General features: G+C 37.0%; 5 protein-coding genes across 10 annotated transcripts in view; 1 reads left to right on the forward strand and 4 right to left on the reverse strand.

The window, feature by feature from the left end:
• Window positions 1–8,645: 8,645 nt before the first annotated feature.
• On the reverse strand, window positions 8,646–13,472 carry nat16l (N-acetyltransferase 16, like). Its single transcript, XM_036597136.1, has 4 exons — window positions 13,242–13,472; window positions 11,781–11,986; window positions 10,048–10,272; window positions 8,646–9,705 (listed from the first exon to the last, which is right to left on the reverse strand). Exons 2-4 carry the CDS (start codon window positions 11,976–11,978, stop codon window positions 9,121–9,123), a joined length of 1,008 nt encoding a protein of 335 aa, XP_036453029.1. The 5' UTR covers window positions 11,979–11,986; window positions 13,242–13,472; the 3' UTR covers window positions 8,646–9,120.
• Window positions 13,473–14,166: 694 nt separating this feature from the next.
• si:ch211-196f2.6 (immunoglobulin domain-containing protein) lies at window positions 14,167–26,901 on the reverse strand. The gene is made up of 5 exons (XM_036597137.1): window positions 26,610–26,901; window positions 19,996–20,364; window positions 18,164–18,293; window positions 17,097–17,154; window positions 14,167–14,804 (listed from the first exon to the last, which is right to left on the reverse strand). Exons 1-5 carry the CDS (start codon window positions 26,659–26,661, stop codon window positions 14,538–14,540), a joined length of 876 nt encoding a protein of 291 aa, XP_036453030.1. The 5' UTR covers window positions 26,662–26,901; the 3' UTR covers window positions 14,167–14,537.
• A 20,999-nt stretch (window positions 26,902–47,900) lies between these two features.
• On the reverse strand, window positions 47,901–56,167 carry nat16 (N-acetyltransferase 16). The gene is made up of 4 exons (XM_036596931.1): window positions 55,916–56,167; window positions 49,967–50,190; window positions 49,604–49,828; window positions 47,901–49,326 (listed from the first exon to the last, which is right to left on the reverse strand). Exons 2-4 carry the CDS (start codon window positions 50,180–50,182, stop codon window positions 48,763–48,765), a joined length of 1,005 nt encoding a protein of 334 aa, XP_036452824.1. The 5' UTR covers window positions 50,183–50,190; window positions 55,916–56,167; the 3' UTR covers window positions 47,901–48,762.
• A 5,934-nt stretch (window positions 56,168–62,101) lies between these two features.
• On the forward strand, window positions 62,102–69,274 carry snapc2 (small nuclear RNA activating complex, polypeptide 2). 6 transcript variants are annotated; one of them, XM_036597501.1, is made up of 6 exons: window positions 62,141–62,226; window positions 63,434–63,487; window positions 64,102–64,310; window positions 65,155–65,328; window positions 65,802–66,435; window positions 68,223–69,274. In XM_036597501.1, the coding sequence occupies exons 3-6, from the start codon at window positions 64,107–64,109 to the stop codon at window positions 68,657–68,659; spliced, it is 1,449 nt and encodes a 482-aa protein (XP_036453394.1). In that variant the 5' UTR covers window positions 62,141–62,226; window positions 63,434–63,487; window positions 64,102–64,106; the 3' UTR covers window positions 68,660–69,274. The 6 variants fall into 6 exon arrangements, with proteins under 6 accessions (XP_036453393.1, XP_036453394.1, XP_036453391.1 ...); XM_036597498.1 differs by having other exon boundaries at window positions 64,061–64,310; window positions 68,223–69,273; XM_036597500.1 differs by lacking the exon at window positions 63,434–63,487 and having other exon boundaries at window positions 62,102–62,226; window positions 68,223–69,273.
• Window positions 69,275–70,851: 1,577 nt separating this feature from the next.
• The window catches only part of muc3a (mucin 3A, cell surface associated), a 6,739-nt gene continuing 5,934 nt past the window's right edge, over window positions 70,852–71,656 (reverse strand). Inside the window, exons 9-11 of the mRNA XM_036596152.1 lie at window positions 71,646–71,656; window positions 71,240–71,391; window positions 70,852–70,968 (exon numbers count right to left, since the gene is read on the reverse strand). The exon at window positions 71,646–71,656 is cut by the window's right edge and continues 81 nt beyond it. Of these exons, the coding sequence (XP_036452045.1) occupies window positions 70,924–70,968; window positions 71,240–71,391; window positions 71,646–71,656 (208 nt within the window). The 3' untranslated portion in view covers window positions 70,852–70,923. The remainder of the gene's footprint in view (window positions 70,969–71,239; window positions 71,392–71,645) is intronic.

The raw sequence follows: 71,656 nt of genomic DNA on the forward strand, positions 1-71,656 counted from the left end.
GATGAGCACAGCTAGTCTGTACGATTGAATTCTATCTGAACAGTGTAAAATGCAACAATGTATTGTAATGCAGCCTTGAAGACAGCGGAGTGCTGCCAACTACTGGATTAGAACTGTATCTGTAGTGCTTTGTACCGAGACTATTCCACATTTCATTCACAAAAACTCAGAGGAAGGTAAGAATGGTGGGGAATGACGAATGGGAAAGCTTCTGTTTTATTATACTCAGCTGAAGGGCTTGGAACAGGTGTCTCGTTGACGTGGCTGTTGCTGTGCTTGTCTGCATTGCTTCATTTTTTACAGTCTTTGTTTCATTCATAAAAATGAATGACAGGAGCAAAAAGAACAAAGGTAGATTTGTGAATGAATTTCTTTCCACACAAACACTATTCTTGTTTTCTTTGTTCTTTATTCTTAACTGATAGCTTTTGTGTAGATGTTTCATAGATACAGTACATACTATGGAGGATCTTTTTAATTTGAACATTGTCTGCCGTGCTGCTGCTTTTTTCTTTATTATAGCCTCTAATCATTCCCAAAGACAGTGGTGCAGAAAACAGGCATTGTATTAATGGCCCTGGGAGTGTCATTGTAATTCAGGGGATGCAAAAGTTTTATGATGCACTTGTCGTTTCAACGCACATACATTATTTTTGGTCTGGTGCACACATATTTTTGTTCCACGTGGTGTTAATGGTCCTTTTTTGTCTGCATTGCTACATTCTTAATGGCCACACATGGCCCATTCACAAAAAAAGGCAGGGACAAAGAGCAGATTCACTGCAGATTCCCTGCAGAGGATCATCTTAAAGAAGCAGAAGCCTCCACGTCAGTGTCCAAAGAAAAACAAGTATCTCCAAAGACAGGAGAAGGCAAAAACTGTCTTCACTTTTAATGTAAGTTAGTGTAAGAGATCTTATTTTCCAAGCAATTTTTATTATTCAAATTATATATATATATATATATATATATATATATATAGAGAGAGAGAGAGAGAGAGAGAGAGAGAGGACTGATGTTAGATCAGATTCCTTTGTATTTATGATACATGCTACACGTCCTATATTTGGTTTCTTCATGCAGCATTTGAAAAAAAAAAATCTTGGCTTGAATATGATGTTACTATATGTTTTATGCATTGTAAACTATGTGACGTATATACACAATTCATATTACTGTGTGAAAAAATGTGTTTAGAAATGTGAATGATACGAATTGTGTATATGTATCATGTACAATGTACAATACTGTGCAGACACCAGAGACCACCTTTCATTTAAGTCATTCATTTTTCAGCATCAGGAAAAAAGTGAAAAAATATTTAACAGAAATTTATGCAGAAGCCTCAACAATTAAATGTAATATAAAAATTTTTACAACCTCTTTTCCAAAAAGTTGGGACACTGTGCAGAATGTAAATAAAAATAGAATGCAATGAAATGCAAATCACGTAAACCATATTTTTAAAGGAAAATACTACAAAGACAGCATATCAAATGTTTTTTGAAAAATATATGACCATTTTGAATTTGATGCCAACAACATGTTCCAAAAAAGTTGGGACGGGGGCATGTTTACCACTGTGTTTCATCACCTCTTCTTTTAACAACACTCTGTACGCATTTGGGAACTGAGGAGACCAACTTTGAAAGTGAAATGTTTCCCATTCTTGTTTGATATAGGATTTCAGTTGCTCATTAGTTTGAGCTCTCCTTTTTCATATCATAATGCGCCAAATGTTTTCAGTGGTGACAGGTCTGGACTGCAGGCAGGCCAGTTTAGCACCCAGACTCTTAATATGAAGCAATGTTGTTGTAATATATGCAGAATGTACATTAGCATTATCTTGCTGAAATAAGCAAGGCCTTCCCTGAAAAATACGTCTAGATGGCAGCATATGTTACCAAAACATGCATATATCATTCAGCATTAATGGTGCCTTCACAGATGTGCATGTCACCCATGCCATGTGCACTAATGCACCCCTATACCATCATGAATACTGGCTTTTAAACTGTGCACTGATAACAAGCTGAGTGGGCTTTAGCTTGGAGGACACAGTGTCAATGATTTTCAAAAACAATTTCAAGTGTGACCACAGGCTCTTTTCCACTTCCCCTCATTCCATTTAAAATGAGCCTGGGCCCAGAGAAGGTGGCAGCATTTCTGGATCCTGTTTATGTTCAGTTTCTTCTTTGCGTTTTAGAGTTTTTGCATTTGTGGATGCAGCGACAAACTGTTTTCACAGACAGTGGTTTTCAGAAGTTTTTCTGAGCATTTCTGCTACAGAATCATGTCTGTTTTTAATGCAGTGCCGTCTAAGGGCCCAAAGATCATGGCCAGCAAATACTGTTTTTTGGCCTCGTCTCTTGCGTACAGAGATTTCTCCAGATTCTCGGAATCTTTTAATGATATTATGTATTGTAGATGATGAAAAGCAAATGCTCTTTGCTATTTTATGTTGAGAAATGTTATTCTTGAATATTTGCACTATTTGCCTGCACAGTCTTTCACAGAGTGGTGAACCCCTCCTCATCTTTACTTCTGAAAGACTCAGCCTCTCTGGGATGCTCTTTTTATACCCAATTATGTTACTGACCTGTTGCCAATTAACCACCAGGTGTTTTTTTGTATTACACAACTTTACCAGCCTTTTGCCCCTCTTTTTGGAATGCGTTGCTGGCATCAAATTCAAAATGGACATATATTTCTCAAAAAACAATAAACTTTCTCAGTTTCAACATTTGATTTGTTGTCTTTGTGCTATTTTCAATGAAATATAGGGTTTAAATGATTTGCACATCATTGCATTTTGTTTTTATTTACATTTTGCACAGCATTTTTGGGAAATGGGGCTGTAGCATTTAGTGTGTCCACTCTTTAATACAGCTTCTATTCTTTTCAAGAGACTTGCTTTCAGTTTTAAAAAAGAAATCTGCAGGGATATTTTTCCACACCTCTTAAATTCAGTCTTAGAATTTGGTTGCTTTTTTTTTCTCACAAAGTAATCCATACACATTCAGTGATGTTGAGATCTGCACTTTGTGGTGGTCAGTCAATTGTTCTGAGAACCCCAGTAGTTTCTTTGTTTGATTTACAGATTTTCTTCTTCGTGGTCTATTTCCTTTTTTCAGTAACAGCTTCTTGTCAGCTACTCAGCCTTTCAGACTCATAGTGTTGAGTTGTCGTCTCACAGTGAAAGGATGGACAGAAACACCTGTGGATTTTTTCAGATGTAAAACAAGAGTGGAGCTTGATTTTCTCCTCTCTCTCAAAGATGAAAGCTTTAAGCACTGTTTATCTGATGTGGACAGTTTTGGTGGTCTACCAGGTCTTGCACGGTTATTAGGAGTCCTATTTTCTCTGTAACTTGTGATCATTTTTACCGCTAGTGGCTGTATTACAGAAAGCTCTTAACCATGACACCATGACATAGTTATAGTGAACTGTGCTGCCTGTCACTGCATAAAACGATAGAAACAAATGGTTAAAACAGACAATGGGACACCTCTGGGATTGTCTTAAATTTTAGAGATTTTGTCTAGTTAGGATGTTTGTGTAATACTGTTTTCCTATCTGGAGTTCGAGTAAGATTATGAACTTAAGAACTGTTGTTCTGTAATAGCTTCTGTCCTAAACTTGGTCCTAGCTGAAGTTGTCATGGTGAATAAAAAGATAAGATAAAATTTCAGACTTAAGAAGTTTCTGTCACATGGCCCCTGTAAGACAGGATTCCTTAAATGAAATAAGATTTGCTTCTGTAATACCAATTTGTGAAAAAATCTTAACTGTCAGATCTTAAGACAAAAAGACAGGACGTTTCTATTATACAGCCCAGTTTCTTCACTTATATTATATTGGCTTTTCCTTCCTGATTCCTTCCTGGATTATCCTAGAAATAAATCATCAGAAATATCTCCTGAAAAATAAATAACTTGTACTTAATCATTGTTGGAAATTGGAATATAAATAAATAAAAGGTGGTCTCTGACTTTTAAACAGTACTGTACAATACAGTTAACAAATATATAGCATCATATGGAAGATGCCATTTTTTCCAAATGTAGCCAAAACAAACCAAATTAAAAAAACAACAACAACAACAACAAAAGCAGAAGAATGAGACAGAGAAAAAAGTGTAACGGTTTTCATATAGCTGCTTTATATTTGATCTCAGGTTATGCCCATTGTTCTCACAATAATATTTATACATTTTGTGCTTGGTTGGTTGGTTGTTTTCTTACCTGCCCCAGGCATTAACATTTCATTCACAAGAAATGTGAAAAGGCCATTCTCAATGCTTCTCCTGGCAAGGCCCACACATGTAATTCAAAGAAGACTGATTTTTGTGATATTGCTACTGGACCTTCCCTGCATGCTGATTGCATCCGTCATTACTGTACACTCATGCCACTGTGTTTCATTTCATTAATAGAAAAGAAGTTCAAAGTGGAACAGTTTGTGTCTGTTGGTGCCTGATAGAAAGAACTAAGCAGAATCCGGCATGCCTCAACTTCTTATCCGTGCTTCAAACATGTTTTTAGAACCATGCATTTCTTATTTTGTTCAAAGCTCTGTACTACTGTTTCATGTGTTTGCTAAAGCAGTACATTTTAGAAAAAAAGTTGCATATCAGGGAATTTTGGCACTTCTGAGTAGGGTGATATCTAAAATAATAAGCACAGTATTTTCTTTTTAAAAAGAAAAAAGACTGTCAAATGTGCTTGAGTGAGTGAGTTCCAAACATACGTCCATGTGCTTTACGTATTTTAAAAACGAGATATTTTTCACACTTATAATTCCTTATCGTCAGCAGGTCCCTCGTCGGTCAGCACAGATATCTGACTGACATAGCTCAGAGGTTCCCTACCCACATTTTTGTGCCTTGTCTCATTGGGCTCACCTGATTTACCTCATTAACTAATTAACCGATGCCTCTTTGGCTGGGTCAGTTGTGTAGAGTGGGGAAAAAACAAAAAAGCACAGAGCACAGAGTCACTAAACCACAAACTCAAAAGACTTTAGCCAAAACTCCAAAACACATATACCGTATACTGTACAGTGATTGTGGATAGTAATGTTTAAGCAATAATTAAAGTCAAGGTCAATGTAAACTTTATTACTCCCAATGGACAATTTGTTGCACAACCAGCAGTAAAACAATCATCAACAACCATCAACGTACCCCAATCCACACACCAATTTACACAAAAAACCGAACAGGTTATATGGTTTATGCAAGTTGTGTAGAAGAATAAACTGACAGGAAGAATCTGCTCTGTAAGCCACATAATTCCAATGCAGCTTTCTACAGAACATTAGGCAAAACAAAGCATCCTTTTTCCCTGCTAAGACTGTATGAGGCTTGTGCTTTGAAATGACTTTGATTAATGAATAAACCAATCAATCAAGCTGTCATGAGAGTAATATACGACAAATGGCTTTAACCTTGCTCATTTGTTCGCAAATTAGCCACTATTAGTTCGTTCATTGCTAATATTAGATTCTCACTCCAATTAGTATTCTGTACCGAGACATAATTTCACTGAGAGCAGGTATTGTGTAATAGCTGATGATGAGACATGTGGTCACAGGGTAAATGTCCAGTGGCAGTTAGCATTCTGACGCACATTCAAAAGCTGTCAGAAGACAGTAATGGTGTAGATGTTCATGAAACAGGTATAATGATTTGGATTATCTGCCTGTCGAAATCTGGTGAGGTAAAGGTCAAAACAATCTTTTATAACGTGATTTGTGCTAAATATATAACTCTGACGAACGTTCTGTGGCTGTTGGACAAATACAAAATAATATGCAAGAGCTTTCCACTGATTCCATTAGTGAGTTTAATGGGGTTCGTGGTTATTATAATATGTGTGTGTGTGTGTGTGTGTGTGTGTGTGTGTGGGTGTGTGTGTGGGTGTGTATCTGGTAATAAGGTCTGGTTAGAGGTACTGCATTCCAGAGACTAAATTGAAGCTAAACGAATGTAATGGCAAACCAAGTGATTCCGCAGAACAGGAGTAATGTGAAACAGATGAAAGGGAAGAAAGGAAAAGATGGGGGGCAATGGAAAGGGAAAACAAGAACAAAGAAGAAACAGGTATTGTGTTGGCAAGGGGAAAAATCAGAGAAGGATGTGAAGAGAAAGTGTATGAGTCAAGCTATAAACAGGACAAAATATGAAGGAAAGTGAAGGGAACAAAGGAAAGAACAAGATAAAGCAAAAGGCCAAATTTATTACGTTGCCAGTGAATAAATTCCTGGCTCTACCGGTTGATTCCTTTTACATACATCACACATTTTCTCCAAGGATTTTTTGTGCACTGTTCTGTGCTGAAAGGCAGTTACGCAGAGCTGTGGTGGGATAAGAGGCAGATTTTCCACATTGTTAACCTCCTTTTTACTCCATCACCTTTTTCATCAATTTCTTGCCACTTAGGAGCTAGGCCTATCCGCCTACTGTCGCTGCTGTCTGTTTATTATTTATTTGGATGAAGAACACTTGTTTAAAAGATATTTTACTTAATGTGACTTACAGAGGTTGATGAAGTACACAACTCCTACATCATGACACCGGTCTGACAATTTTCTGTAGTTGTATGGCTGTTGCTAGCTTTCAATACATGCAAATACTTTAATAAAGTGCAGATACTCAAAAAAAATGTCCTCTGGTGTGACATCACTAAAGATAATATTTAATTTAGAGATTAGCAAATGAACATGAAAAACATGCTCAATCAATATGAATGTGTCCTTTTTATATATCATCAAAAAATAGTGCCCAATTTGAGGCATTTATTTTATAGATTTTTTCATGTATTTGTCATAAATATTTGGGTTATAATTGTTGTAATTATTTAAAAATTTGATAGAATTCAATTTTCTTTTATTGTGTTCAATGACTTACTTCAGTTCTGCACTTTTCTCAAGAATCAAAACCTCTTTTATTTTTCTTTCCTGTTTGACACTACATGACATTATGTCACACCAAAGGATACCATGAAAAGGCAAGTTTTTTTTGTTTTGCCCCATTCATATCTTTTGTAAATCAATGAGACTCTCTGATGTCAAATAAACTCATTCTGAACAACACGGAACCAATACTTCTTAAAACTGTTTAAATATTAGGCTGATTAGTTGTCATAACATCACGCCACATTAAATTTATGGGCTTATCAATATCTTTTTTATAATTTTTCAAGAACAAATAGTCGAGAGTAAAACTCTTGAACAAGTGCTTTTAACCATTTGTTGAAGGAATAATTTCAATAATAAAGTTCATTTTCATATGTAGTCAAAATTTTACAATAACCATATGCATTGGGGCTACACAATACTGTTTAATAACCCTCAAACCAATCACATTTTTTATTGTGTGCTGTGAGCAAGCAGAGTTTCAGATGGGTTTTGTGTGGGTGTTTGTCATATTATTGACATACCCGTCTTTTTTTTATGCCTGTAAGGTAAAATGTATAACAATCACATTATGTAGCAATACACATACACCTACCGGCCACTTCATTAAGTGCACCTCCTTGTATCTACCCTCATTGTCCATTTTATCATCTCCTCTTACCATACAGGTGCACTTTGTATTTCTACAATTACAGACCATAGTCCATTTGTTTCTCTGCATACTTTTTAGGCCCCTTCACCCTGTTCTTCAATGGTCAGGACCCCCACAGAACCAACACAGAGCAGGTATTATTAGTATGATGGATCACTGCAGTGACACTGATGTGGTGGTGGTGTTTTAGTTTGTGTTACACTGGTTCGAGTGGATCAGACACAGCAGTGCTGCTGAAGTATGTAGAGAAGCAGACAGACTACAGTCTGTAACTGTAGAACTACAAAGTGCACATGTTTGGTAAGTGGAACTGAATATATAAACAAGTATTTAATAAAGTGGCTGGTTAGTGTGTACACATATAACACACATACAATACCACAGTGCTAGTATTCTGACCATATAATGCAGCTCTAATATGCATTATGTCTGATAGTTGTCACTTCACAAACAAACAAACTTTTTTTGGCTGAAAAAATTTATTTGTGGCATATGCCAACATTAAGATACAAATTTTTAAACAAAACTTAAACAACATGGACAAACAAACACTATCATTTGATATTATAAAATAAGTTTAATGAACAACTACATTTACAGCCATTTATCAGGGCCTGTGTGTACATTTCCAGATAAATGGTCAATTTTTGGCCTAGCTGTATGTGAAGCTGCTTTGTAGTGTAATGTTTTCATTACTTTTCAAGTTAAGTAATAAAAATTTTTAATTGTCACACCAAAGGACTGGTCTAATTTCTAACAATGCTGTAAAATAATATTTAAACAAATATTAATATTAATATTACCCTTTTCAATAATCACCTATACAATGCCATCAGAATGCAATAATGCAATCCATCATAATTATTTAGAGGGTAACCATGAAGACCTACAACCTAGAGTTTCATAAAGTGAACACTTTTATTTTATATAATATAAAACTAATCCAATAGTTTTGTGACCATTATTTTTTTTCCCTAAAACTACAGTAGGTTGAAGATATGGAATATTACTCCAGACAGTCATACCAGTGGACAATAATTATATTTAAAATAAAATGAAAAAACAGGTTGAACTGTATTTTGAAAGCATTATTTTTATTACATTAAGCATTTATGAAGTGAATATTTTTTATGAAATTATAAATATTATATTAACATTCTTTATAGTGAAATATCAATGCACTAACATTTTCTATAAAACATTTGTTGCTATTTTATGTGGATAAAGAATAGAGCTTAGTGTGTGTGCTTTTTTCTTCAAGTTATAACAAAACCACTAATGCCTGATATGCAGGTAATTACAGGATGATTAAGCCATTAAAAATGCTTTTGTATAAAAAATATGCTTATAAATACAGAAGACTTCCTATCATAAGCATATACCATGGCAACCGTGTTTCTAGATGCTGACACAAAATATCTGCTGTGACAGAATTAACTGTACTTGCTGAAAATATTGCTACTTAATGCCCTCTGATCTAAGTGACACCTCCTTAGATTTTCTCAATAATGTTTAGCGCTCCTCCTGAGATTCTCAAAGACGACAACCCATCACGACAACTCTCTCTCCAGAAACAGCTGCTCCCAGAAATCCATGTATTGCTTCACTCCCTCATCTCCCTCACAGAACTTTTTCATGCCCTCCCACAGACTTTGAGGCATGTAGACATGAACCACCACACCCCCGTGAATCTGCTCCCTTACCTGCTCCAAATGGATTATCAGTGCCTTCATTGCCAGGAAAAGAACTTCTCCATATATATCTATGTTCAACCTTAAAGACCCTCCATTAAATGGAATAGGGTAGGGAGGTGTGTAAAAGCTCATGAATGTGGGTTTATCATTGGAAATGTCAGCTAACCAGGTAAGGTTACTTCTTCTTAAGACTTCCAAGTTGCTCTCCATTGGCTTCAGAGGCAGCCAGTCTTGGATGATGGCACCTCCTGGAAGCTGCAATCTGGACGATAGGTCAGGGTCCAGGAGTAAGGCCTTGAGATGATGACTGTCTTTCAGAACAACTAGCTCGTGGGGGGTGGCTGTGGGTTCATCTGACTTCTCCATGCTGGCCAGTTTTGCTTTCAGGCCTAAAACAAAGCTATTAAAAGCCTCAGCTTCTCCTTGTAAAGACAGCACGGCCTGAAAAACAGATCCAGGGAGACAGAGAAAAATATATGAAAGCATGAAAAATGTGTGAAAAAACAGCAGTACAGAAGCAAAGAACTAAGTGGATCTATGCTGGTATCTTAAAAATGGTTGGCCAGAGCCAATATTATGAAAACTAAGACATCTATGGTACAAAATGCTGCTTGCTGATTTGAAATTAGTGAAATTAAAGGCCATCTTACCAATAATGATATATTTTAGCCTTTAGGTGAAGCATCTAACAAGTAAGATTTGACTAAACATGACGTAGAGAAGTACTGTAATTTTTAGTGTGGTTTGTAAAGAATTTGTGAATAAGGACGTGTTCTAACTCACCCGTCGAGCCAGAACAGTGAACTTTGATAGTTTTTCAGGTCCTGGGTCATCACGTCTTGTCAGCCGCTTGATATTTACACTTGGGTAAACCTGCTTAATGTATCTGTCAGTCACTCTCTGGATCACTCCAGCCAGACCACGACCTTGTTCACTCGGACACACCCGTAGCCCTTCCACCACCTCTGTTGTGCCCCCATCTACTACCTGTCCAGACTCCAGTGCCACCTACAGTCAAACAGAGGTCATTTCCTTTTCTTTTTCCAAAAAACGAATCAGCCACACGTCACAATACTGAAAACTCATTAATAATTACATAATAATTATACTGTGTAGATGCAGGGGTGTTGCTAGATCAGTTTTAAGTTTATTTATCCCTAAATATTATTTAACTCTCCAGAGTGAATGTGCATTATTAGTTTAAATCATTAACAATATTTTGCATTTATTCTTTATTATTCAGTCGTGCCATTTTTTATTTTTAAAATAAATGTATTATTCAGTGTACTATAAATACTGGCCTTATTCAAAATATATAATATACAGTCTGAATCAGTAAGTAGTTACTGATTCAGACTGTATATTATATATTTTGAATATATAATCAGTAAGTAGTTACAGAATAAAGATATCCACCTACAATATGGACTGGTGTAAACTGTGGTCAGTATAGCTGGCTATCAAGTTTTTAGCCAGTAAAGAAAGGAGACAGGCCATAAAGCATAAAATAGCTAGCTGAAGAGCCAACCATTTTAAGAATTTTAAAAAACTTTACAAATTATTTGTTGTCACATTTCTATTAAGTATTTTGAAACACCAGCATTAGCAATATATATTTTTCACTATATATAGCTAACACTGGTGTTGTGCTGATCGTAACACAGTTTTATATCCGTGAAAAATGAACTCATTGATCCTTGTAAATCTGAGTTTAACAAAAATAACATACTACTAAACACAGGCAAGAAGAGGGAGAGAAAGAAGTTGAAGGAGTCTGACAGAGTGGTCAAGACAAAAGCAAGTATTGTTTAAACTTATAAGTAAAAATGTATACTGAATTAATAGAAATGTTAGTCACTCATTATATGTTCATTTGTGACACTAAATAAAAAAAGAGAGAAAATCTAATTTTTGTGCTGTAAAATGTCATTCCAACCATGTCACCTAGACTATGTACATGTAGGTGTTTATTCGTTTGATCCTTCCATAAACTACTTTTCTGTAAAACTAACAACACTAGTTGTAAAAAGCACTATACAAATAAATGTCGTTGTTGTTGTTGTAAGTGCAACTACAGAACAAAATCACATATTTAGGACCTGCAGCTTATCTAAGAAGGAGAAGATAGCATTACTTGACTTTGATACCTTTGTTTGATCTGTGTAGGTGGACAAATATGGTAATTAAGTTGTAAAAGATCTTAATACACTATGAAGAAACAGATCTTCTGCATGCCAGCTTGACCAAACAGCCATTTTTTGATAGATTTTCTGCCTACTGCTACTCTACAGGTTCATGATAAACAGACATTTTGGGGCCATTAAAAAACATCCTCCTGGGGGACCATGCCCCCAGATGCCCTTACTAAACGCTTAGCCCCCCATTCCATAAATCTCTAGAGATGCCCCTCTGTAGACAATATACAACATTTTTTCTGCATCGAAATAGAATAGTTCATATTTTTAGTAATTCCACAAGCAGCTAGGAAACCATTTTATTATCCTAGCATGTCTTACCAGCCTCCCATCTCTCCGGGCAATTATGACGACTCTATTCGGCTCGGTCATCCAGGTGTGGTAACGATGAGGTAGGTAGTCATTGCCTGCATAGATGCCTTTCGATATGGCCATCACCTCCTCATAGTCCTGTGGTCTGGCCAGCCAAAACGTTAGTCCATCACTCTCTCCCACACACACTCCCGTTTCACATTCCATGGCTTTCTCTGGGGACAAAGAATTAGATGTTTTTTCCAGTTAAGCAGTAGAAGGTATTTACCATAATAAGCAGATGTGTGGCTTTCCAGTGACAAACAGTGAATTTACACATATACACAAAGTACTAAGCATTGCACAGTAGCTTGCACGTTATAACAGAATATACAGAAGAGTGAAAAACACAGTGACAATACTGTACAAAGGTGCGTAGTAAGTAGTTATATTTTTTCAGTTACCCAGATACCCAAGAGGATTGTAGGCCACTGTTGGCCCACTGAGGACAAAGCTGGTGGCCCACTGCTCAGTGTTTTCTGGCCAGTGCACCAATAGTTAAGCAGAGCATTAAACAAAATTTCACTTTTCATCTCTCATTTTCCACTCATAGCCCAATTTACTTATTTTTCCTTCATTTTTTTTCTTTCATCACCCTTTGTAAATTAGTTTACTACATAATTGTAACAGCAATATCATAAATGCAGCAGGTTATACAGCTGTAATCTAGCACTGTGTCAGCAGCATCATTATCAATAAAATCATTCTATATTAGGCCTAGTCATTAAATTTTTTCTCTCAGCAGTAAATTTGTCTTAATTTATTCTTCAAAATATAAGACTTTGTGCATTTAAAATCTGTTTGAGGAGATTAAAAACTAGGGCTTGTATGCAGGACAATAATCTGGGTGGTTCGAGGGAGAACCAGCAGTGGCAAACAGCCAGCGAGGTGCCAGCAGACCGATACATGCTTTCTATCTACAACACTCAAGTTTGAGTATTTTCAAGTGATGATACTTTTAGTTTTGCTCAAATGTATTTGTGAGTAATCTACATTTTACCAGCTATATTTCAACTATTAACATTTAGTTCCTAATTCCTTATTCAGTCCATATTCCTTATACATGTTTAATTTCATTACTGTACATTGATGACTGCATCTGTACATCTTTAAAAACCAATTCATGCTGGCCTGTGCAATTTTTTCAGCAGGGTAGAGCCAAAGTAGCTTCAGTTCCCCTGTCCACTGAGGCTCTCTAGGAAACAGTACTTAGTTTCTGACCTGGTACTTTTGTATTGTCAGTCTTTTGTTGTTTGGAAAGGTACTTTCACATGAGTCACTGTTTCTGTAACAATACTGTTACCAAGTCGCAACTCACAAGTCTATTTTTAAAGAGCTTTTTCAACTCTGTGCTAGTTTGAGTGGAGTCATTTTTAAGCACAGCCCTCACTTTACTGAAGTTCAGATAAGAAGTCTGCTGAAGTAACTTACCTCCTGACTCGACTGAAGTGGCCTGAATCTCACGCTGGTCTGACAGTAGAGGTTCAGTCGATGTGGAGGAACAAAGAGCCGCATCCAGATGAACTTCACCCCGCGGTTATTGCTGTTCATTAACCTCTCACACAGCAGCTCTCTCGGACAGTCATATATGCTGGTATATTCAGGCGCGTTAATCTTTCATCCTGAGGTAAAACGATGAACCCAACGCACCTACATGGTGCTCCAGGTCGACAGCCAGCAGTGTTTTCAGACGCAGCGACCTCTCTGACTGTAATGAAGTCAGCTGGATGAGCAGGCTCTTCACGAGCCGAGCTAAAAGTTGGCGCCATTTTCACAGGCTGGTGTTTACTTGAGCTCTACCGCCACCAAGCGTGAGGAAACACGACAGAGAAAAACTGAAAAAAAGTTTGCAGTGAACAGCACCTGCATGCCACATCCGCTATATGCTGCCTACGTTTGGAAAAAAAAGTACTGTGAGGTGCAAAAAGGGACTATATAAATGTCAGAAGGGCTAAAACGTGTAGGCTAAATACCATGTAAGATCTGATATCCGGTGCAGGGAGCAATAAAACTGTTGTGCCAAAACCGGGGACAGCAGCCCTGAGTTAAACGTAGAAAACAATATATTTTTTGTCTGGAACATAAATTATCTATAGTAATACTAAAATAAATGAGGTATTATTAGAAAATTAGTAATACTATAAGATTTATAGAACGTCTATATCGGTTATATTTTTGCTTCTGTATAAAATTAAACAGCACAGTAATCTCTAATGCTTGTGTAGTATCCTGTGGTAAACTATAGTAATAGTCTGGACTTACTTTAAGATTGTTGTAGTAATTCAGTAGTTATTACTATGTTATAAATCTTTTTTTTCTAAGGGGTATTTTAAATCAATGCATTGACACATTTACAAAAAGTAACCTATAGTTTATTCAACAGAAATATATCATATGTAATAATCAAAGTATGTAAATCTGTTTTCAGTCAAAACAAAAAATAACTTTGTACACATTGAGATATATCAGTTTTATGCAGGTGTGCAAGTGTATTCGATTCAAATGTAGTTTCAAGCAAGCTCTTAAAAAATCAGTGTCTCTACGACATACAGACCAAAAACAGCAGTTTTTGCATTGATATATATGTATAGTGCATGCTAGGGCATGATATTGCTTATGGTAATGATTTTTCAGTATTTCCTCCTCTTACATGATTGCACAGGCTATTGCTTTTTTGTTATCTTGTAGCAAATGACGACTTGTAGTCAGCAGTGGATGAGGACACACTCAGTTGTTGGTGTCTGATGGTGATGACGTCATTGTGTCTGGGCCTTTGGTTGTTCCTTCCTCCTCTCTCTGTGGTACAGGCCTCTCACCTAGACGGTAGTAAATCTGCCTCGGGGGAGACGGAGATCCTTGTGTAGGTACCCTGGATCTGCCTTGGTAGGACTTCCAAAGCCGGCCATAGTAGAAATCCTCTTTAATCTTTGCGTACAGTTTTGTGGGGTCAAAGCCAGGGGTAGCATGTTGTACAGGTGTCTCCTCTGTGTGTGTCTGAAGAAAGATAAGCAGAATGAGCTCTTATTGACTGCATTATGATACAAGGCCTGCGCAGAATGAGGTTTGTTGTCGTATATTCAGAATACAATACATTCAAGATACAATGGATTTTATTCCACAGCAGCACACTCCTACAGACGATCTACAGTGTGTAGGGAGAGGGACAAAAACAAGGGAGAGGGGTTGTTGCACATTTTGCCTGATTAAGATCCCTTTTTAATCCTTTTTAACATGCCTTCAACAACTTCGACACCACACCGTGTATCACTTGAGCACTTGTTCAAAAGGAGGAGGGGTCAGCAAGGAGCTCATTTTTCAGTCGGAACACACTTCTCCTCAGCTAGTTTAGCCTTGGTATGCTAATCGGCTGGCCATGCAAACTTTGCGATGCATTTTTTTACGTTTGATCATAACATACATAAAATGTGTGAATAATTGCATTGTCTGGCTATTTACTTTAGAACAGGGGATCCTAACGTCTCAGCGATACCATTTTTTGGGGTTAAAAAAATCAATTAAGGCAATTCAATTAATCATCTCACCCAATAGAAATTCATAATCTACATTAGCCTGTCTTCCATGACCTGTAGGGGGAGCAGTTCAGCAGACCTTGTATGCACTTGTCAAAAAGATTTTCTCTGTGTGTGACGTCTTGTGGCACAACTATCACGACCCCCTGAGACATGACCCCCAGGTCAAGAATCCCTGCTTTATTGCCATTCTTTGTTGTTGCTAGCTGTGAAGCCATTAACTTGCTCTCTAGCAAGCTAGCAAAGTGAAGTTGTATCACCAGTCATGTATAAAACATGAAGTAGTTTTCAATATAAAGACCGGAAAATCATTTTAAGTAGTTAATTGTTAGGACTTATAAATAGCTTTGTCCTTGATTTTTTGGGGTTTAAAAAAGGCATATACTTATGGCATATACTTATGTTCACATGATCCCTTGCCCCTCAAAGGGCTCATCTCACACCCTTCACTTGAGCTAACAAAGAAATGGAACAGGCTCTAAATTCCCAAAAAGGAGAAACGGCAAATAAAATGTAGAAATAATAATATTGTAGCATGTTTGAGAGTTTTCACATGTTAGTTTTATGGAATGTGTTGTCTAGTGTTTATTGCGGTGGTTTGTTTGCTATGGACCCGCTCGAGGTGTGTGATATGTGTGAGTGTGTGTGAGAGGGAGAAAGAGAGAGAGAGAGAGAGTGAAAGAGAGAGTTGAGTCCGAGAAAAACTCTCTTATTTACAGCATGGCTGTGGCCGTCAGCAGCTGGAAAAATAAAGCACAGTGTGAAACCAGTGTCTCTTTTAATAGTAGTGAGCGCTAAAATATGCTTTGAAAAGAGGAACTGAAACCGAAGTAATGCAGATTCTCCACCAGTCAGTCAAATTAGCATCTATTCTGATGAGAAATTCACAGCAGCTTTGGTGTACCATTTACATATTCACATATGTTGAGGGCAGGCTTCCCAGAAATTCTGTATTTGCACTTTGATTGGGCTTTCCAAGTACAGTAATAACTGTCAAAAGATTTGTCATGGAGCTCTGTCCCCTCAGATGTGTTCTTGGACCTTGTCAAACATCATAGGAAATGCCAAGGAAATGAACAGTTTGCATCAAGCTTTGAAAACAGGGGTGCTAATAATTATGAAGCTTTTGTGTAACGCTATTTTATTTTCTTATCTTTTTTATGCCAGTAATTCTGGACCTGAGCTGTGTTTTCGTTTGTAAGGGTAACTGAAAACAGTGGCCTATCTGGCATTGCATGGCTTGCTAATGAAGAGCCACACTCAGCCTGTCTGTACCTTCATAAAAATACAAACATCTTGAAGTTATTTTAGTTTTTCAAAGGCTGACTAAGTGCTTGCATGTCTGAGCTTCTGAGGAAATGTTAAATCTTCAAACTATTCGTCTTATAATTGTCATAACTGTGCCTGTCCTTGATCGTTTGCTATGACTTAATGGAAAATGTTAAGCCTGTTATCTATGTTTGAGAACATGCTGAGTGGAGCAGTGGCCAACACCTCAACCACACTGCACACAATACATGTACATCTGACAGAAGAAAAACACAGGAAATTCACATACCACAACTGTATGCTCTTATATCTACGGTCAGTTTGAAACCCAACAACTGACTGAAATAAAAACATCAGTGTGTATAAATAACCTTTGTTTTGTAATTGTTCTGTTTCACAGTTTTGAAAATATGAAATAGATTTCTGTTTATAATTTGTAATCCGTTCAGTTTGGTTAATTTTATCTTTGTCTGAGCTTAAGTCTTACCTCTGTAGATGCCGGTGGGTCTGTGAGATATGGCTGCTCTACATTGAACACGCGTCTCCTGGGAAAAAGGATTTTTCGATGTGAAGACCACAACAACTCTCCAGAGCATTTATGCAAAAGTATCTACAGCACTCTTTCACACTTCACACTCTTTGAATTTACATCAATCTAAAGTGTCAGTCGGTTGCACAAATGTTACATCAACACTGTTCTTACTCAAATGGAGTAAACTGTGCTGATGGAAATGGAAATTGCGTTGATGTGAAATATCTGATCTGATATTTTTGAAATGTCAACACTACACCCACAAAAACTGTGTCACACTTACTGTAAAGCTGTATCACATACAGAATTAAGTTGTATATTTCAGTAATATGTAGAAAGAATAAAATGATCTGGGTTGTTAACAGTCTTTTTTTCTCAATGCTCCAACAGTAAAGAGTAATGTCAGTTCTGACACTTTATTAGGTACACTTGCACTTATTTAGAACTGAAACTCAACTTTGGAGCGATGTCATAGGATAACCACTTTTGGTTCCCTGAAGAACCTTTCAGTGAATGGTTCTTTAAAGAATCACTTTGAATAAGATGTTCTAGGATCAAGACCCTTTTTTATGTTTAAAGAACCTGTAAAAGGTCTAAACCAATTATGCCCTTGCAACTAAAATATATTTGATATTTTTTCTATAAATAAGCATGGTATGGCATAGTTTGATGCCCTATATTTAAAACAAAAAGGATCACTAAAACATAAATAAAGCATAGTTTGGCTTTTTAATGTAAAAGGTTGTACAAAATAGAATAGAAAACAAAATAACCAATGTTCCAATAAAGGTTGAAATTAATCATTTTAATTAATAATACATCCAAGCTAAGATCTATTAAGGAATATTTATTTTTAAGGAGTGATTTTCTACATTTTCCAATGATGTACAAATAATTTTGTTAATCAATTTCCAGATTTAAATTTTATTTTCTTATTGAATTTTCAGACAACGTAACACATTCAGGTCACACATTAGAAGCTAATACTGTACTGTGTCAAAAGGAGTAAAATGTGGTCCTACCTTCTACAGCAACACCTGTGACAAAAGTAGAAAGAGGTGATGAAGAATACGAGGGAAATAATGGAGCCGATTATCACTGCTCCCAGCTGTCCGAATATGCCCAGCTCATGTCTGGCACCCTGCGCTGCAGCTGGACAAAGAGACACAAACGTATAGACAGAAAATCAGGGCTGGACACATGGACACGCACACAGTGACTTCTAAATATTCTGTATTTTAAAGAAAAATATGCAAAGATGTAATAGTGAAGACCAGGGAGCGTTGTAATACTTCTCATCTCTGCCTCTATAACTGGTTAGTTGTTGGTACTACACCTATCAAACTTATATAACTTAAAGAAGATATTTCTCTATAATGAGTAGTGTAATAATACAGCAGTGAAGAACTTCACTGCTTACGCACAAAACAAGCAAGTTTATGTCAAATACAAAAAGTTCCGTAGTTGCAATTTTAATGCATGATTACTGTTTATTTACTGACTTTAACACATTGTAAACACATCGAATTTAACACATAGTAAAACATAAAATGTGGCCTGTGCAAAAGTTACTGCACATTTTATGTTTTATGATTTATTCCATTCTGATCTGTCAAAGTCATCAAATAAATAGAAATTGTGCACTAGAATTTACAGGAAAATGCTATATATTAAACTTTCTTATAAAGTAGCTTATTGTCACTTATAAACTCAACAATATATGTAATTCGACCAGCTGTTCAAACATGCATACAGCTGTGTATGATAGTTTAACCTCTTTTGCAGGTCTCCTAGTGGCCATTCTGCTGGTAGAATGGAAAGTGATTCATCATATATTTCCATAAATGTAATGAAATAAAATAATTAAATTCAAAATAAAAATAAAACTGAATTAATTATTTTTCTAACTTCTCATTCTGAACTGAGGGACCTCCAAAACAGACTGAAACTACACAATACAGGACAGCCAATCAGAACAGAGGTCATTTACATATATCAGCCTAAAGATACAGTAACAAAAGCAGCCTGTCTACTCGTAGAGATAAAGAGGTTGGAAAATGCTCTTACTAAAATGAATTATGTTTTTTGGTGCATAAATCAATATGTATAATAAGTGTAAGTGGACCTCAAGAAAAAAGATAAAATACAAGGAAAATGTAGGACATGGGCCCCTAAAGAGAAAAGGAAGCTGCAGATGATGTAGGACACTTGGTTTACCTTACTCAAATGGGTTCACGTCACAAACGTAAGTGGGTCTGTCAGTCACTCTACATTATGTTGTGTGTTACAACCCACTCCATCCTGGTGACACTGTTAGTTTTTTGAGCATATATGTTTGAAAGTAGCATTTTACACATCAACTAGAGAATTGCTAGAGATGCTGATTTAGACGATCTAGAGCTTTTAACTTCCATTAATACGAGCACAGAAAATCTGATTTTGATCCATGAACACATCAACTATGTCCCATAAAGTCTTCAGACTTCTCCTGTCTGAGTTTGTATATAAGTGATTTTATCACACCAGTATCTTATTTCTGACTGATGAAACCGAACCGGTGTTACCACTTACTATGTATTACAACCCCCCCACCCCCCCACCTCTCATAACTCATAATAAAACCTCAAAACTTCACCACCAGCTGACCCTTATGTTGTCTAAGTGTTTCATGAGTCCGAAATGACTTTGAAATAAAGTCAAGAATTCTTTCTTCTACAGTTGCTGTTTCAGAAATACAAGGTTTTGTTCCAGCAGCAATGATATAATCTAATGTTTTGCAGAAGTAACAGCAAAAATGCTAGGTGACAATATGTATCAAGGAGGAGGGAGAGTGTGTAAAAAACAGTCTTAATACTTTTTGTGGCACTGCTGTCAATCACTTCTTCACTGTCGCCGATCTTGGCACATTGCCTCAGGATGCCTGAAGGAAACGTCATGAACACACAGCAGATCTGCCCGCTCTTATTTAAAGCTTCCAGCTCCACAGAGAGAGATGAGTAGGCAAGAGGACGTTGATTCCCCTCAATCTTTACTCTGCCGGCCTGCATGGATTCTATGTAGATGCCATAGTGGGGATGAAAGACGCCCATGTTGGTGCGATTGGAGTCTTGCTGCTTCTCCCAGGTGACCTGGGTTAGATTCTCTTTACCGGACAGGGTGCAGGTGACGTTTAGGCGATCTCCCTCCTGCCTCTGTCTGATATGTACACTGCTGTTAGAGATGCCTGTTGAGGGACAGAGAGAAGACAAGCTGGAGTTGCAGCCAACAGTCGTGGTTAAGATGCCATAAATATTTAAGAGCTCATATCATGGAAAACTGAATTTTTGAATTTGATGTGATATGTAAACATTGTTACACTTTCAAACCTTCTATTCACTTCCCACTTGGCCCATATGTGGAAACTGTGCTGCAAAAACAGCCCGTTTTGAATACATTGTTTCTGTGATGTCACAAGAACCAACTCATTTACATATATCCACCTAATCAGCCTACGCTAGTTTTGGCTGGCTGTTCACTGTGAAACTTCTTATGCAGCTTTAGTTGCTAGAGATCTACATGAAACTAAATAGAACTTGAGTTGCAAAAATTTTAAGCATTTAAAATTTAAAGCATCCTGCAGATCATTTCAAACTCAAAGCCAAAACTGTTGGAACAAGTTTCATGAATCAGCGAATCAAAACGGCAAAAACACATCACATGATCACGTTGAACTGCACAAGAATAGTAATTTTTCATCTTGTCAGTTTCCTGAGCCATGACAACCAACGTGTGTTACATTTCTGTAACCAGCCATGTTACCTAGCCAGCTAATGCTAACAGCTGTTTGAACAGCTTCTTGTGCCACTGTTTATTCTGTATTAGCCTGCTGTAATCGTGAGCTACATAGCTAGATTCATATTTTTCTGTTTTGATGCCCCCTAAAATGCAGAGCTTCAAATTAAATTGTTACAGAAAAGGAAAGTAAGACATGGTCCTTTTTGTGCTTTCAGGACAGTATGAGTGAGACATCAGGTAGGCTATAACTGTTACTGCCACTTAAACATTCAAAGGCCTTATGTTCACTCAACAGATACAAAAATGAAATATATAGTAAAAAAAAACATAGAAAGTTAAAGACTTCTGTAGATATGGAAAACATAATGACAATGACAGCTAGAAAATACAAGAAGAATGCTGCAGATATGTAAATAACACATCCCAGATGTTTTTATAGTGAGAACGATACAGTGTATTAAAAAATACAAGCCGCTGATTTGGCTATCTACACTCTAAGAAAAAAGGTATGAAACTGTCGCTGGGGTGGTACCTTCAAGGGCACATTTCAGTCCCTTTAGTCAGGGAACATAATTGTACCATAATCCACTGAAATTATATTTGCTAAGTTGTATTGACTTCACACACCCCGTCTCGTCTACAGACGTTTTATTTTATTGCTCTGTTTTAAAATATTAGGCTATGAAAAGGTATAAATATGTGCTTTTCACCTGGGAAGAACTTATTTGAGGTACACAACAGGACCTTAAAACCACTGTTGTAGTTTTAAGGGGACATTAACATTGTTTGTACCTTGATGAACAAAAAATGTACCTGTGCAGTACCTTTATTTCTAACACTGTAGAGGAGCACTGTTGCATGCAGTGTTGCATGCAACTTTGATTGTTTATGAATTGCTTCATATAACTGTCAAGTTGCATGTAAATTATGTTGCAGGCAGCTCACAGCATGCAACTATTTTACCATGTAAGGTCAGCCTAAGGAGCGTTTCAGCTCTTAGTGATATTTGAATGAGGCACAATACAGGGCAGCCAGTCAGAACAGAGATCGTTTATCTACATCAGTTTAAAGGCAGAGTAACAAAAACAGCCTGTTTAATTTAATGGAATAAAAATAGGTAGGAAAATGGTACTGTAAATATGAATTAAGACTGTATTTGGTACATAAAACCAAACAAATATTATGAGTTGACCTCAAGAAAAAAAGAAAAGAAAAAATGTAGGTATGGTTGCGGAAAGAGTGATTATAATTTAGCTGACAGTAGATTCCTGTAGCTCGTAATACCAGTCTTATCCTCTTGATATACGCATGCTATAAATGTTATGTAAACTAGAGTAAACCCTCTGTTCTCTCATGTGTGTGCAAAGAGGTGTGCTGTTTTGTATCATATCGGTTGCACATCAGGCCTAGGTTTAATCTTTTCCTCTCAATCATAGCCGAGCTAGTCGATAAGAATCTTTGTACAATGGCTTTGAAGCTACAGACTAGCTCGTCATGAGGACCCCTCAGGACCCTAAGCTTATGATGGGCCTGTTGGCCATATTTGGGCCTCCTTCCTTCTCATTTATTATGTATGTATGTTAAAATACTCTTGTTTATTCATATCACAATTATGTGTAACCAATGAATTATAACTTCTTTGTTCTTTGTGAACCAATGAAATGTGTCTTCACCCACTGGGAAACTATATATCCTGTGCACATTTAATTTTCTCAGTGGAGATCTCTGGTTATTTCACCAAGAGCTTCTCCCAACCATGATTCTCTAATAAACATATTACTTTGCATTCAATTGTGACTCTGTGACTTTATTGCCTTTATTAGAGATTTGCCACGACGTAGGATATGAGGCATTTATATTCAGCTGGAAGCTATCTTTAAAACATGTAGGTACACTAAGCTGCACTATACACTGAAAAAAGGAGCACTTTGAATTTAGATTGTTCACATTTGACATTGGTTGTACATGTTACATCAACACAGTTCTTAGTCAAAGGGAGCAAAACAAAAGACAGAAATAGTAAAATATTTGATTTTTTTTAAATATCAAAACTACAACCACTAAACTGTCCCACACTAACTGCAAAGATATAACACATTCTGCATATTGGCGCTGTTCAAAGAAAAACAAGTTCTCCAAAATGACAACTTTACAGGTGAGGCCAAAACATTCTTCACTTTCAACGTCAGTTAATGTAAAGAGATTGTATTCCAAGCAATTTTGGAGCATTTCTATCATGAACTTTCACACAATGTGAAGGGCAGCTGCCATGTTCAAATTTTGAAGAAAAATAAAACTCAGAAAAATTGAGATTTTTTTGGACAGCAACAATAAGCTTATGAATTCTGAAAATCTGCAGAAAGAAAAAAAATGCTCTGGGTTGCTTTCAAAATGGCAGAATATGATCTCAAACAGTAAAGATTATGTTAAGGCTGAGATGCGTTTGAAAAACGTATATCTAGATGTTGGTTCTGCCAGTTTATTAGGTACACCATTAAGTGCACTAATTTAGATCCCACAATGACAAATATTTTTTTTTAATATTAAGAATTTGTTTATACTTAGGCAGAAAACTGACTTTATAACAGGTAAAGTAAACATTGCTAAATGGTTCTTGGTTTGGACATGTGGCTCTCAGAAAGTTTTGCATTATGTGCAGTTTCTTTAAATTAAAAAAAGGTTCTTTATTAGCACAATGGGAATAGTCTTTAAGAGAATCATTTTTAAAGCCTTTTTAAAGTTTAATGAATCTCAACATCATGTAAACGTTCTAAGAAACACACTTACATTGGTACAGAACCTTCACCTTAGTTTTTCTTTAAGCTTATGTTCTTCGCACTCATACATCTCTTTTTCACACATGATTCTTTAGGGAACTAAAAGTGGTGCATCTCATTGCTCCTGGCATCTATTTTTAAGAGTGCATCGCTCTCTAAAGAACTCTTTAAAGGTTCTTTGGAGAAACAAAATTGTTTTTTCTAAGACATTACTCAAAAGGGCCTTTTGAGCTCTTGCATTTTAAGAGTGTAAGTAAAATGTTTCTATAGAAGCTTGAACATGAAAAATGGTGGCCCTGGGCCAAGAAAAGTATGTTCATGATTTTTTGTTCCTCTTTTATGATCATATGGCTAGCTATGGTTTCTAAAAAAGAATTACTGTGTTTTTATAATGCTTTATTGCTCTATTGGGACAAATTGAGTTTTGCTTTTTTGTCGTGCATTTTACCAGAGGTTTCGGCAAAAGAAAAGGCCCACACTGACTTTGATTCATGCTCTTGTTTGAAATATTAAAAGGCTGCCACAAAAAGTTTACGTGGTGTTTTCTTTTTGATATTATTCTGTAGAGGCTTCTTTAACTTGGCCTAAATGTTATGGTCGAGATGTATACCCAGTACAAATGAGTTTCAATGGAAAACCCTCTTCCTGTCTGTGTATCGTATGTATCGCACAGTGATTCTGGCTGTGGTTTGCATTTTCAAGCCAGTCTCAGACAGCTCATTGGCCATTCTTTGCTTTTATCAGTGCTTCACACGCACAAGTCAAATGTGTTATATTGTCTTGCTCTGGTTACAGTGTCTCTGCAGGTCATGCACTTGCAGGTGTTCTTTTCATTTCATACTTCCAGCAACATAAAAAGTAAACAATTGAACTAAATTATATTACACTGTGATTGTAATAGATATACAATATGTGCTCCAAGTTGAAAGAGATGATTCAGTTGCTGGTTGTTTTGAAATGATATGTCAGAGCACTAATCAGTAAGGATTCAGCTGCCTTTAAGACTGGATATCTTAGGCATTTATAAGGCATTGAAATGAGTGATCAGGCCAGAAATATAAAGTCTGACTGAAATCCATATGACACATTCCAAAAGTCACATACATGCATTTTCAGTCTGTCACTTTTAAAAGTTGTCTCTGCATGATGTATTAACACGATCCTTTGCTTTACAGATGGAGCTTTCTCTGCAAATAAAATTCACACATATTTCCACATGACAAAGGTGATTAACTGGCTGTCATTTCTCCTCAGTGTGATTTGGTCGCATTTTCTTTGTAGTAATTGATGGCTTTCTATGTTTTCTCTTGATATTCTGTGACATCCTGTTTACCACATTCATTAAATGTTATTAACTTCCGTGAAGTTCTTTTGAAGTGTCAGGACCTCACTGCAAATTTCAGAACCTCATTGCAAGTTTCAGAACCTCATTACAAGTTTCAGAACCTCATTGCACCTCTGTGCATTTTTAGTAACACTTTATTTGAAATCTACTTCTTCATAACACTTGTATGAGCACTAAATAACATGTATATAAAGCAATACATGAATATTTGAAGGGTTTTCTTGCAAAATACATTACAGGCCACTTTCAGGAATTTTCTTTTTTTGGGATATATGTTGCTTGGAGTGAGCTTCACACATACAAGAAATACAAATGCTATTTTTTGTTTAGAATCACTTTAATAAGAGAAATAAAATGTATTTCACATGATTCAATGGCTGTTTATCTCATTCTATCCAAAGTTGTTATAAACTGTTGTATAGTGTTTTGAAATTGAACTTTTCAGTTACAAACAGCTTATGCACAATCTGACGTGATATTTAAAGAAGTGCATGACATTGCGTTGACACACTGGGCCTTAAGCTAAAGTGACACTAATTAAGCATTATTCCCAAATAATGGAACTTGTAAAGCAGAGGCCTAGTTAAGATCCCCAGTCATTTGTTCTGTATAGATTTTGATTTCCTCTAATTTAAGTGATTATTTTCACATGTATTTTCCAAAATGTATCAATATGCATATTCCCATAAAAACTTGTAAAAACCTGGATAAAATATTTGTCCGGTAAAAGAAGTTGTTCCCTGTCTTTATTTCTGCAATTCCAAAATCATTTATAGATAGACAATATAGATATTTGATTTACTATAGATATAAAGGAGGCCTGTATTAGTTGTTTTTGTACTTTTAACTTGGGTAGAGACATATAGAACTGTTATGTGGAGTTCTTAACTAGGCCTCTGTCTTATAAGTTCCATCACTTGGGAATTATACTTTACAACAATGTTATAAATTCAATCATAAATTCAATCTGTCAATTTTTGGGCCCTTATGATAATACAGTTTATCTCATAAAAGATCTCATATCATCTTACGAACATTGGCATAAACTCTTTCTAAATATTTAAGTATTGTATTAATAAATAATTAATGTTATAAACATGTTATTCAATGCTATATGCATTATGCTGTTCAAATAAAGTTTTGCCGCAGATCTATTGTATGTGTATGTATATATATATATATATATATATATATATATGTGTGTGTGTGTGTGTGTGTATACATATATATATATATATATATATATATATATATATATATATATATATATATATATATACATGAACATATATTTGTACATAAATAAATATATATTAAGACACTGAGATCAAGTTTGGATCAATAAAAAATAAACAAAATTCACTCATCGCTGGTGTCAGTAATTGCAGAATATAGTGAAAGTGGTCACCTTAAGAAACTGTTTCATAATGACAAGCTATGTTTATGGATGACGCTTGATAAAGTGTCATGATGCGCAGCATTGTACTGTTTATAATCACCAGCAGCTATCCTCACAAATTGCACACTTTATATACTGAGTGGATTTTTACACAGATCAGACATTAGACATACCTGTTTGCAGAAAGGCAACGATGACAAACACACGGAGAGAATTCTTACTCATGGCTCGTCGTTGATGCAGACGCTGTCAGACTGTTTCCTCTTAACTTTCTGTTCAAGCCTCCTATGGGCTTACTAAGTAAGGTATGAAGAAGAGGAAGAAGTTTTCTTCATATGTTCTAATCTTGTCAAAGTTTCTCGATGTAAGTCTACGTCTTTTCTAAACCTTACCCTGCTGTTTTTTTCTTTCTTCACTTATTTTCTCATTGTCAGCTCAATCACAATTCGGTAGGTATTCAGAGGAAGGAAGTGATGGTGAGCTCTCTTTAACATGTGGGAGTTTCCATAAAGTTCAGTTCTCACAGTCGAACTGCACATGCAGAAAGCTTGGCCACACGTACTGTGTCTGAGGTTAAATCTCCTACAGCATTAAGATGTGAATGTTAGTAAAATAAAAAGAATAAGAATGGTCTGGGATGCTCTACCATCGTAAACACAAAGGTTCTAAAAGGGTTCTTTGGAGTGATGACCTAGAATAGTTACTTTTGGCTCCCTGAAGAAGCTAAAGTTTGGTGGTTCCTTAAAAACCCAACTGAAACCATCCACTGAAAGGTTCTTTGAGGAACCAAAAGTGGTTAGATAATGGAATCGCTTCAAATAAGTCTTTCTGAAACCTCAGAACTCTCAATGTGACCTTGAGAGTTCAGTGTAACAGTATAGATGATATTAAGTCTATGATGCTTTTGAGAAGCTTAGCCTTGCATGTCAGTAGGACTTATGAGATGAGAAGAATATCTACTAATATATGCTGAGTTGCCAGTTTATTAGGTATAGTGTTTCTGGCACAGCAGAGTTGCTGGGGTTTGTACACACCTCAGTGTCACTGCTGCAACTAAACTTATCCCCCCAACAGTGGTCACAAACTGTGCAGCAGATGAGCCAACGTCTCTAATTTTACACCCTCAAAATGTACCAACAAAGAAGGAGTATCAAATGAAACGTCCAGTGTTTAAAATGTTCATCAGTGTTGCTGTGTCTGACACACTCCTCACTGGGCTGTAAGAATTGTCCCCAACCCAGAGAACACCTGTTCAGTGGTAGTCCTGTGATGGTCTCTTTCCACTGATGGGTGGGGTACAAAGGGGCAATTAAGTGTGCAGCAGTAGTTGGGTTGGTCAGTATCTGTAAACCAAATAAAGTGCGTATTGTAAATAATTTATGTAAATCTATACAGGAAATTCAACAGCAATCTACTGTATTCCTTGAATACAGCTGTACAACTGATGCATTCTGGCGGAAACAGGTCCAGCTTCTTGTTTAAAAAGTGAAAATGTTTGCTTGTACATTAATTAGCTGTTATTTGGAGAGCATATTAAAAGTGGTCAGGACTTTGTGCAGTATTGCGCCACCTGTCTCTGAGTATTGTAGTGACGGGGTAGAACTTCCCAGCATTCCTTGCAGTTTGTTTAAGTATTTGTTACTTTATTTCTTCAACAGTCCTTTTCACATGAGTGTTCAGTTTTAACATGTTATTCCGTTTGAATGTTTTCTACATGTTTTGTTTTGCTAACCATGATGGTGTTTTGTGTCTTAGTTAGTTCATCCTGTAATGTTATTATTAATAGATATCTTTGAAGTCATGATAACTGGTGCAAGTACCATGTAACTGCTGTAATATGATGTTCAGTTCATGGTATGATAAACAGTGCTACTGTCTTGTGAAAAATAGTGTGATTGTTCAAGAATTTGCTACCAGAGGGTATAAGTTTCTTTACCTGTTGTATTGTATAATACAGTAATACTGAGGTTCGTCAGACAGCTGTATTTTGAATGTAATTCTATGTGCTCCAATGTGCACATACAAGCATACAGTTACATCCAAAATACAGGATTGCAGGGAAGAAGCAGCACACATGCAGTAATTACCTGCATTTAGAAATACAGTGAGGTACTGTGACTTTATATTACAGTATGAATGCTGTAAATAAACAGTAAAATACTGGGGAAATTGTTGCCAGTAAATTACTGTAATTTTACCCTGAAAATTTTCAGTGTGTGTTCACAGTGGTAGTGAGAGGAACCAGACAGAGGAAAAGGAACCAAGCCCTTACTCTAGAGTCTCTTTTGCCACAAGGGGGCAACTGAACTATATGGGATCTATAAACTACACACAGACACACACACACACACACACACACACACACACACACACACACACACACACACACACACACACATGCACACACAGCTGCTTCATTTTAGAGATGTGTATAGCATGTGCAGTACAATGTAGCTGTTTTTCATTTAGGCTAGGTTTTTTTTCAGGAATATTATTTAACCTCAAATTTCACATCAAACTAGGTGGATAAACCAGTAAAACCTTATGAAATAACATATGATTAGAGCGATTTAAACATGTCCTTGTTTTACTATTGCACACATTCCCTGACTGACTGTCATATACCAAACATTTAAAAGCAGTACAAACAATACTAAATCTCTCTCTCTCTCTCTCTCTCTCTCTCTCTCTCTCTCTCTCTCTTCCCCTCTCTCTCTCTCTCTCTTTCTCTCTCTCTCCCTCTGTGTCTCTGTCTCACACACACACATTCAATAAATAGACTGTATGGGGGTGTCAAGACCACGTAACCATGGTGACTAATTCTTGACTCCAGTTCAAACAGTGTGTGTTGCTGGTTATTGATTATTTTTTGTTCTTTTTTTTTATTTCTTTCTTTCTTTTATTGATTTTTTTCTTTTTTTATTATTACTTGATGCGTCACTGGATCCACAGCCGTGGAGACACAACTCACGTTTTAAGGAATTTAAACATTTTGTAAAATCTATGATATTTTTCCCACAATTAATATTATCATTTCAGTTACAAGCTCCAAAGTAATAGATAAATATTCTTTGTAACATGGTGGTTTCGAGACAGTTAACTAAATTACAGCAAAAGGCCCAGCAGATTTTAGCTATTAATCAGATAAAGGACACAGTAAAACATCTCAATTTGAATAATTATTTGGAGTAATAAGGTCGTAAGTGCAAGTATACTCAATTTCACACATTTAAACTGGAAAATAAACACCTAGATAGCTATATGGGGTAAAAAAGCAGTACAAATTCATAAGAGTCTTAAATAGTATGTTTCTACTACTTATACACAGAAAAGATTGTGGACCGTAAAACAAAGCAATTATTGTTACTATAGTTTTAGTTGGTCCTCACCACGTACTTTACATGAATTTTCCAAATTACTTTCCTACATAAACATATGACATTACAGTGAAATGTATATGTTTTGGCAATGATATTTTACTAACTCCTGTTTAAGCTTAATAGTTAGAACCTCTTGGACATCTTGGCATAATTTTGTTAAACTCTCTTTTGGCTTTTCATCCAAAGTACCTGCATAGTTCTTTGGAGACTGTACCTCAGATTTATGCCTTTGTATAATATTCCTATTTTACCAAAACATAGAATCTGTTGAGCATTCCAGTGTAATTCACAGGGGAGCCCATTGTTAAGTTTTGAAAGGAAAAAAACGTATTAAATTTGTGAAAATTGGCCAACCAGGAATAGTTTTTCTCTGCAGTATCTAGGCAGAAATAGCTAAGCAAGCTCTCCTATTGCTGAAGAGAAGTCCTAACACACTAGATTAACTTTCAGCATGCTGGAGCGGTCAAGATCCATTGTGAACAAATTCACTTGTATTAAGAGATGACAAGTTCTCAGGATTAAATTGGCCACAACTTCCTTACTACTCAACTGATTTTCACCAAATTTGTTCTGTTATTATCCTCTGACATAGATTAACGTAGGCTGCACAGACTACTCTCAGTAACTTTTATTTCTTTAATAACTGATGGTGCTAATTAGCCGTTTGCACCAGCAGAAAAGTATTCAGTCTGCACCTGACATTAAAAAACGAGTTTAGTGCTCCGGTAGAAACATAATCTCAGAATCAGCAAATCCATGAATGTGTGAATCACTCCTAATCTTAATACACATAAAATAAACCCCCCAAAACACAGTAAGAAGGATGAAGCTAAAGTTGGCTTCCTATTCGCCAGCATCTTGCTCGAGTTTTCCCGTTCCACTTTAAATGGGTGCAGCAGTCACTCTCTGGTGCCTGAACCTGCACCATTTAAGGTGGAATGGGAAAGTTCGAACAAGATGCTGGCTGATGCACCATTTAAGGTGGAATGGGAAAATTCGAACAAGAAGCTGGCAAATAAGAAGCTAACTTTAGGTTTGTGTAAGATGGTGCTAACATTAATCTATTATGAATATCTACACGGATTAAGGAATGCTATAATTTATCTAGCTACAAAGCATTAACCATCATTGTAAATAAATAACTACTACATAGAGTTAAGATCCCCTGAATAGACTACTAAATGGAATAAGCTTAAAAAAGCTTGGCCAAAAATCATCATGCAATCATGCAAATCACTGTTGGCTTAGCGCTAACAAACTAATAGAATCCCACAGGGATTATATAAGAAGTTAGCATTATCGCAGAGATGTTTTTTCCTTACATTTTGGCTGAGTTTAAACATTTATGGTCCAAATTGAAGACTTAGCTGTAATTGTCATAGTTCATCACCGAATTTAGCTAAACTGTCTTGGAACCTACCATCATGGTACCCAGAAAAATTACCTAGCATTTCAGAGTGGACCTGGTTAACACTTAAGGTACTGTTAAAGAGAGCATTAAGGAAATAATAATAATAATCATCTTCATGAACTATAAACAACTGAACAGATTTGCACATAGTTTAACTGTACTTTTGTAATTAGCTAATTTTCTGGCTACTCTTTAGTTGTACTATTTTGTAATCGGTTTCTTCTCACAATCTAGGCAGGAGTGTCCAGCTCTGGTTATGAGGGCCACAGTCCAGAACAGTTTGGTGATTTCCCTGCTCAAACACACCTGATTCAAATCAGCAGTTAGGTACCAGCTTAAGTGTATTTGTTTCAGCAGGAAATCACCAAACTGTGTTGGACTCTGGCTCTCCAGGACCTCTGCACTACAGCATATGGAGGTGAAAATGAACAAGTGTGCTTTTGACCTGCCCTTTCCTTCCCCCTAATTTATGTCTAGTTTTACACCCCTGTCCCATGCCACTAATATATTATGGACGTGCTGACCTCTAGAACCTTAAGTGACAATGTAGAGGTGCAAAATAGTTCCACAAGTAACTCACTGTTAGACTAACCGATATATTTTTTTTTGTGGTGCCAAAATGGTTTTTTACTTTAAGTAAAGGATACAGTACAATGATCAACACTAGGCCTCTGGGTGTGTCCTGTGAGAGTAAATTGGGGGGAGGGGGGAGGGGCTTTTGCTCTGCATGCATCAACACTTAAAAAAGCTGAGACTTTTTCCTTCAAGTAGCTGAGAAATTGTAGAAAATGTGCTTTTTGGGGCTCATTTTGTTAGAGAGCAGCCAAACAGTCTGTGCAGTATACAGTTTTGTGCAAATGTTATAGGCACATTAGAAAATAAGCTTAAAAAGCTATTTATCTGGTCAGTAAACGTTTATTTGCTCACTAATATTATAGTAAATACAAATAACATTAATTAAACACTGATGTCAATGTGTTGTTTAACTCTTTTCAAACCTCTCCTCAAGGTAGCCCAGTATTAACTGTAGTTATTATCTAACAACCAAATCCAGTGTGCTATTGAAGGAATTTAACATCTTTATGCTTTTCAAACTAGCTCACAAGATATCATCTTCTATGATCATGATTATTTGCCTTTGTCCTTGTGGTATATGGTGATTTAACAAGCAAAACAGCAAATAAATTGCATGCATGTTTAGTGTTCTGTTTAGCCTAAGATATTTGCCCAGTACTGTATATTTAGAACTCTGTAGAATTAAGACAATTTTACTAATAAAAGACTAAAACAACAAATTGAATTTCATAATAGAACATCATAATTGAAAATGGCCTCAAACCTGAAATTATGTTATACCTCTTTCATATTTTTAATCTCATTCTTGCATGTCTGTTGTATCATTAGTGCTATATTACTTGCTAATATATGATTCCCAGGTTTAAAGCAGCTTATATTTAGTATTACCCAGCTATTTTCCTCTTGTACTCTGTTGTCCTCAGCTCCCTCTCTCGTTCCTTTTCACTATATCTCTCTCTCTTTCTCTCTCTCCTCTCCCATCCCCCATAGCCCATCTGTCCGTTCCAGAGGAGAGGAGGATACAGGAGAGCTCTGTGTGTCGTGACTGCAGGATATCTTACTGTGAGGATGGTGTGCCGCAGCGTTGAGCAAACACGCAGCTTTTTCACACATCCTCTGGCTTTCTCTAGCCTCCGCTGATGGATTTGAATATAATGCCATGTAGTGATGCAGCTATGTCTGTTATTCTTAATGTGTGTGGTGTCTAGAGTGTCCTGAGAGGACCTCTCTGCACCTTTAAAACCCACGCACACTATTTTTATTCTCTCCTACCATCTGTGTGATTGTGTATTTGAGCACAAATGCGTATGCGTTTGTGTGATTGTTTGTAGGGCTATCCTACAGTCAACGTGATCTTGACTTTATTAAGGGCTATTTTTTAAATAAAAGCTATACGTTTCATTGAAAGGGTAAAATCTTTTCATTTTGGCTATGGAGGTTATGGTTAAGGTTAGGTTTATGATTAGGCCTAGAAAATCCTTATTACAAGTGCAGTGGGCTCCAGAAATATGAAACCACATTGAAATTTTTTTAAATTTAATCTTGAAATAAGCAGATTGGTCTTAAAAATGTGAAAAATGAAGAAGACATATTTAATGTTTTATGTCACTATTCAAATTGCAGCAAATGTGTGACATTGACCATGTTCACCCTTTTGTACAATTTTTTTTCCATTGAAGTTCGTGCTCAAACGACTCTCACGACTCATCATGTAGCAACTTGTGGAATCCATGCCAGCTGGAGTACACGCTGTCACTAAAGTAAATGGGGACATACTAAATTATGAAATTGGTAAATATTCTACTTTTATGCTTAATTCTACTTTTCTACTTACATTTTGTGGGCAACGTATTTTGTAATATATTTAGAAAAGAATGTAAAATAGAAGCATTTTCACTGTAGGTTAAGTTCTGTATCTCAAAAATGGTAGTTTTTCAGGAAAAGGAAAAACATGCTTAACCTGTAATGCACATTAATGTGACAAGATTTTATACCAAGAGATTTTGGAGCATTTCTATTGGTCCATCTACTGTGAAGTTTTCACACAATATAAAAAGCAGCTGGTATTTTAAAATGTCATAAAAAGAAATAAATACAAGATAGTTATGAGGTTTTGATATGAAACCAGTGATATGCAGCGGTATACAATAGTTTCACCACTCCCATCAACTTAAATATGACATTTTTCTACATCTTTAGTGCACATTTTTTGTTTATTTGCTGAGTTTAACATATTGAAAAACAAAAAAACATAGCTATAAAATGTGTCATGACTTTTGCACAAACGTTATGTTTTATTTTTCCCAATGTGCTAAATACAGCAAATGAACAGTAATTGTGCATCAAAACGTGCAGGAGTGTGTTAGAGGATGTGTTCACTTAGATCACCAAAACATGTAATTTAAATACCTTTTGCGTACGTCTATTAACACACAGAGGACACATGTATGACCATGTGCCTGGTATTGTATAAAAACAAGTGTGTGTGTGTGTGTGTGTGTGTGTGTGTGTGGTGTGTGTGTGTGTGTGGTGTGTGTGTGTGTGTGTGTGGTGTGTGTGTGTGTGTGTGTGTGTGTGTGTGTGTGTGTATCTTTTCATTTGTCAATAGCATACAGAAAAGACTGGGAATGGGTGAGAGGTCAGAGAAGGGAAAAGCATTACATAACTCACTTTTATCCTGTGACATCTCTCATACTTTACTCCTCTCTCTCTCTGTTTGTATTGTTATATGCTTGGCATGGTTGCCTAGGAAAAGACAAAGCCAGCTGGTGTCTTTGAGCCAGCTCAACCCCCCTCCATCCTCCTTTTACCCTCCAACCTTCCTTTGCCTCTCCCCTGCTCATTCTAAATCCCCACCATATTCACACACACAATACAGGACTCCCTCTTACCACCCCCACCTCTCTCTTTCCCCCAGTATTGAAGTGCAGGAGGAGGGCTTTGGGTAAATTCCACTCAGAGACTGTGTAGTTCATTTCCAACGATGAGAACTCCCCAGCTCTCATTGCTCTTTCTGAGTGCGGTGAAGGTGTAGTGTCTGAGCATTAAACTGTGGGCTGCTGTCATCAGTTGTAAATCTATTTATTTCTTTTAAAAGGATTTCAATGAGGAAATCTTCAGTTTGATGCTATTTTAACTCCCACTCCATCACTGGAAGCTTAAACATCAAAATATTTTTAATAGCAAAATATCACAATACGTCCAGATTCACTGTGTCAAATGACGTTTTGATAGAAATGTTTTCATCTATTTTTGTCTCTTAAAATGGCATCAAAGGGAACCTTACCCAGACAAAAACCTGATTTCCATAAATAGGAAGTTCACTATTTATGTATTTTAACTGTTCTTTCAAAACAACAGCAACCAGCAACTACAGAAGTCAGAGACCACACACCCTGTCATTTAATGCATTTCCAGTCAAAACAGCCATTATGTACACTCTTAAAAAAGATCAAGTGTTTTCAAGGCTTCTTCATTAAAATGATTCTATATAGAACAAAAAAGCGTTCTTCTATTGTTAAAAGTTGATATCAGAACAATATAGGAAAGATGTAAAGAACCCATCATACAAAGGGGTATTTGAGTGTTTATGGTTCTATGCAGAACCATTTTCTTTACTAAGTAACCCTTGAAGAACCATCATTTGTAAGAGAAATTTAACAGAAAAGTACACAAAAACCTCAGCAGCTAAATATAATGTCAAAAATTCCAGTATTTAGTGTGTCCACAATTTGTGTTTATTACAGCTGCCATTCTTTTTGAGTGACTTGTTTGCAGTTTTTCAAATAAATCTGCAGGGATATTTTCTCCAAAGTTCAGTCTTACAAGTTGGTTGTGTTTTCTGCTTCTTACGAATAAAGTAATCTCAATTACAAATTTAGACTTATCAGTTTATAAAAACAAGTTTTGGTGTTCTAGTGCAAATGTTCTTCTTTGTTGTCTATTTTCTCACTGAGGGCTCCTTCACAGCTACACATCCACAGCTACACACTCCTCATAGTGTTGAGTTTCTTCTCACAGTGGAAGGATGGACAGAAACACCTGTGAATTTCTTCAGATCTGAATCAAGACTGAAGCTTGCTTCGCTACTCTCTGTCAAAGATGAAAGGTTTAAGTACTGTTTTTCTGATTTTGGACAGTTTTAGTGGTCTAGCACATCTTGCATGGTTGTTAGGATTCCCATTTTCTATATGAAGTTTAATCATTTTTTAATTCCAGTTTTGGAAATCCTGTTTTTTTTTTTTTACTTATTTTTCTTTGACTTTCACCTTCCTCACGAACAACTTGTATTTTGTTGCTGTCGGGACAAAACCTTGTACCCGTTTTTCTTGTTTTTCATTTTTTGACATGATTTCAAATCGCCAGCTGCCCTTTACACTGTGTCAACATTTAATGATGGATAAACAGAAATGCCCCAAAAGGATGTTGAATAAATCATTTCTCCATTAACTTCCATTAAAAGTTAAGGTTTTTTTTCCTTCTCCAGCAAAGTCACCTTTCTGAAGACACAAGGTTTTGTTTTGACTTGTTCTTGTTCTGACTTCTGTCTTGATTATATAAAGGTTTTGTCTGGAAATAAAATAAATAGTCTCAGACTTTTTGCACAGTATATACATTGCAGTTAACTAAGACTTTGTAATTTCTCAATTTTGTTTTATCACCAATGGCAGTATATCAGTATAGACCATATATCATCCAGCTCTATTCAAGCATAGAAACAAATTCTATCAGTGTTTAAAACAGCTAACCACCCTTCTTATATCACAAGCATTAGACACAGAGTTATGAGTTGGTCTCCTGGTTTGTGCATCAAACTGGAAGATAATATTACAATATTACAGCCATTTAGGCATCAGGTCTGTGAAGAGTTGAATCATATGAGGGATGATAAGACAAATGAAACTGTACTGTGCTGTGAACCTCCAGGACTGGATTTGAGTGACAAGGCCAGAGGAGCTTTCATTCATGTCAAATGTACTGCTCACATCACTGGTCGTTTCAAATTAACATATTAGCACTAAGCTCTGGTGTTAAAATACGTCTCCAGTCTTCATGCAGTGTGAGCCAGCGGGCAAAAAATGAAAAGATAAGCTCTATACTTCCAGTTCATTTTAATCTACTTTAATTCCCAGTCTATTTTAAATCTGGCTATTGCATACCACATATATTCCACACATATTCATCCATTAAAACCACAAGTTTTGATAAATAATTGTGTAAATTGCAGTAAGTTGAGCAAAGCAACCCTTGATTGAAGTGCTTTTAGCTTCTGATTACAAAAGCACTACATTCTGTCTCACACTGAGGAATTTGAACAACCTCCCAATGAGGTCCTGCTAGGGTCCAAAATGGTCATGTGTCTGACCGCTGAACACAATCTCGGATCTGTGTGTCTTCACTCAACCAATTAATAGTGATGCTGTTTTGAAAACACTATGAGCGACATCCATTTCAAGTTTTTTTTATTTTAAGATTTTTTAACCAGCCTCATATGCTTTTAACCTGCTTCATATGCTACGTATGCCAAGTTTAGGAATTTTGTTTTTAATGAAATATTAACTTGGTTTAAAAGTTTCTGGTCATAGCCAAGGGTCTTACCCTCCCACACACTTAAAAATGAAAGTGCCAGAAAGGGTTCTTTGGAGTGATGTCTTCAAAGAACCACTTTTGGTTCTCTAAGGAAACATTTCATGGATTGTTCCTTATACAACTCAGTTGAAAACATTAATGGCTCTTCCAGCCAGCACAAGTGGTTCTTTGGCATCACTTCAAAGAACCCTTTTGGCACCTTATTTTCAGGAACATCCATTTCTGAAATAATTACTATTTTTTAAATAGTTGGAGAAACTGGATATTCTGTGGGTTATGAAAAGAAAAAACTGATTCTAAATTAGCATTTTAAGTCATACGAATATGAGACCAGTGTAAAGGACACCCACATGCACCTTTAGATAGAAGGGTAAGAAAGTCAGAGGTCAGCAGCGCGAGGTCAGTGTTTGCCCCAACACCTGCTTTTCATGCCAGACGAGTTGAGCTGACCAGCCATTCACATTCTCCATTTGCTGTTGCCTGAAATATATAAAGGGTCCTAAGTGTGCAGTTCCGCTGACCTCCCTGCAGCTTAGTTTAACCCCAATGTACAAGCTCCTAAAAATAAAGGTTCTTGGCTTGGATACATAGTGATACAATATTGGATATATAGTGATACAAAGGGACCTTTACTTTTGGTTCCCTTAAGAACCTTTGAGTGGGTGGTTCTTTAGAGAACCCTTTTTGTAAGTGAGATATGTGTAAGTGAAGAACGTTTTTGAAAATTAAAAAACCTCCACATGATGTAAGGGAAAATCCTCTTCCCATTATGTAAACATTCTTTAAACCTTTTCAAAAGTTTTTCACACTCTTAGATCTCTTTGTCACACATGGTTCTTCAGGGAACCAAAAGTGATTTTTCTGTGGAATCACCCAAAGAACGATTGGCACCTTTTTAAGGGAGCGGGGAAAAAACATAAATTGGTATACAACTTTTTTTATGTAGAGGTTCTTTAAACTTGCACAGCTTATTTGCAAAAGTGTTCATTTAAAGAACCATCCGTTGAAAGAACTAAAAGTGGTTCCTCTATGACAGGAGTACCCCAGCCCTTCCTATTTTATATGTTTTCCTGCTCTTAAAACCTGATTGAACCCATCAGGTAATAAAGAAGCCTTTGCTGGGATAAAGTGGGTGTGTTAGAGCAGGAAGACTCTAAAACACTCAGGACGGGGGTGCTCCAGGAATCTGTCTTCTGTGGCATTGCAAGCCTGATAGCAGTGATCTATGGAATTAGATGCATCACTGGTCATCATTTTACAATGATTGTTGGCTTGTTTGTAAGCCAGTTTAGCCTCTAGTCAGTATTGTTTTTTCCATGTGTAGGTGTTCTGGAAATTTCTAGCTCTAGGAATTAGCAGCGCCCACTGGCAAATGCCACTGTATTTTTTATCCACAGTGTTTGCAAAATGCCAATAAACATGTAAGTAGTGATCAATGACTACATCTCATCTGACAATTCACTGGTAGCCTAATTCTAATTCTGAAGCAAACAAACACCATATTTATTCCTCATTTCCATCCCTTACAAGACCATCACCAGCTCTGCTTTCATACTGAGTTCAGGTGAATGTGATGATGCTATACATTTCTGATAGATTATTCAAACAAATACTGATGTCACAAAAGTCTTTCTAAATCTGTGACCTAACAGTTAAAGACACAGACATGACTACTGTGACTACAGTGTGGAAACCCCAGTGCAAATTCTGCCAAAGATCGTTTAAAGAACCAATACAGAAGCAGTAAGAAAAATGACCACTCTAGACATACCCCTCACTGTTCAAGTACAATGTGTGTACAATGAGGACGCCTCTTCTTTTGAGTAATATTTTTTTTTCTTTTTTTGGGGAGGGTCTTTTTCTTTACTTCTTTTTTTTTTCTTTGTTTCTTTTTTGTTTATTGTAAGGTGGCGCAGTACAATTCACAAATTAAGCACACACATAAAATCTGTACTACTAAGACTTAGTTTCATGGCCATTTAAAAGAAAACCTAATTAAAACTGTTCACTATCAGCACAGACTACAGTTAACATTGCCATGCTATGCTACAAGGAAACACTGTGTGGTGATCGTCAGTATGCCACACTGCAACCACAGCAAGCAGCAATAAACGCTCCAGCTCTTTACAAAGCCATCTGATCAACAAAATGGCAGCTATTGACCACTGGTTGTCATACACAGTCATTCTTTAGCCTCTGTAGATGCTACATTTACAAAGATGAGTGCTACAGACATGATGGAGAACAAGCAAAACCTCTGTCTTAGGGCCGCAATCAGGGATCAGTAGAGCTTTTGTTTTTCTTATGTTTAATTTGTTCAAATTGATTCTCAGACATTACATTACTAACAGGTCTGCCCTGTTATAGGTAACAGCAACCAAGGCAGTATATGTTCTGGTATTCACACACACTCTTTCTCTGAATTTCAGAAGAGCTTTATGTTTCAAAATGTCTTGGAACATTAAGTGACCAAGTTGTTGTTCTCAAATCCCTGATCGTGGCTTTATGAACTAATAAGCATGCACATCGCATGTTATATTCATTACGCAGGTCTCTAAATATTCAGAATGAGGGCCTAATATGCTCTTGACAACCTTTGTGACGCAGCACAAGTAGCATTTACAAACACTACATGTTACTAACAAAAAGTAAAACAAAATGGTAACAGCAACTGTATTTTGATAGCCTGCAATGGCACCATATGCCATTAATCACCCACTGCGCTCAGTACAGCTAGACTGTAACTACTCACCAGGGAACCCTGTGTTCATTACTTTAGGCTTTAAGTAAGACAAGTACTCATGCCATCTAAAAAAAAAACACCAATCAAAAGAAAAGCATATAGTTTTCATGATGATTATCAGAAGTGTGTCGCTAATGCCACATGCGATCTAACACAGACCATATGCAGTTGCTTCCATTATGGTGCTGGTCAATTATAAGATTTTTAATTTAGCTTATGCCAAACTTTCATTGATGACTTTGAATTGATCTTATAATTTTGAACATTAGTGGAAACGTCGAATTTGATACCCTTGAACTTTAACATGAACTGTGCTTTGATCAGCTGAGTTGAGTAGCTCGATGACAAAGCAGCCTTTTCACTTTAGCATATCGTTGCTGTCGGAACAAAACCTCATATCTCCACATACATGACTTTTCTGGAGAAAGAAAAAATAATCTTTATTCTTTCTCCTGAAAAGTAAGCATTTTGGAGATACAAGGTTAATGTTAACATCATTTTGGAATTAATAAAAGAACAATAAAACAATTAGAACAATTTGAAAAGTCAGAAGTGGAGATATAAGGTTTTGTTATGATAGCAACATTATGTAGCATATATGTGCCCTTAAAATGGCACCTACAAATGGAAACTGATCAAATTTACTCACGAGAAAGTAAGAAAAGTAAAAACAAAACAAGAGAGTGAACCCGGTGATGAGTTTAAACATTATTACTTACAAATGATAATAGTGACAACAGTCAACCACTGTTTACAATGAGCTATAGGAGTATGGAGAGAACATTATTTCCTTCCTGTAGTGTTTCAGTCAGAAACTGTATGACTAAAAGGGTGAGGGGTGCAAAACTTTGCACCTTTGAATACAGAGCATGCAGCAAATGAATTAGTACACTAAATCAAAATTCACAATTTGTCCTGTGTGCGTAAGGTAATAGAGGTTTCTATAGCAATTTTTTTTAGTTGTGGTCAAATTACAAAACACATTTCATACAAATTATTGTGGTTCTTGAAATGGTAAAAAGATGTGTTTGTTAAAAATGGCAAACTTTTATACAAAGAGGGGCTTAACATTCCAACATGCACTTCTTTTTTCTTTTTAACTTTTCCTTTTAACACCTTGCAGAAACAAACGTCATACAGAAGGATTAAAATTAAGAAAAAAATCAACAAAGGTTTTCTATAAAGAAGGTAGAGTCCATCATTCGGAATCGCTGCTAATGTTTTCATCCTGTACGTCATTTTTGTTTACTCTAGAAAAATTACACTTAAACAGTAACAGCATTTAGAGGCTTAGACAGATTGAACCCCAACATAATCTACAGTTTACAAAGCTTATCTATGCTGCTGCTGCTTTTTCTTCCTTAACCATGTTACAGTTACTTGTATATCTAACATTGAGTAATACTGTCCATTAAAATGTCAAATGTTCCTAGTTAGGCTTCTAATCAAGTATATAAAGAAAGAGAGGTATGTTCAGATGCAAACAATGACAGCACTATACAATATTAATATAACACAAGCAGGAAAAGTAATCAAATGTTACTGTTATATCTACCCTTTTAAACAATTACTAGTATAGAATTGTACAGCTTACAAAAAATGTATATGGCTAGGTTCACACCAAAAAATATTGTATTTGTGAATATATTTATGTATTTATACCATCTTATATGAGCATGTAACTCCTTGAAATGAACACTGGTAAACCTAATTCTAACTCCCCAGGGTGTAACTACTCTAACGGTTGCTTTACTTGTTTGGTCACATCTTATACATCAGAGTAATCTCTACGACAATAAAACAGAAACTATTTAAGCGTGCGGTTAAAGTAGTTTTGCTCTGCGTAAACCTAGCCACATGCTCCCCCCTCCCCCCCTCCTCACTCACACAACATACACATCCCAAAGATCTCTCAGGGATTGAAAGGTTTTTTAAAAAACATACTGTATTTAAAATACCTTTGCATCTCTCACAAATTTTGGAAAAGAAAAAAAAAATGAAAATAACAAAATACTTTTCATTTCATTTGAAATCACTGCTTAAGAATAAGCAGTCCCAGTTGGGATACAGAAAAGTATACTTTGAAAAAATTATATCATAATGCCTCTGAATGGCATTAGAACTGTATATTCACCCCCTTGATGAACAATAACTCTGAGTTTTCTAAGGAAAAATGCCACCTTAATCTATTTTAAATGCATAACAAATTTGGTTAAAGTTGCCCAATTTATTTATACTTTTGGTTCCCTAAAGAATGCGTCAATGGATGGTTCTTGATGGAACCGTAATGAACCTACCCATAAGTTGTACACCAAATAAAGGTTTTTCCTAGATCTGTATGGAAAAAGGTGAGAGTTCAAAAATTCAGCAGCTACTGCTGCATCAAGGGAATGCGCTACACAGACAATCAACTCCTACCTTACAGAGGAAACTGAAATTTCTTGCTATACTGGTAGGAGTTGATGTGTTCCTCACCCCCAAATCCAATCATCTAGGACACAGATAGGTTAATTCAGACCATGGTCATTTAGTTGGACCCTAATGAATAGCAAAGATGTCAAATAAAAGTTGACATTATGACAGTAACGACCACGTCTGTGAAAACTCTGTTTCAAGTAAATCATGAACATCTTCGCCAGGCACATCAGTTATTGCCATTGTTTCTTTACAGCTAAGATTGATTTTTTTTCTCTACGAGGGCATCTCTATCCTGATTGCTCTTAAACAGAGCAGATTAGTGACAGGGCCACATGGGGTCCAAGTTAAACCTTCGACTTAAGTCTTAAACTGAAGTCTTTGGTATGATCTAATATAAGTTTGGACAAGCCACTGCAGTGGTAGAAATGAACCTGATATATTTGAGATGTACCTCAAAATGTGTCTATGATGGCATTTCCAGTGGAATTATGTGAGAAGCAGTTCTATATACCACTAAATGACCATGACTGGTACAGGAAGTTTCAATAAAATAGTGCTCAGATCGTTTCTTGTGCTTTGGATGCAACAGTGCATGCATCTTAAATTTAGCTGCGAAGTTGTTGTGTTTAGTTGTGTTGTTACAGTAAAATGTAACTGTAAAATGATGTATGAAGTGTACAAGTTTGTACACTAGCCCAGTCTAAAAAAAACATTTTATTTACATAGTGTGACTGTAAAATACATGCACTGGCATTCAGCTGCAGATTACTTCCAAATATAACACAGGAAAATAAGCATATGAAATCCAGTACGTCAGTATGTTTTGTAGTAAAATAGCATTTGCATGGTGGCTTTCTTACACTATTTTTTAAAGGAAATAATGAGGAGAGACAGCAGCTCAGTCATATCTTCCTGCTGGGTTCCTACTCATTTCCTTCACAAACCTTCATCAAGTAATTGTACAATTGCAAAAGAATAAACATACTGCAAAAGAATCACCAGATTAGAGAAAAGTGCCCAAAAATGAATTATTCCATAATGTAAGTGAGTTATAGCCAATGAGGAGGCATTAGCATAACAGTGACTGCTCTTTTGACCTCCCTTGCTCACTCTTTCCATTCAAACCTCCAAAGGGGCTATTTGGGCTAAGGTTTAGGTGGAAGGTGAGGGAACTCCAACCTGACCGAGCTCTGTTTCTGCAAGGCGACACCACAGATCACTCACTAGATCCTGTTTCATTTAGTTTGAGAGGCAAGACAGAACACTCTGGCTTTTTGTGCGCATGTTCCATTAACGTGTAAATTCCACTGCTCTGACACAATAGCACAGATAGTCAATCCCACTAATTACACTATATTACATAAAGTCAAATTTGTGAGATCTCTCTGGGTGGCTGCTCAAAACAGCAGGGCTCAAAACTAGCCACAAACCAAGGTCATACATTCCTAAAAGATTTTCTTCTCTTCCAATTAGGATTATATTCTTGACCAGTAACTTGCTGGTGCTATGTCTATTGCACACTGTTTGTCCTTTTGTAACATGATCTCTCCCATCCTACCCTTACCACCTGTCCATCGCATTAGCCTGCTGTCTTTCAGCTCCGTCTGCAACCTAAAGCCTTTTTGTGGGCGATGGGGTGAATTTACATGTGCTTGTGAACCAATGTGCAACATGTCCCTAACCTTCAGGTACAAGTACTTAAAAAGCACCCTTAACAATTCCCTGTGCAAGGCTACATTCAACTGACTTAGCCATGCTCGGCCCACAAATGTATTATTTTATAGCAACTGTTTCGAGGTTGGACAAGCTTTACAGAACACAGACAACAATGCTGTGCTACTGAGCTGTTTTAGCTCGTTGAAACGAGGTAAGGCTGGAAAAACAATTAATCTGCCACCATGCTTGAAAAACAACAACGTCAAATCTATTATAACCATATGAATTTTCACATGAACACAAAATAAATCTAATTTGAAATGAATAACTCTACATTTCAGTATTTTGCCAAAAGGTTGTACAATGTCTCATTACGTTTGGTAAAGCTTGTCCAACCTAGCAACGGTTGCTATGAAAGAATGCATTTGGGGGTGCAGCATGAATAGATCAATTGCTCTTTCTGTTTTAAAAATGCTCTGAAGTGATTAACTGAGATCACAAGGGAGGTCTGGAACTAATTTGAAAGAAAAGAAAAGAAAAGAAAAGAAAAGAAAGTGAACACTGTTAAAACAATGACAACTTCACATTTCATAGGTATAATGATAATACTTGGTACTTGACCTTGGTTGGTTGGCTGAAGTAAATATGGTTACCATCAGTCAAACAGTGAGGGGTTATTCTGCTAACATGGTGACCACTCTCACTGTTACACATCGTATGGTACACTGACATGGACACCATATCAGAGTATCTTACGAGATAAGAAAAACCCACACTAGAGCTCCATGTGCTTAGCTTATTTGTCAGTGTTTTAGCCTCAAGGCCTTAATGGAGCTTTAGTGTGCACTTTACTTCTTGTTTATTTTTAAGCAGCTATTACAGTTAAATCTTCCTTCATAACAAAGTCTCTAACCATTATGGATTGGGTCAATATGATGTACAAACGTTTAAAAGCAATGCAAAAAAGTAAAAAAAAAATGAATTAAAATGTTGTGCGCTTTAAAGGAGGTTAGAGTTTCATTTCATGTTCTGAGAAATCTGATCTTTGTGGTCAACATGTTTGTAGTTTTGTATAATACACTGCTGCTTTACTGTGAATTCTTAACTATGAATCTGTTTTCCTCTCTTAAAGCACCCAAAGTACATACAGTAACACATTTTACAGTCCTTGTCGGCCAACACCTTTCTTGAAGACAATATACCTTCACTCTTAAAAATAAAGCTGCCAGAAAAGGTTCTTTGCACAGTGTTATTTAAGAACCATTTTTGGCTTCCTAAAACAGTTCCCTGTGGACCTTTCAGCAGATTGTTCTTTTGTAAATGGAATGTGTGATTGTGAAGAACCTTTTTAAAGTTTAAACCTCCACATAATGTAAAGGTTCAGGGAGAACTGTGTAGAAGCCCATGAAAGGTTCTTCAAATTCACAAAAATGTTTATAAACATGGTTCTTTAGGGAACCAAAAGTGGTTCTTCCTGCTCAAAGAACCTTTTGTGGTGCCTTTTTAACACCCTAGGCAACAACAGTGCTTTACAGCCTCAGGAAATACTTTGTCAACAATTTCTGCTTTTCATTTAACCATTTAGTGTTTTCAACAAATGATAAATACATTCCTTCAACTCAGACTACAACAGATTTCCATTACGTTAATGGATTTTATTAAGATTTTGAGCCCCAATCTGGATTCAAATCCATTCAAATATTTTGGGTTTTGGAGGTTAAGAGAAATACAATGAATCATATTTCTCAAACTGAAGTGGTAGTAGTTCGTTCATTACAACTTGATCTTTACCTTAAATATTTAATGGCCTATTTCTTAAACAGGCTGTTCCTGGATGATCCATGTGATCTATCATAGCAGCATAAAATAAAATTTAAAAAATAATAAAATAAAAGAAAATATTTGAAATAAATAAACAAAAAATAAGAGCTCAAAATCTTAAATGATTTTTTCTTGAAGTCAGTTGCAAGAAACAGACCAGGATGGGCCAAGTACCCTCAATTCCTTAAGGACATTGTATATTAGACATCATTACAAGAACCACCTACTGCAGTCCAAGTGAAGGTGGAGAAGAGAACTTCCTGTTCCTCGGTAGTTGTAGGAATAAAGAAAAAAGTCCCACCACAGGACAAAACATATATGGGGTTTGGGAGGAGTTATTAACGACTGTGAAACCTTAATAGGAAATAGCAAATTTTCTTGATTTGTATACTGTAGACAGGGATAGAGTAATTAAGAACAATAATTTGTGTTAATGTACTTTAGTGTTTTGTGTTAGGCTCTCCCAAAGGACTATGTCGTGTATAATAAGCCATTCTGGCCATTTTGTCTTGTGTTACATGATATTAAAAACAAAACTAAAAAGAGAGAATAACCAAAGATGATAATCAGAAAATTGAACTTTCAGAGTTGATACTCCAGACCACAACATTACAACCAACAATTACCAGCAGAACCAATACATTTATCAGTAATGCCTGACTTCAGGTCTGATATTTACTTTTAAAGACATCATATGTGGCATTCTTATCACATCAGATTTACTGGAAACTCAAACAAGAAGCATTTTCATTGACAGAATGGCCAGTATGGATACTATAACGGGTTGTCCTTGCTTAGCTCACAACTTTTTAGGGTTTTCAATTTGGTAACCCAATCATTTCGGGCATGGCAGAATGGGTTTGCAGGGAGAGGGGATGGTAGAAATTCTTGCACAGATTCTGCATCTTCAGCTTTTGATGGAATATACTGGAGCAGTGATCTTTTTGTGGCAGAGGAACTTCTTCCTGCGGTGATTATCTTCCTTCTTTTTTCATTTGGGCTGGTTTTCATACTCTGCAACTCTTCATCTCTCAGTTGCAGGGCCAGCCAAGGGCTCAGTTCTGTGGTGCATCTCATGCTATTTATAAAGGCTCAGCAGTGCGTTCATTTGCAGTTGCTTCCGTCAAGCTCGTCCAGAGGGAGAATTTGGGCTAACGACAGAGTGACTGTCCTCGTTTTTTTTCTTCTTTGCTCTATATATGTGTGTTAAGGTTCCAAATATTGGAAATGTTGATCAATGTTCTTCAGGTTTTAGTTTGATGATAAAAAAATATGCTGAGTCAAAAGTGAATGTGGCTGTCATCTTCATTTTTCTCCAAAATGAGTTTTTTGTGTTTGTTTCCTGATAAAATGGTTGTATCCCCTGAGTCAACTAAAGACAAAGAGGTCAATTGTATTGGAATGAACTGTTGCAGTCACTAGGGTACCAAAATCATTTGTGCATTATAAAACTGGAGGTCTTCTAGGTCCAATATCTCACTTGTGGTTCTTCATAGGTCTTCAGAAAAAAACTTGTTTAGGTGCTGTTAATATCCTCTCAAATGGGTTGCCCACTGACAGTATGTCTAAAAGTTGTCATGTCTAGTTAGCTTTTCAGTTCCTGAATTCTATTCATTTTTCTTTTCATATCATTCAGTCTTTCAGCTAGTTGCATGATAATTACAGAAATAAATCACCTATTAAATTAAACCTAAAAATGATGTTAGTGTCTGTAACACGTTATTTGCTCTAAATTATGTCACAAATAACCTAGCAAATTATATTAGCAATGTTGTAATGTACATTCTAAATTGCACATTTCATCTACAGTGCATCTGTTTTAATAAAATTATATTCTTCATATTGCAGTTCCTGTCAAATATATCAAATATATATGGTGATGCCACAACAATACTAGCAAATAAGGTCAAGTGCATAAAATAAAGCAAGCATTTAAGACTGTAATTATGAGCAAATTTCTCTGACTGACATCAACTACTGTGCGTTTAATTTCAAAGCACTGGAGCAGAAGCGAGTAAATAAGTCCGGGGAAGATGTTTCACTAACCTAACAGAAACAACAGCTGTATCTTTTTTTAAAAACGTGAGATAAGCGTTGATTTAACCTGAGGAAATACTAATCACTTCAAACTGTATGCATTTAATCACAATGTTTTCGAAGTATTCTAGATTTCCTTCTGGGTATGCTGCAAGAAAGAATGCAATAAAATTTTGTGTTATCCTCAACATTGGCAGCTACAGTGCAACATTCAGACAAAATAGTCTCTAAAGCAACCATCCCACCATCTATAGCGAGATATTCCATTTAGATTATTATAAAGTGCCTTAAAGGTTGTGCAGTCTTCTTTGCAACTCAGCATGTGTAAATCCACACACACTGTACTGCATACTGAAATAAGTTATGTAGCTTAAACTTTCAAACTAACCGTTGCATATGAAGTTGTATCTGTTTTTTTAACCATGTTGTTTCATTTTTTGCAATTGAATCCTTACGAGAGGCGTTATTAAACTAACTGTGAGACTTCAAGTATTCAATTAATCTATAAGGACATTTTAGTCCTCAGCTTGTTGTTTTATCTACAAGGTTAACGTTTTGTTCTGGGGCAAGATATGAAAAGAAACCATCTGAGAGATGTCAAAGCTCTTCCAGTCTCTACTGTAGTTTGGCGTTTGGATGTGAGGAGAGGGGTGTCTTCAGATCCTCGTTCTTAGCTGTGTCCATCCCTCCTGCTGCTACACGTCAGACTCTACCACGCACTGCTCAGTGTATTGTTTTACCAGCTCCACTTTCAGGGTCTCCTTGAAGAACTCAGCCATGGGCTTCCACAGGGGTGGGTCCAGGAACACCTGGCACATCACATGACCTTTCAGCGTATTGGTGTGGCGTCTCAAGTGGCACAGGAGCTGCTGGACAGCCAAAGCCAGATCTTTTCCAAACATGTCAATGTTGAGGTAGTACCAGTCGTCGCCAATGGGCACACGAAAGGGAAAGGTGCACAGGCTGGCCATGGATGGGCAGCTGATGTCATCCACCATCCAATCAATGTCCTTCTTCAGCAGGATCGCCATGTTGCTGGGCAGAGGCTTGAAGGGCTGCCAGTCCTGCACAATGGTGGCATTGGGTAGGACATCCTGCATCAAACCGCTGCTCAAGAAGAGCTGGCGAACCTCTGAGTGTTCCAAGCGCACTGGAATGTTGGCAGGGGCCAGGTCATTTCCTGTAATGCCCACATTCAGCCCAAGATCAGTAAGATGTAGCTTTAAGTCTTCTGCACGGAAGCGGACCAGGAGGATTGCCTTGAAACAGGAGTTCAATGGTGGAATGAGAGAGTGTTGCCTGGTCCGTATACTTAGTTATCAATAACCCCTATCGTTCAAAGTAAGGACGGTGGACTCAACAGTACCTACTTGTGACCGTGTACCACAACGTTTTGTCAAAGTGAGAGTCAAAGTATTGAGATACCAAAGAAAAATTAAAGTATTTACATTAAATGTAAATGAAGGAGTTTAAAAGGCTTTGCAAACGTAGTGAGTCACAGGTTATTGTTGGGAAATGTAATCTAGTGGTGTTTACCTGTTTTGTGATGAGTCTGTACTTCTGGAAGTCCTTAGGTCCCAATTGGTCATCTCTGGTCAGTCTACTCACTTTAACGTCAGGGTACTTGGACTTCACAAGCTGAGAGCAGAAACGGAGCAGCACACCCGCCACACCCTTGCCCCTCTCCTGAGGGGCCACACGAAGCCCCTCCACCAGCATAGTCTCGCCATCATCAATAACACACACTGACTCAAGTGCAATCTGGGAAATATAGGTAAAGGCATGGCTGAATTGTTTATCCAGAGATAGCAAGGCAACAGTTTTAGCTTAGTTAGCTTTAGTTTAGGTTATATTACAAATGTTTTAATTAACACGTGTAATAAAGGTAGATGGTCCTACCACTTTGCCTTGCTTGCGAGCCAGGATGACAGTGCGGTTGGTCTCCTGCAGCCAAGACTGGTAGCGGGTGGGAAGGTAGTCTAGGCCCCCATAGATATCCTGGCTCATGGCCATGATGTCATCAAAGTCTTCCTCAGTGGCCACAGTGAACTGCAGTCCAGTTTGAGGATGCACCTCGGGGAGCTGCTGGCAAGGCAGGCTGTTCTCGATCTTCATCCTTATTGCTGAGGGAGAAGAAGGGTGAATAATGGAATGAAGTGTTCTACAAGGTTTAAGCCTTGTGGCTTCAGATCTACCTGCTTAACCCAGCTTGGGCTGTGGCTTTAGCTCTGCTTGATGATCAAAAAAGAGTGAAGTTCCTCTCTATCCTTTTATATTTTTTTCTTCTTTTTCCCTGTGTTCATTGGTCAAACATTTAAGAAATCTTCATATCAATCAGCTCTGTTGCAAAAAGTACTTCACATTAAGCCTAGTTGACAGCAAGGGTCTTTCAGAAGATCCCTTGGGTGCATAAGATGATAGTACTATAAAATCAACCCAAAGTGGTGATGGCCCCTCCAGGTCATGTGAGGCGTAGTGTTAAATGGCACAGTGTTTACCTCTCTGCACAGTATGGCAGTAGGTTGGCATGATCATTGGCAACTGGCAACCATAACCAAATTCTCACTCCCCTCCTCTCTACATCTCCATCTCTAGTTGCCAGAACCCTTAATCCCTGTTCTAATTCCCACTCAGCTTCTCAGGCCTGGCTCCCTTCAGAAAACAAACACATTTTTTCAGGCCTAGGAAGATAATGGGGTGAGATATACAAGAATGGTATCAGGGAAAGGTAGAGCGGATGGGCAGGCATTTGTGTGCAGGCATGCATGCATGGCAGAGAGGAGTGGAAAGGATTGAACTGACTGAAAGACTCTGGATCTAAATGTCTGCACAGTGGGAGAAAAAGGATGGACAAGTCCCAGAGAAAACACTGTCTGGCCCCCAGGGTAGACAGGGCGAAAAAACACTCTTGTATTTTTCCATCAGTACAGTGTCGAAATGCAAGTGACGTCCATCAATAGTGTTCTCTGACAGCTTATCTAAGCGTGGTACAGAAACAATGGGATTATGCTAGCCTACTTATTCACGGGCATGTGATGGGAGTATCGCCTATCAGCGGGTTCTCGGACAGCTTATTTGGGTGAAGCTGAGAGACAAAGGGATTACGGTGCTTTTTGCGAGTGTGTAACAAAAGTTTTCATTCATGGTCCGTTCACTGATGTTCAGCGCAGTTTGATTTGCCTGATGCACATGTGACCCAGCACATGTGAAGTCCTTCATTTGCCCTTCCATTTGTACTGGAGCATTTTGACTGATTAGATGTCAGATGATTCTTTCGACCCAAATCAATCGCTGCGCGTCTGTCTCTTTCCCTTGTTTTGGCCTAATTAATGTGCTGTCCCCTCCCCGCTGTCCGCGACCGTTATTGACCTCAAATTCATTCAGCTCAGAAGACTTTAACAGGGAGATCTCAAGCCACCAGTTATCAAATTCTATCAGATTAAAAGGTGAATAAAGGGTTTACCACCATAATAAGATGAAGTGCAGTTGTTGTTAAGAAAAATATTCTTTAAAGGAACCAACAAGATTTCAAACAGACATATGACACATTAATAATTACTTTTTGATGATAAATAATTACTTATCATGAAATATTTATTTGAATAGTCAAACTCAGTAGGGCCAGCAGAGACGCTTTAGTGACTTGTGCAACACAACACCTGTCTTCACATGTTGACCTGTGTGACATATATGACCAAAGAGGGACAAAATGGGGCTTCTCAAAGTTTATTGACATGTAACTGCATTTCAGAGTGTAGTAAAATCTCATTTCAGATCCTACCTCTCCTCCATCAAAGTGGATCACACAGCTGTGAATGCTTATTGTAAAGGATCATTATCATAGGAGAATTGACAGTATGTCACCTGGCAAAACTGGATGAAGTGAATCTCATCAGGGACCTTTAGCTAGGTTATCTCTGCAATTGTAATAATACAACAGTTTCAAACATTTTTTAATATTACCACTAAGACTGCATTACCTTCAGCAATCATGGACACCTTCTGTTCCTCACACCACCAAATACAGCAGACTGGATGATGTTTAAGTACATTACTAGACCAAAAAGCTCACAAATACATAACCCTGGATATAAATAAATATATAAAACAGCATGAATTGTTTTACTGATAAAAAAAATTATAAAAGGTTTATAATTATAAAAATCATTTAAAGAAAATATTGCCATTTTCTTTTAGTATTAGTTTCAGCCATCCATTTATTTCTTGTATCTTGCTACAATCAAACTGATGCAAATGTAGAAGATTTTCAGAATTTAATGCAAATAAAAGCACACAGATAAAGAAATATTTATATAAGGGGGATAAAGGTTAAGATACAGCAAATTAAAAATGTAAAAAAGTGGAAAAAGAAATAAATGGATATTACATGAATATGCAGAAAGGTACAATTTCACCCACTATCTCCCTCTCTCTCTCTCTCTCTCTCTCTCTCTCTCTCACTCTCACTCTCTCTTTCCCCCACCCTCTCTTTCTCACTCCCTCTCTCTCTCCTCTCTCTCTCTCTCTCTCTCTCTCTCACTCCTCTCTCTTGTTTATTGTTTGTGTGTTTATATAACTTGAGTATTTATTTGTCAATCGTGGTTAAAATCCAATGACGTTGGATACTGGCACTCATTCCTCATGCCTGTGATCCCGCAGAGTGCAGAGTTCACAACCATCTGGGTTCTAAATCTCTCTATAATTCAGATGATTAAGATTTATAATAGGATACAGCTTGGAAAACATTACTTAATATTACTTAAGATTAAGGGGACTGTGAATTTGAAAAAGAATTAATCCCAAAGATTGCCTAACATTATACATTATATGTATGTTGGTGTTTTTGGTCTGACTCATTTCCAATGCATTCCCGCTCCGCTGCACTAAAAATCAGATTTCTGTTTACAGCTAATACCACAGGAGTCCTCTTCCCATGTGTTTATATAAGCATCATTAAAGCAGATTATGCATGTAGACCTCAAACGTAACCCTCTGTCCGAAAATAAAGCCCCTGTTCTCACATTTTCAGCTTTTTTAATGCCTGCAGTACCCATGTATGCAAAAACTGTTGAGGGATTTGTGAACTTCCCAATAGGATAAGATTCAAGTATCCACTGGAAACATTTCCAAGCAGCTTATCAAAACTCAAATTTAGAGCATGTTCTTTCTTTCTGCAATTCTTTGTGGTGTAAGTCATCATAGCTTGCGCCCTTTCACCTAAAACCTGAAGACTTCATTGTAGATCAATGGCAGAAAATGTATATGGAAAAAAGAGAAATTAATATGGGATAGTGAGCTGCACAAACAGTGTCAAGAAAATATTCAGAAAATTGTATATTGTTTGACATTTTTAGTCTAGACCTATTCATGACAATGCCCATATGTAATACATGTTCTGTCAGCAACAAATTTCACCCCAGTCGTGATCCATGTTTTCACATGTGATATGGATCAAAGAGAAGCATACAGCGTTGGAAAATGTTTGCCTTCTCACCTATAATCTTAACAAATACACGTTCCTACATGGTTCTTGGCTCAGAAATACAGTTATACAGAAAACCTTTAAATGGTATAGGACACATTAAATGGAGGTTCTTTGAAAGGTTCTACACACTCACATATCATACTTACATCCCTAAAATGTTGTTCTTTCATGGTTCTTCTTCAAAGCCAATACTTATCTATAGAACCATGACAACTCAAAGAACCTTTTGAACAGATAAAAGGCTCTTTGCATGCTTAAAAGGATCTTCACCATGACTGAGCACTTGAGCACTGACAAAGGTTTGACTATTGTTACATGTCAAATAACCTTTTTTGGTATTTTTCCTAAGAGTGAACAAAAATAGTTCTTTAAAGATTCTTAACAACACCAAAAGTGGTTCTTCTATGGCATCACTCCAAAAAACATTTTTGCACCCTTATTCTTAAGAGTGTAATCCTTTATTAACAGAAACAAGTTTCTACAGACAGCATTAATTTCTGTGAAAGAAAAGGTGCTGGAGCAGTATCACCCGTGCATGTTGATGAGTGGGCACATTATGACCTAATAGTCAAAATGACTTTGCAGTATTTTGAGCTGCACCAAAAGTAAGTGAGGGTCATAAAACTGGCCAAGCATGACCCTGGTGCCTGCCCTCCATCACTGCAGCACTCTGCCTCCAACCTGAGCCCATTAATCTTGGAGTGTCCCCTCAACAAGGGATAATGCAGGAACATAGTGGGAAGGTACAATGCTGTAGTGCAGAAATGAGGACAGGCTCATCTGGGGACAGTCAATTTTCTTTTATATAGACTGTTACCAAAATGCAGCAGTTCAGCTTCTCTGTGAGACTGAGCACCTAAAAAAATAAGCGCATAAAAAACAATCCTAAATGCTACACAGGAAAATCGTCATCACTGTGTTTTATTGATCATTGGTTACAACAATGGATTGCTCTGTAAGACTTTAAGAGGATTTTGAGACTGCATGTACAGTGACAGCAAAAATTCTAAAGCATAGAGCCATAAGGAAACAAAGTATATATATATGTGTGTGTGCATGTGTGCAAAATAAAGCAACGTTGGCTTTCTCTCTCACATGCACACACACGCACACACACACACACACATGCGCATGCACACATACACAAACACACACACACACATTCTACCATCCTACCATTGTATATAATCTCATTTTATTATCTCACTTTCAAAAGCGTATACTGTCTGTTCAGTCTAGAGAATGCAGAGCTACTAAAAGGGAAATCAGCATAATCTTTACATAATTCAGCTGTACATAATGGACACAAGGTCGCGAGCTGCAGGCATGATGAGGTATTGCTCAGAGCATCCTCCTCCTCCTCGTGCATGACCTGCATCCTGCCTGCCCCCATACTAAATCATGAACCAGCTGGCCATCCAGGCTTAAAGCATTTTGCAAATGATCATATTTCAGTAATTAAAACTAGAGGATTAAATGTGTAATGCCTAGAAATAAGATTCTTTTCTTCATTCAGTGACAATTTATCATACTGAGCATGCGCATATCTTTAGTACAGCGTAGTAACTCAATGTTTCAATGTTTTATCGTGTTTTAACCTCAATTCAGTACCGGCTCCTTACCACTTACCTCCTGATGAGGTCATTTAGGCTATCTAAATATCCTTCCTATACATTTCAATGCTGGTGACGTTTTCTGATAATGAGATTTAGGCTAAATCTAAACATCCTACCTGTAGTTTTATGCAGAGTGCTACATATAAATATGCGGTACAGTAGGACATTTCGACAAGGTAGCACAAATAAGCACGTGCGTAATTTCTGCGATATTCCGCAAAGCGCAGTACACAGTAATGGATAACCTATAGAAGTCAAAGGAGGAGGACTGTGTGAGTCGTTGGTGGGAGAAGAGCGCATCGCTCAGGAACTGCGCTCCAATGTAGCCGCTGCGCACACAATCAGTATGACCTGGATTTGTTGAAGCCGGGCAGAAAAAACTGAGCAGCTTCTCATCATTTTAGCCATTCCCTTTGAACCTCTCTGCGATATCCCATAATTGGGCCATACAAAATGGCCGTTGGGGGTTGGGGGGCTACAGAGAGAGTCGAATGTATTCAGTGAATGAATGTGTGCAGCCTATTCAGTGCTGCGGATAGACAGAATTATGCAAAGACGAGCAGAAAAAAAGGGCCAATGTTTGAAGCACCGCATCATTGGAATTTCAAATGCAGGCCAATGTCATCATATTGTCGCATGCACAGTGTCCATACAGGCTACAATGCAAAGAAGCCCTCGGATGTGGCATCTGACGTGGAGCTTACAGTGAAAGAGGACGATCAGAAATGTTGATGGAATTTTACCCACCTTGAAAGGCGCCTGGAGGACGTTAGCAGGAGCGGAGAAAGAGACAGGTCTCAGGCAGGCAGGCAGGCAGACAGGTGCAGAGTGAAGGCGAGATACAGCCAGTGTGCAGAGACTCAGCTGATGAGAGAAATTTTAGCCCCTGCCGGTTCAGGCTCTCAATATAGGCTATCACTTCTAAACCCCGCCCACAAACCCCGCCCCCAGAGAATCAGTGGGCACGACGTACCCCTCAAACGTCATTCAAGCAGCCTCTCAGACTTTCTCTCTCTCTCTCTCTCGCTCCTCTTAGCCTAAGGATGCTGCTGCTGCTGAGCTCGCCTCTGATTGGCTCTTCTTTCCTCCTAATGAAAGAAACATGACTAAATAAGGTTCACTTTCATTGCACCAATAGGGCTTATGTTACTTTCACAAACTGTTCACGAATCCTGTAGTCATGTTAAGTCTTAAGGCTTTAAAGAGTGTAAGGGTTTGAAAACAAGGTAATGGCTGCGTCCAAACCACGCACTTCCATACTACACTACGTCTAATGATGGTGCACTTTTTACACATCATTTAATTCAGTTCAATTCAATTCAAGTAAACTTCGTTGCCATTATACATACATGGGGGTGCATTATAACGAAACACGTCCAGACTACTTCTCTGTTGCATAAAGATTAAGACAAGGGCATGTACTAAATGGACGACATCAATATGTATTCAAAAAAGTACAATAACAAACACACAAGACTATTAACAGACAATAAATAGAGAAAAAAATAGAGACACCGAGGTGTACTGGTGCATAGACAGTGTATATACAAATGAGCAAAATGTGCAAATTTTGTGCAGCAATTTTTTTCAGAGGCAGTGTACAGTAAACATATTATGAATGTTGCTTCAAGTGTCCAGTACAAGTGGACATGGAGTCAGTAGTTACTAAAGTTACTAGTAGTTAGTAAAATTAAAGTGCAATGTGCGTATCCCTGTGAGGCCTGGCAATTCATTTTTGTCCTCTGTGTGGTACACGAGTCCCCAAAGGATATTTAAAAAACCATATAAGCTACAGTGTTGAAACCTGGTGGTACCATGTAGAGGACATCCTGGTCTTTCCAATGATATATCAGTTGTCAGAAGTAAGTAGTTATATATGCAGTAGTAAAATATGCATTTATAATGTTTCTAAAGCCTATAGTTGATATGTTTCAGGCAGAAAACCTTCAGGTAATTTTCAAAGCAGTTTTTTTAAATGCATAAAAACCACCTAACAGCATACGTTTTTTGATGTCCTCTGTGGTGGTCATTGGAACTTACAGTATATATCTGTTTTTACATGAAATTCATGGTATCACAGGTGATAGGAAATTGACTGAGGCAGAGGAAATTAAAGGATGACCACACCCCTCTTGAACCAGTTTGGGTTAGAAGCAACAACATGTAAGCTTAACAGTTAAATACATTACTGTGATATTACTGTATCTATTTTTTTTTCTTTTAGGTCCTCATTTTTTTTGTACTGCCAGTATTTTAAGTTTTACTCTTACTGCTAAATGGATGACTGGAATAAGTGTATGCAAACATTTAAGCTTGGGATCTGATCTTTATGTAATCTCCTAATTTATTAGAAAATCTCCTTTGACACAGTTGTACGTTTAAAAATGAAAACATTAAAAGTAAATGAATTCTCATCTCTCTCCATGTATACCTAAGATTCATCCCTACCATGGAACAGTTTGCTGCTGAATGACGCCCAAAGCTGCACTGACTGGACACCATGGAATTACTTTGAGCAGTACACTGATGATGAGGACTTTAAAGATTGATGACAACGTTTTTCAAGTTGTTGCTGATGTTGCAGCAGGGTTTTGGTATGTTGCAGTATAGGAAACAAAAACATGAAGCATCAACATATCCACTATGCAACGTCATGTTGTCCACTATAAAGGACATTACATAAAAATAAATACAAAGTGTTTTTGAAAAAAACATCACGGAGACAAGTTTTTCAGCCAGTAGACTTATTTTATCTTAAAATTACTGAAATTCTCAAACTTTAATTCTTCTGGGTCTCAGGAGGATATATTTGGAGTTGTGTTTGTATTCATGATCTGGTAGGTGCAGTAGGTGTGACAAGTTTAACAGCTTGGAGTTAGAAACTGTTTTGCACCTGGTGGTTCCACCTCAAATGTTCTGATATTTCTTCCCAGGTGGCAGCTGGTGGAACAGGAAGTGGCTGTGGTGTGTGCAGTTTGAGGTGATACTGATAGTTTTCCTCAGACATCTTCTACTGTAAATGGTCTGTGTGGGTGGGAGGAAAGCTGCAGTGACAGACTGCGCAGTTTTCACCACTCTTTGCAGGGCCTTCCGTTCTGCAGCAGTGGAGCAGCCGTAGCATGCGGCTTTGGGATGCAGCCCATGATTGCTCCAAATTAAAGACATGATTCACTGAAAAATTCAGATTTATCCAGTTTTCCCTTCACATAAAACATAGTTGATGGGCCAAGACATGTTTGATGTCTGATGACTATGAGGCTAATGCAGTTAACAAGCAATAAAAGCAATAGCAGTGCCAGTGGAGGGGCATGACAAATTTGCGGCTGGGTCAAACCATGAATGTCAGTCCTGAGGCTGGTGTCTCCAACAAAGTAGTATCATAACCATGACTATGCATAGAGCTCAGAAAGGGAATACAACCTAAAACTGAGCAGTATAAACAATCTTTAGTGTAATGATGCTAATTACACTATTTTCTGACATTAAGTAAAAGGATTCAACTGTGTATTTGCAGTACATATACTATATTTTTTATTGTAATATATTGTATTGCATTTATAAATACAATTAATTACTGTGTTCATATAGTTTTCCTGCACTCCTATATTTGTAATGTACCACTCATATGTGCTCTAGTGTGCCCTCCCAGCTATCTGAGGACTGTGTAGTACACTGTGTAACAACATAAGCAAATATGATAAGTATAGATAGTAAACTTCTGGTAACATATGCTTGAATGTTCATGTAGACTGTTTCTTTAAGAAAACAGTCATGCTAGTTTCACACCAGCATGTGGCTGTTTATCAATCACATCATGGTAGTAGTCAAATATCTATTCATTATAATATTAGCCTATGAGATGAAGTGGTTAACTAAAACACAATCCTGACTAAAATAACAAAACAAGACAGGCTGCAGAAAAGCATCACTTTCAAAACACCAGCTAATTACTCTAAAATCCAACATTTCAGCTTTATTTACAAGAAGCTGGACCTGTTCCTCCCAACATGCGTCACGTTTTACAGCAATCTGCTGTAAAGGAATAAGGAATACAACTTTAAAATGCTTTAAAATGCTCATTTTTTCTAAATTATTTCATTTATTTATGAGTTGGTTATGTTTTTAAATGATTTTTCTATGATCAGTTCAACACAGTTGTTGCCAAAAATAAGTAAACTAAACAACAAAGTTGTGCTGCATTTTATGTAATACATGTATAATAATTATTATTATAATAATAGTAATGCATGTTATGCGCGTGAAAATGATGTACACATTCAAATAAATTCAGTGCACTGCACTGTCCCTCTCTGTCTCAGTCAGCCAGTCTGTACATCAGGTACCATTCAGAGAACATTCACCACAGTATATCCCTGTTATATCCTTTAAATACTCATTTTTAAAACCTTACTTGCTTCATTCAAACACCCTAGTCACTACCGACTTCTCAGTACATTAATTAGACTTACTAGGATTACTGACTTGGATAGTTCATTTCTTAAATCACTTGCTTGCTACTTCACTGTGTTTTTATATGTTCTTTTTAAGTCATATTTTTTTAATGCAATACAAAAGATGTAAGCTATTTTTACAAGACCGTCTTGACAGCAGTAATAATGGCTATAGATTTTAAGAGGCATTTATATGTAACTTTAGCCATAGTTGCTTAATGAAACTCATGTTAACATTTTTACTATCATTATCAGGCTGTATTATAGCCTATTAGACTGGGAGTTTTCTTTATTTTTTCCTAGGTAGATTTCCTGACCTATATACTGTATGTATTATGGGTCTAACCGTACAGGATGTCCTAGATAGGGCATCTATCAGTAAAACTCTTTCTGAAGAGGATTGCAGTGACCCCAAATGCTATTTTGGAAATACAAACCAAGAATGAGGTGTAATATAGGCTGGATAGTGAAGAAGCTACAGCTGCAGTGAGTTGTATCTGTACATTCTGAGAATTTCTATTACTACTGATGTTTGGTGAATGTACTATTGACAGTTTTCTTCCAAGTTATTTCTCTGGTGCTCGAATACTATTCCATATACTACAATATGTGTTCAAAATAATAAAAGCAAAAAAAACAAAATGCAATGATGTGCAAATAATTTAGGCACTATATGTAATTGCAAATAATACAAACACAATATATCAAATGTTGTAACTGAGATATCTTGTTATTTATAGGAAAATATAGGAAAAGTGTCCTCAGGTCCAACAAATCAAAATTTGATTTTTTTTTGGAAATTATGGACATCGTGGCCTTTGGGCTAAAGAGGAGAGGGACCATCCAGCTTGTTATCAGTGCACAGTTTAAAGCCAGCACTTATGATGGTATGGGGGGTGCATTGGTGCACATGGCATGTGTGACCTGCACATCTGTGAAGGAACCATTAATGCTGAACAATATATACAGATTTTAGCAACATATGCTGCCATCTAGACTGCGTCGTTTTCAGGTAAAGCCTGGCTTATTTCAACAAGACGATGCAAAACCACATTCTGCACCACTGTGTTGCATCAACATTCCTTTTAACAACACTTAGCAATTATTTGGAAACTGACGACATCATTTGATCTGAAATATGCAACCATACAGGGCCTTCAGTTTTGCCCTTCATGTTTAGCTATCCCATGGGCACTATTTCACTTTTTTGGAAATGTTGCAGGAATCAATTTTAGAATGAGAGCACAAAAAACAATGAAGTTCACAAGATAAAACACTAAATATCTTGTCTTTATACTATTTTGCTCAAATACATGTCAAAGTGGATTTACAAATTACTGCTTTCTGTTTTTATTTCCTTTTTCTTGGAATTGAGGTTTGGAAGTTTTGTGTGTGTGTGTGTGTGTGTGTGTGTATGTATATACACTGTTTTCAGAGGTGGGTAGTGTGTACATTTACATTACATTTACAGTGTGTGTATTCACTGAGTTAAATGCACTCAAGTAAAATGCTGATGGATTTGCTTTTAAATGATGATACTAATCATTATACTCAAGAACACTTGTGAGGAAAGTAATCTATTTTTATATATTAGTTATTCACTTTAAGTTTTTTTTTTGTTTTAATTTTGTTCTGTTATGTTGTTGATCTGCACTGCTCTGAGACTGATCATCTCTGGTTTCTGAGCTTTATCATTTCATCTTAGACCAAAAGTGTAGCAAAAAGAGAAGAATAGAGCTGCCTTCAGTTTCTATGCTGATAGCGGCGGGACTATAAAATGTACTTTAAAACATTCCACTGCAGTTCTAGAAAAAAACTATGACTGATTTATATACATTCAATACAAAACCAAGCTATTGGTTTTATAATGACTTTTTCTTCAGCACTTTATATTTTCATAATTCTGTCTCTGATTCATGTGTAGCCATTGGGGATGGAAAAGGTTTAAAAACCTTTATGGAGACTGTGTCAAAATCGTATACTTGAAAGCCATTGCATTTAAAGGTGCAGCAATTCAGCAGGGGTGGAGAGTAATTGAGTAATGATACTACAAACTTTAAATAGATGATTCTTCAAGGATTATAAAAGGAATGGTTCCATTAAGAACCATGAATTCCATATAGAACCATTTTGTGCATGAAAGGATATTTGAAAATGATCATAACACCAAAAAGAGTTCTGCTATTGTTACAAGCTTGATATCCTAACAATAGAATTTTGGCGCTATAACCATTTTCAGAACAATATACAACACAATATCCACCAGTTCAAAGAACCATTTCACCATGCAAAGAACCATTTAAGCATAAAATTGTTTTATATGGAACTCATGGTTCTAAATATAACCATTTTTTTACTAAAGAACCATTGAAGAATCAACCTTTTCAGTGTGTAGTATAATTACTGACTTATTCTCCACCCCTGGTGGCCGTTTGGTGCATGTTTCACTCAGCTCTGTTGCGACACCTCCACCAAACGCGGTCTAGCTCCGCACTTTTTGGTCTTTCTGTCGACCCGTTGCAAAATATTTGCATGCGGCAGGAACCGTGAGCAGCAGCGGGCAGTTATTTTGAAGTGACTACAGTGGAGCAGTTCATGGCCTCGAAGGTAAGATCTGACCTGAGAATGGCTCGGAGCAGTCTTACATGCTGGACTGCGCTGCTGGACTGACGGACACAGTATAACAAAGTCGCGTGACTTCTCTACTGCAACGGTGTGTTAGCTAGGTTAGCTAACTGACTTAGCTAGCTTAGCTTACTAGGCAACGAGTTTTTAGCGTAGTTAGCTAGCTAGCTAACGTATAGTACTATGCTACTTCTAACTACTTATATGTAAACTAGTTCAGATTTAAGGCTTTTTTCCTGGAGGGACACGTTGTTGTTAGTTCGCGTCGCATCTGCTGTGCTTTAGTTCTCGTCAGTTTGCTTCTTGTTGACCCAGACTGTTCAACTGGTGATGCGCAAGGATAATGTAAATGTGAGCTGTGTAGGGTCTTAATGTCTTAATGCCCAGGTGATGATCACCTGAGTCATGAATGATGAAGGAAAGCCATGGGAGAATGATTGGGTAATCTAGAGCGACCACTAAGACCTTATTTTTTGTTTGCATCATCATTAACAAAACCATAAAAGTGAAGAATACATTTCTGCTGTCCTGCTTTAGGCCGCTTATTTAGCTCTATTATATACAGTATTAGTGATAATGTAATGTAATTCATTCAGAATGCTCCGTTCTGGGAAAATCTGTCAAGTCACTGTTGTTCACACAGGAACCCGGCGTCTTAATTGTTTAATTCCTCTGAAAGATACGACGTAGAAATCTATTACATTAAATAGATATGAATAAGCCTCTTGATGCCTGAGTGCCTGATTGTTATATATATTGTTGCTGTCCAGTGAAAAATATATATTTCCATTTTGTGCTACTTTTCTGCATCATTTGAGCTCAGTAGCTGGACTTTACATTGTGTGGAAATGTCATGATGATTGGGCCAATAGAAATGCTCCAAAATTGCTTAGAATAAAATCTCTTTACATAAACTTGCATTAAAAGTAAATGAGGTTACTATTTTGGAGATACTTGCTTATTTGAACAGCATATATATATATATATATATATACAAAAATACACACACACACACACGTACAGCATGTTGTAAGACAAAATATTACCTAAAGGAATAAAAGAAAAAAAAACTGTATTAGATTTACCACCATTTTACCATTGCCAACATTTCATGTGAAAGCTCAGAAGACACATGCAGGTCCTGTCATGGTTTTGGGTACTAAATAAAATGCCTATATTTGTGTTGTAGACATAGTGACCCTTATTGTATCACCACTATACCACTATAAAGAAATCAGAGTTGGTAAGTTCTACAATAAACCATTTCACACTAAACACTACTGCAGGAGCTGTACCTACCTTATGGTTGTTTTGTATAAGTTATATGTTTTGGGTGATTTATGTGAACTGCTGCTGCAACACTGCATTTTTCCTTTGGGGATCAATAATGTGCTCTATCTATCTAGCTATGAAACCAATCCAAATGACCGTGTTCACATCTCAGCAATTGATTTGTGCTGAAATTTTGGAAGATTGGTGGAATTTCTCTGTAAGGAACTTACTTAGCACATGTTTAGTAAATGCTTTATATGTCAGGGTGTACCAACTTGCTCATAAGTCATTGGAGCGCCAAAAATTGTATCTTTAGATGTACACATAAAATCTATTTTTTAAATGTTTCAGTATTTTTGTTTTTAGAACTTTTGATTTTTGTTCCATCAGCCCAGTCAAAATGTTTCCTTTCTGAGTTCTTCACCCATTATTGATTTAAAAATTAAGTTAAAATAGATTTTATAGTTACTGCTGTGTCCTGCAATGTATCTGTATTGTACAATGCACTTACTTTTTCAATTCCTTCATCATGGTTAATTTGCAGTTTGTCAAGATCGTGACGTGAACAGATCGTCTGTATTCCAGGCACCATGAAGCCTCCTTCTCGTCATCGGATTGCGCCATCACAGTTTTTGCCCTTGAAAAGGACTGAGTCAACTCGCAGGTTCTTTCTTGGGTGGAAAAAGCAAGAGAAACGGAACCTTCTACATGGCCTGAAACAGCAACAGAGGTTAAATTCAGAGCTGGACCTGTTGGAGCTTCGAAAGAAAGTGCCCAAACGTACTCTGCTTGAGGTATGTGAGCATGCTAAATGAACATCCTCAGTGTATCCCTGATCAAGCCTGGTATAGACCAGAGTGTATCTCCTCCCACATATTCAGTCAGGTATTCCAGCTGGCAGGCAAAACTAAGTCAAGATGGGGTTTACCTGGCCACTTTTGGTACTTGCAGCCATGCTCTACATGACTACTCTATTTAAAAAAGGGAATCAGCAGTGAATAGTATGATAAAGAAATCAATGTAAGGTGTTAATTGGCATTACATTTTTTAAATATGATACTCTCTCAATTATTTGCTTTTTTGTTTTAGGACTTTTACAAAAATTAATTCTGGTTGGTGTAGTTTTTTTTTAGCTTTAAGGCGGACATGCAACTGGTGTTATAGGCAAACAGTTACTTCTAACTGTAACTGTAAATGGAGCAGGGGATTTACAAAGAGAAAACATGCACATATTGCTGTACTAATACTAACAAAGCGGATGCAGAATTTGCAGCTATAGCTATCAAGGTGACCTTTTCCTTTGGTAAAACCTGGACTTATTACCCATGAAAAGTTTCTTTTTTTGTTTTTTTGTAAATATAGCTTTGTGTGGAGTTATTGGGCTAACAAGTGGCTGAAAACATCATTAAAACCTGTGGCATTTCGAAGCACTTAAAAATCATTAAATTGAATTTGTTGATATCTGCAGATACCCTGTGAGGGCAATACATGTAAGATTAAACTAGTGGTTTAGTACAATGCCACTGTATTTTATGTAGTACAAGCTAACTTTTGTGCATGTGAATGTTTTAGCCTGCAAATCAATCAAAATTGTTGTCCCAGTAATGGAAATGTACAGTGTGCTATGTATTCTTTTAGATTCAGAATCTGATAAAGTATTTGAGGACACGAGTGGTGTGGCGAGTGCATCAGCAAGTCCAAAAACAGAAGGGTGAGGAACGGAGGACCAAAGCACCGATTGAAATATGGGCAGAACTGGCGGAGAAAATGGCTGGCATCCATGAGGAAACAATATCCTCTGCCTTTTCTCAAGTATGTAAACAACATTCTCACATGAAAAAAATTGACATTTGGAGTTATTCTCTGGTTGTTGTTTTTTTTCTATTACAAATGTGTTAATTTAAGTAAATCTTTTTGATCTTGTGATTATTCCATGTAACTTGGATTGATGTAATGAAGAGACAGTGTTCATGGTCTAATCCTATAGTGGACACCAAGAAGACTGACCAAACTCTGTACCACTTTAGGTTTAAATGTGTTGTATGCTATACAGTTTATGTTTGACATTGTGGCATATCATTTTTAGGGACCCAATATTATTACTCAACATTTAAACAGATACTCCTTGTCCTTGTAAATTTCGTTTACATTCGACAGCATTGAAAACATGTGTATCAAGTTATGCTACACACGTAAGAATAACCCAAATGTGTATTGTACTGTCTCATTGTGTATATGTATAAAGACAAACTTGAATTTAATTGAATTGATATCTCTATCATCAGATGCTCGTGATTGCTGCCACAGAGCCTTGCAGCCGACAACACTCGGATCCCCCACGTTTCTGCAACATTCTGAGCCCTGCAGCCAACCACCCAAGCACTGTACCAATGAGGCCCACATCTAGATCACACTCTGAATCTGAACTGCCTGCTAGTCCTTCTCCTGTGACAGTCCAACCTGGTGGAACCTGTAAACCCCCCTCTCAGTCACCTGGAAATGATGGAACTTCGAGCCTCTCTGGCATAAGCACAATGGGAACATCCTCCCTCATTCAGCCCTCCTCCATTTCCAGCATTGAGGAGGGTTCAGATTGTGCACAGCCAAGCAGTAATGTGGCAGGTCAAGCGTCAGAAAAGCCATCCACCCCCAGTGCGCCCAAATCAGACCTCTGTCAGCTTACAAGCAGCCAGAATCATACAGTCTCAAAACCAACACCACCAGTGCCCACTACAACTGCTGCATCTACAGCTTCAGTCTCACTCTCATCAAGCTCTAATCAGTTGGATAAGCAGGATGAAAGACAGTCTGAGCAGCCCAGATCAATGAGGATGAAGTATACAATAGATTTTGAGAAGATTTACCAATTTATGAGTGACATTAACTCACAAAACCACAGTCTGACTCTTACTGCAATGGGTAAGTATTCTTCACTGATTTTGTTGTCTTATCATGTATTGGTATTATCTTTAACTGTTATTTAAAACTAGCTACCTAATTAATTATTTTTATAATGACACTAATTTGCTCAAAATGTTTAATATCCTTTATCATAGATTAAGCAGTCACAAGAGGTTTTACATATATTACACTAATTCACCTGTTAACCTACCTTATATTGGCCAGTTTATCATGTACACTTACATAGATAGATAGATGTACCTGATATACTTTTACCAGTGCAAACATGCCACTGCCACGCTGATGTCACCATCTTAAGAATCCACTATCCAAATAATCAAGGCTAGCCTGAATAATTTGAAGGATCCAGTATTTGTTGGCTATTTTGTTAATAGTTTCTCTATTTAGTGTTGGGAAGCTTCACCTTTTTAGGTGAACCACAAAACTTCGAAAAAACAAAAGTTTTTCAACAAAAAAAGCTTTTTAAAGATACATGATATGCCACAGTTTAGTTTTTCTGAGGTCTGATCTCTTGGAACTGACAAAAACAACTGTAAATATCACATTTAAAAAATACTATCAAAACTATGAGGAAAAAAATATTTTTATTCAACATTTGACCTACAGTGCTACACTAATTCCATTTAAACATTCCTGAACATGCGCTTTTTGAAATGAAACATGCAGTTGTTCTAGACATACTAACAGTATTCACAATATGATCAGAAAAGCATATTGTGACATAATTTATCATAAAAACAATAAATATTGTCCAAAATACTGCCCTAACTCAGCGTTAACTTTCCTAAAAGACAGCCAAACACAAGGGATCCATTTCTAAACACTCATTTTTTTAATTCTACATAATTTGAGCACAGCAGCTTTTTATACCTTTATATTAACACAGTTTGTCTCGGAGAACATGGACAAAATTGTTGTCTGCTTGCAGATATTTGTTTCAGGTGTGTTGTGTTCAGGTGTGGTACGTGTTCTAGTTGTGCTGTCGTCCTCTCAAAACGTAGTCCCAAACACCACTAGTTACACGGTTGACTATTAACAGTTAATCAAATAATTATTTACATCACCAGTTATTGTTAATTCATGAAAAATGAAACTTTTCCATACTTTATAGCTGGTTTTATTCAATGCATCCACGATACTCACAACACAACAAACAGCACCACTTTCCACAGGCTCATTGAAGTTTAAAGAGAAAAGAAATCATGTGTAGGAAGACTTTACACCATTGGACAATAAGAAAAAATGCTCAATGCAAAATATGCAGTAAGATGGTGTGTCTTGGAGGCACGACACATTTGATGAATCATCTCAAATATGTAAGTAAGAATAGCAGTCCTTATCTGGTACACAGATGATATCCGTTCATGTAACCACCTAAATCGTCACTTGGACATATTTTGACCAGCAGTAACAAGCAAGCTTAAAATTATAGTTAATTGTGAAGCATAAATATTGTTTTAAGGGTGATTTTGAGAATGAATATTCTGGTTCATTAATACCAATTTGAAGCTTGTAAAATGCTGTTTGGCCAGCCCTACAAATAATATCCATTTTCTGCTGGTGGATAGGGCAGAGGAGGACCGATAAATTGTACATAGCTACAGATGGGCTACAGTCATTATTTGCATACTATTGCTGTCAGTATTGCATATCTGTATGGTGTACCTGATAAGTAATGTAAGGTAATGTAAGATAACGTAAGGTAGTACCTAAGGAACTGTCAAATATAAGAGTATATATTACTGTACTATTGTAATGAAAAATTGTCATTTTACTATCCTCAGAGAGTGCAGTGCTTTTGGACTTGTTGATGTCTTTGCCTGAAGAGCTCCCCTTGCTTGACTGTAAGGAATTGCAGCATCATCTCCTTCAGGTACACACACGTCTGACCACACCTCCTGTGAATGCAGTCTCCATTCCCAGGACTGACCAGAGACCTGCGCCTGCTGAGCCAGTCACAGCTGGCATAACAAAACAGACTGCTACAGTTGATCAACGTGCTAAATGTGCAACCGGACAGAATGTTCAGAAGGAAGGTGATTCAAATTTAGTGTCAAAACAAGGGAATTCTGCTGGATTACCAGTGTCTGAAGGTGAAGGCTCTAGCCAGTCATCTGCAGTCAACCCTCCAAAAGATGGAGGAAATTGGGCAGAAGCTGGCCTGTGTCCGCTAAATCCGTTCATGGTACCAATAGCACTGCTTAAACGGCAGGAGTCTTAGGGTAGTGTTTATTTATTTCTGGCTTTCAGGAACTATGAGGCTGAGGATGCTTATCTTACAATAATTGTATTCCAGTATTCCACTCAAAGATAGTGCACTGCTTGCCCTGTTGGAAGTGTTAAAACTTTTATTACCAAATTGGTTTAAATCAATTTAAAAAATGTTCCCTTTTTTAGATGAGAATTTATAATAGAGATTCACAATAAATCTGTTAAATGCAGTGACATGGATACATTTTTATCACATGGTATTTCAATACAAATTGCTGTGTAATAGTGTTTCTAATGCTAGGGCAGGTGTTCTCGAGGTTCTTAATCAAATCCTTAAGATCCCCATCTTCTCTTGCACCAGACACACCTGAACTAGATAATATCCAGCTGCAGATCTCTTACTGATTTGACTCTGCTACTTTTGTCACTGACACACAAAAACTGTGAACTGGCTTCAGGTTCTTGAGGAATGTATTGTGAATCGGTATACTAATACATTGTTGTCAGTCTTCAGCACAGTGGTGCATTGTGTTTCTGTTCACTTGGCTAATGTGTGTTCTACCAACCGTGCATCATAGGTTGTAGGCATTGTTTGAATTTTGTAGAGTTATATTTTTGCTTTATCAAATAAATTTTTTTTCATTTTGTTTGTGAATAACGTTTGTTCTTTGAATTAAATATGCCAAGGTGGTTCAGTGTCTGTGTTAGGCTTAGATATGTAAACAATTCAGTTTAATTTTGATTCTTTAGAAACAGGTCTGTTTATCAGCAAATCTCAAATGTCATTGCAATTCAGTTAGTTCAACATTGACATTCTTAAGAATTATGTTGAATACACTCAATATACAAATGTGACTGTAGGAATAAGCAGCATGTAGACAACAAAAACAGTATCCCAGCCCTTTTCCCCTTATATATCTTTCTCCCATACTTATTGCCGATTTCCACTCACTAACTACAGGCAGGGGACAATTAAAGGAAAATGTGTATAAATGAAAGAAGAAATATAATAAGTGCAGATGCCTCCAGACTGGTGTACTTTGCATTTTGCTCTCATGCTTTGGGTCCACTTTTCTAGTTCAAGGGAAGGGTCACTGCACATGAATATAATCACCTTTGTCCTATGATGAAACATTTCTGTCCTGATGGGAGTGGTCTCTTCTGGCATAACAGTGCCCTCATACAAAGCACAAGCGTTCACTGAACGATTTGATGAGTAGGAAAATGATATAAATCGTGCATTGACTTTTGCAGTCACCAGGTCTCAACATAACTGAGCACCTATGGGAGATTTTAGACTTGGATATTGGACGGCGCTCTTCACCACCATTATCAAAACTGGACGTTTTCTTCAGGACACATGAAGGTGTATCAGCTTGTATTATCCATGCTTGGTTCCAGTGTGAATTATGTGTCATGCCTGGTGTCATGTGTACACACTGCATGAGCAGGCTCTAAACAGTTTGTTGACAAAGAAAATGTTGTGAAGTTAAAGTCACTGTAACGTTATTGGCTACTTAGACTGTAAACTTTGCAGTTGTCACATAACAAGGACACAGAGTGCCATTGCTGCGAAGCACCACAACCTATTCGAGTGCTAATAGCACCCTCTTGTGGACAGTATTTAGTCAGCTGAATGTGAGTGATTTACAAGCCAGGTGAATGAGATGCTTCACACATGTAAAGAAAAAAAAGGTTTTTATTGATCAGATAAAAAGGCATGTAATATTAAGTATCATCTAGTGTTTTTACAATTCTTTTTTATGAATTGGGCACAAAGATTGCATGTCCATATGATATTCATGGAGTTAAAACCTTTACTGCAAATGTGTACATGAAAATGAATGCAAACTGAGCCTATGGAGGAGGAGGAAGTACTTTACATTCTCTGAAATCTAAATAATACATTGTTTAAAATACTAAATATCAAAGATATTGTGTAGGTGTTGAATAGGCATGACATAAATAAAGTGAAGTTGAGGATGATATTAAATCACCTTTTAATGTAATAAATACAGTAAAACAAAGAGATGTTTAATTTATTAGTACATAAAATACTCCAAATTCAAAAATGTGTTTGTAGTTCAGGCACTAAATCTGTAATTGTCAATCCACATTTGTATCCTAACAAGATTACATCATATCTAGTGCCCTTTGTTGCTGGTTTTTTAATATTTGGATAAATACATGCTTTACACACTATTTTTATAGTACAGTGGTTATAGTGAGGTATTTTCACTGAATTTGGCCCTGTGGTTTAACTTGCAGAGAATTCTAAACATGAAGAGATCCACGGATTTGAGGTCTGCTGATTCTCACCTGTTGAAAAGGACAGAAATTATTTCTCGTAACACTTTAGTGTGCTGTCTGCACAGCTATTAACACAACTAATATACTTATTTCTATTTTTCTTTGTCAGTTCTTCCTTCTAGCCTTAAAGTACACCAGGTGTGTCCTTTACAGCTTTTTTTCTTTGTTTTTCCTAATTCCAATAGTTGCAGCCATCTTTGCTAGAATCATCAATCTTTTTGGCTACATCCAAAGGAAATTACATTCATTACTTACTTCCCTAGTGTTTAAAGTTACTTACAGGGTGGTTGTTGTGAAGATACCCAGATGGAATTTGTTGCTGTGGTGAAAAAGAAGGTTGTGTGGAAGAGAGCGATCTCTGTGTTCGGTTACTCTGCTGCCTGTAGAAGTTTTCATCTGCATATGCTACATTATCATATGCTAGGCTAGCAGCTGCAAAACAAAGTAATTATTATTCACACCATTATTCACACCACCATTCACTGTGGTCAAAACAATTCCTGATAACAGATATGCTGTTAGCTCTGCTCTGACACAATTATACTTGTTTATGAACCATAGTTATAATGAACTACAACACTGCTCAGAATGCTCAGCTATAGTTTTAAATCATGTCTAAATTAATGCTTTGTTGATGTTTCATGACGAAGTAATATCGTGGTAAGATGCTGTTTACATGTTGGTACCTGAATGAGAT

Source organism: Colossoma macropomum, unplaced genomic scaffold (assembly GCF_904425465.1).
Source record: "Colossoma macropomum unplaced genomic scaffold, Colossoma_macropomum, whole genome shotgun sequence".
NCBI classification, from domain to species: domain Eukaryota; kingdom Metazoa; phylum Chordata; class Actinopteri; order Characiformes; family Serrasalmidae; genus Colossoma; species Colossoma macropomum.

What these genes read in the sequence shown, in the direction of transcription:
- nat16l (XM_036597136.1), bottom strand. Translation starts at nt 11,978, where the DNA reads ATGGAATGTGAAACGGGAGTGTGTGTGGGAGAGAGTGATGGACTAACG. An exon ending in CCCGGAGAGATGGGAGGCTG is followed by an intron (nt 10,273 to 11,780) that starts GTAAGACATGCT and finishes GTTTGACTGTAG; the next exon opens with GTGGCACTGGAGTCTGGACA. An exon ending in TCACTGTTCTGGCTCGACGG is followed by an intron (nt 9,706 to 10,047) that starts GTGAGTTAGAAC and finishes TCTGTTTTTCAG; the next exon opens with GCCGTGCTGTCTTTACAAGG.
- si:ch211-196f2.6 (XM_036597137.1), bottom strand. Translation starts at nt 26,661, where the DNA reads ATGAGTAAGAATTCTCTCCGTGTGTTTGTCATCGTTGCCTTTCTGCAA. An exon ending in TGACAGCAGTGCCACAAAAA is followed by an intron (nt 18,294 to 19,995) that starts GTATTAAGACTG and finishes CTCTTTGTCCAG; the next exon opens with CTGCAGCGCAGGGTGCCAGA. An exon ending in ACCCACCGGCATCTACAGAG is followed by an intron (nt 14,805 to 17,096) that starts GTAAGACTTAAG and finishes ATCTTTCTTCAG; the next exon opens with ACACACACAGAGGAGACACC.
- nat16 (XM_036596931.1), bottom strand. Translation starts at nt 50,182, where the DNA reads ATGAAGATCGAGAACAGCCTGCCTTGCCAGCAGCTCCCCGAGGTGCAT. An exon ending in CTCGCAAGCAAGGCAAAGTG is followed by an intron (nt 49,829 to 49,966) that starts GTAGGACCATCT and finishes TATATTTCCCAG; the next exon opens with ATTGCACTTGAGTCAGTGTG. An exon ending in ACAGACTCATCACAAAACAG is followed by an intron (nt 49,327 to 49,603) that starts GTAAACACCACT and finishes TCCTGTTTCAAG; the next exon opens with GCAATCCTCCTGGTCCGCTT.
- snapc2 (XM_036597500.1), top strand. Translation starts at nt 64,107, where the DNA reads ATGAAGCCTCCTTCTCGTCATCGGATTGCGCCATCACAGTTTTTGCCC. An exon ending in CCAAACGTACTCTGCTTGAG is followed by an intron (nt 64,311 to 65,154) that starts GTATGTGAGCAT and finishes GTATTCTTTTAG; the next exon opens with ATTCAGAATCTGATAAAGTA. An exon ending in TATCCTCTGCCTTTTCTCAA is followed by an intron (nt 65,329 to 65,801) that starts GTATGTAAACAA and finishes CTCTATCATCAG; the next exon opens with ATGCTCGTGATTGCTGCCAC.